Raw genomic sequence first — 68481 nt, forward strand, 5'->3', positions numbered from 1 at the left:
GCACTCTACTCATGTATTCTACTTCACGCTCATTGCAAGGGGATTGTTCCTTCGATAAAATAAAATGCTTAGCAAGAGGCAACGTGACAAGTTTGCAATAATTCATATTAAATTTCTTCAATACTTTGGATATTATGGAGACTGATGCAAAAATAAAACAGAATTTGACATATCTCTTTCGATTTCAATACCTAAGATTCTCCTAGCCTTACCTAGGTCTTTCATGTCAAACTCACCACTTAGTTTTGCTTTTATGTTATTTATCCACTTAGAGGATGATCCAATCAAAAGCATGACGTCCACATAGAGCAACAAAAATAGATAATTATCATCCGTCTCATTGTGTTGAAAATACAAGCAGTGATCAAATTTACTTCTTTGGAACCCTATAGTGAGTACAAAGGAATCAAACCTCTTGTACCACTGTCTAGGAGATTATTTTTACCCATACAATGATCTTCTTAGAAAATACACATAATCAGGTTTTGACTTATCTTTAAAACCTTTTGGTTGATTCATGAAAATTTGTTCATCAAGCTCACCATGTAAAAAAACAATTTTTACGTCAAGTTGTTCAAGTTTCCTGTCAAAGTGTGCAACCAATGTGAGCATGACACTAATAGTGGTGTACTTAACAACTGATGAGAAAATTTCATTATAATCAACGCCCTCCTTCTGTATATAGCCTTTAGCTACTAACCTAGCCTTCAACCTTAGGGGTTCCGAGCTGCTAGTACATTCCTTAACCTTAAAGACCCATTTGCAATCAACAATTGATTTGTTCTTAGGCCTAGGTACTAGCTCCCAAGTATGATTCTTTTCTAGAGAACTCATCTCTTTTTTCATTGCCTTAAGCCATTTATTAGATTGATCACTGCTTATGGCCTCTTCAAAGGTCTTTGACTCTTTATCAACTAGTTCTTCATAACTAGCCTGGGCGAAAGCTAATTCAGATTCAAAATTGAACCTTCTAGGTTCTCTCGTTCGTCTCCTCTCTCTATCCCTAACTAAGTTATAGTTAGCTAAAGGATTTTCTTCCTCATAGTGCTCTTCTGTCACTATTTCATTACTATTCTCCACCTCGGGTTCCTGAGCTTGACTCTCCAACTCATTTGAAGCAGTAGGGGCAGGTGGACTGAGTTTGCCTAACTCCACCTTAAACTGGTCTCTCTCTTCACCTGGTTCAGCTTCACTCTTAGGTTCAGTTTCCCATTTAATACACGGCATCTCATTCTAGTTAAACGTGACATCCCTACTTATGATGATCTTAACACCTTTTTGGCTTTTATCCCATATCCTATAACCCTTAACACCATCGGGGTATTCTAGAAAGACACACTTCCTAGCTCTAGGTTCCAGCTTACACTCACTTTGATGAGAAAAAGATGTACAGCCAAAAGTTCTGAGCATCGAGTAATCACTCAGTTTACCCGACCATCTCTCATGCAGAGGGTCACCATTCAATGTAGCAGAAGGAGTCAGATTAATCAAATAACAAGCGGTCATAACAGCCTCACCCCAAAAAGACTTGGGAACACCCGAACTAATCATCATGCAACGTACTTTATCAAGTATGGTCCTATTCATCCTTTCTGCTACCCCATTTTGTTGAGGAGTGTAAGGAACGGTCTTATTTCTAGTTATGTCGCTTTCTTTACACATACTATCAAATTCCTTATTGCAGAATTCTAGGCCGTTATCTGTCCTTAAAAAATTTGATTTTCTTGCCAGTTTGGCTCTTCCAATTGTTAAAACTATTAAAGGTCTCAGATTTATCCTTCAAAAAATAGACCCACACTTTCCTAGTGTAGTCATCGATAATAGACAGGAAATACCTATTCTCACCCGATGTGGGATTACTAGCAGGACCCCATAGATCAGAGTGCACATATTCGAGCATGCCTTTAGCTCTATTAACACTCATGGAGAAAGAAGTTTATGATGCTTACCAAGCGCAAATGATCACAAAATGACAAATCTGACACACAGTCATTACCAAAAGCACCTTTTTTCGTTAAGTAGCTCAAGTCCCTTGACCCCTACGTGAGCAAGTCTATTATGCCATATGTGTGTGTGATCAATCTTGGCAGAGGAGATAGAGGAGTTCACACCTCTAATCACTTCCCCAGTAGTTATATATATATATATAGCTATCATTTTTCTTAATTCCCTTAATAGAAACTAAAGCACCCTTGATCATTTTTTACATACCATTTTCAATTTTACCAGTAAAGTCATCATTTTCAAGTCTCCCTACTGAAATCAGATTCCTAGACAACTCAGGAATATATCTAACGTCCTTTAACGTATATACAAAACTTGTGTCAAATTTTACGTTTATGTTACCAATTCCAGCAATAGTATAGGCAAAGTTATCACACAGCACAACATGCCCAACATTAGATTCATGCAACTTATAAAACCAATTCTTTTCAGATGTCACATGAAAAGATGCACCAAAGTCAAGATTCACTCATGCATGCGGGAATTAGCAGTTAGATTTAATTCAGCAGTGTATACAACGGGACTTGTAATCATAGAAACCTCACCACCATTTATATCGGAAGTAGATGCTTACACATTGACCTCATCTCTCTCCTTAACCTTTAGCTTACCCTTCTCCTTATGATAATCTTTTATAAAATGCCCTGTGTTTCCACAGCCATAGCATTTTCTCGCCTTAGTCCTAGATTTTGACCTAGACCTACCTTTGCTCTTCTTTTTCCATTCATTACCACTTGACTCGCCACTAGTTTGATATCCATCATGACTAGTTTGCCTAAATTGAGTTCTACCCCGCATCATATGTACCTCACCGTTCCTCTTATCATGTTTTTCAACCCTAATTTCCATTTCTTTACTTCTAAAGGAATCTATGACAATTTCAGGTATCAACGTGTCTCTACCATACTTAATGGCGTTCTTAACTTCCTTATAGGAATTAGGAATTGCATTGAGCAAAATTATAGCCTTATAAGTTTCGGACACAGTCTCAACACAATTAACTATATCTTACACCAATTTGTTGAATATATCTAAATTGTCATCAAGATCCTTTGAAGGATCCATTTTGAAACTGAAAAAATGTTCGAGCAAGTAAAGTTTATTCGGTGTAGACTTAAGCAAATACAAGTCTTCTAATTTTTTCCAAAGTTCTTTAGTGGTTGTCAGTTTACCCACCTTTCTTAAAATGACGTCAGACAAGTGTAAAATGATTGAGTTATAAGCAGGCTCATTGACTTCTTCTCTTTGTTCTTGTGAAAAATCAATTGAAAAATTGCCTTCAATGGCCTTTGAAACCTTTTGTTGGACTAAATGTCTTTCATTTTTTGTTGCCAAATAGCAAAGTCACCATTTCCATTAAAAATTCCCAAATCAAAGTTGTGAGTTGTCATCTTTACACAACAGTCAAAGAATGCACAAACCACAATCAAATCACACCAAGTAGTCATAGGGTCACAGACAGTATACACCATTCTAGATTCTCAGGGTTTCATAGGACTAGCGATCTTAGATCAAGGGAATGTTCGAACGGGTAAGGTCACGATATTTCTAATGGATTAAGTAAGCAGCGGAAGTAACAATGCAGCAAAAAATACGTCTAGCAAATAACTAGTTTCACAGTAATTAGATCACTAAGTATTACAAAACTGATTTTAACTCAAAAACAAATACTCAATCAAAAAAAATCAAGAGCACGTAACCCTAATTCTAGCGCAAGCAATGGTTGCCAAGCAATGACAACCCCCAACCTATTGTCACCCCACACGGTGATGCGCTAATGCTGAAATTAACGGGTTAAGCCAATTTACCAGAGCGGATGTGTCTGAATCCTTATAATCGAAAGAGATGCGAATCTACTACTTTAGGGCCGCAATTTTGGCCTAAAGTAATTCAGTAGATATATGCAGTTTCAACCGTTGATCCACCAGGGGCAAAATCATCCAACTTTTTCTGTGTAACCTGAAACAGAAAATAAACAGCGTTAGTACGTTCAGGGGATTGAAATGAGCAAACTGTCCGAAGGAAGTTCGCCCAAACTTGTCCCCACGCCCCACCGTAGGAGTTCGCCGTCGCCACCACGCGTCCCACCGGAAAGGGCGTCTCTGCCTGCTGGTTCCGAGTATGGGGTTAGTTTCGCTGGAAAGTTCCTGGTTTGGCCGAAATTCACAATTGCAGGTTCGGTCCTCTAAGAAAATCGCGCAACACGTCACCATTTTTGGTGGATTTCTGGCTGGAGAAGGTGACCCACGCTCTGATACAAGTTGTAGGGCCAAGTTCCAGCAAACACCAATGTAACCAGGCTCAGTTTTACCAAATAAGTCAACACCACCAACGGGTTGAGACAACTCCAAAACACCACCACCAAGTTCCCACTTCCGGTTGCTACTAGTTGGGCAAGATGAAGAACAATAATATGCCCACTAAAAAAGAACCACAAAGGTCATATGAGAGAGGAGAAGCCGAGAGGAGAAGTCACAGAGAGAGATTGGGTGTTCTTCATATGGAGGCCGAAGCAAGTGACCAAACAAGGTAAGTTAGGTTAGGTTTATTTAGTGGACCAATCAAGGCTAGACTCAAAAATAATGGGCTTCAAATTAATACCATAGCCCTCCAAGGAAATGGGACGAATCGTGAGCAACACTATTAACAATAGGTTGCTTCTAACGGTCCATAGGAATGTGGATTGGATTGTCTCGATAATTATATCGACATACAAATCAATCATATGGCCAAGGCCGATTGATAATAGAACCGGGGTTACATCATAGCCCGGGGGGTCGTTTGACAACAAATTACCTAACATAATTTATATTCTCCCAATCTTTTACAAATCAATAACCATATATTCAGAGTATACATTCATTCTTTCCCATTGTTCATATATTCTAAGCATATTATATTTTCAATTCAAAGCATGCATAATCATCTCACTTCATTTCACACCTTTGTCATAAGCAAAATGATATAACATTTATGATTAAAGCACGACCATAGGAAATAATACAAGATTTTCCCATTTCAATGTTTTTCAAATCTATCTTACTCAATTTTCCCCTTTAGAATAAATAAAAAAATGTAGAACATATGAGAGGAAGAGTATTTCATATAAGATCAACTCTTTAAATGAACCATAAAAAATAATAATATATTCCTCCTCGATTAAGCACAAGAAGTCAAATATATGCAAGTTTATATAAGAGGATATATAATCATCACTTTATAATAAAAATATTAATCAAAGCATGAGTGATTAAATGACTAAAGTATAATCATTGGGGTAAAATCTATATACATTTCAACCAATTATGTACATAGAATCAATCAAGCGTTTAGTATGAATTTAATTTAGCCACGTACTTCAAATTCATTGACAATTTCCAAAATTTCTTTAGTGTTTAAGGTAAAGCAATTGCAACCAAACAATTTTTAGTCAACTATTTTCATTTAGCATAGTCCTAATCATTTCTTGCGATGTGCGATTCTTCATTTCCACAATACCATTTTGTCTAGGCTAAGAAATTAAAGAAGCAGTGAAGCCCTCAAACATCAAACATGTTGTAGTACTATCGTCATCACTCTATTTATTATAGCAGTCATCCTTTCCTTAGTAGTCATTACTAGGTGTAAATGAAAGTGTACATATAGCATGGTTGTTTCTAAGAATAATGATATATGTATATCTTCCCTTACCACTTGGATGACATTCTTTCCTATGTGGAGGATATCTGTGCAGTGATGTGATGGATGAGTTTAAAATCAAGAGTATAGATACTACCACATGGAAGAGTGTAAAAAAAAGTGTAAATGAGAGTGTACAAGTAGCATGGTTGTTTTCTAAAAAAACACCTATATGTACATCTTCCCTTACCACTTGGATGACATTCCTTCCTATGTGGAGGAAATCTGTGCAGTGATGTGATGGATGAGTTTAAAATCAAGAGTGTAGATATTGCCACGTGGAAGAGTGAAAGGGAAAGTGTAAATGAGAGTATACATGTAGCATGGTTGTTTTCTAAGAGTAATGTTATATGTACATTTTCCCTTATCATTTGGATAACATTCCTGCCTATGTGGAGGAAATCTGTGTAGTGATGTGACGGATGAGTTTAAAATCAAGAGCGTAGATATTGCCACGTGGAAGAGTGTAAAGGAAAGTGTAAATGAGAGTGTACATATAGCATGATTGATTTTTTAGCGTTTAAAAAGCGAAAAAAGAAAAGAAAAGACATGGTTATTGGTTTCTAGTGTGCTTTTCAAATTCATATGATTGATCATAATTTAATAAATGTAAATGACGAAAAATAAAAGAATAATATACAGAGACGCATCAATTAATTTAAAATGGTCTTTCATTAAATTAACTCTATTCTCACTGTTTAACTCAAATTTATGACCCTCTTACATAAATATATGAAATTCATACTTGACTTCCAATGAGCTAAGATCCCATTTGTTATGTTAAGACTTTGAGTGTACTCAACAAATTTTAATAAAGTATTTGTATGGATATTATTATTAATTGTATCTCCCTACAGCTCCCAGATCATTAAACTAACAATTATTTGTCTTCACACATCTTATTGTTAGCATAACGTGCCTCTAAAATTTATCTCATTGAGTGTACTTGACAAAAAGTAAATTTTAATAAAGTCAAACTCATTATATAGAAATATCTAATATATCATAGTGTCAAATATATTCATAATAAACTAGTCATGAGTATACTCAACAAATTGAGATCGATTGAGAACTCTAGTTTCTCGCTATAGTGATTAAAGTCAAATAATAAATTGACTTAATATTTTAGCAATGAATTTTTCTTGCAAATGTCTCATCCTAACACACACACACACACACACACACATATACACTAACATCCAAATAAACATATGTATAATAGTGTTGACGATTACGGACTAATTCTATCTAGCCTTCTCAAGCCAAAGAAAAGACTGGTTGGTCAATTCCTATGGAATATTGCATCGACTTAGTATTAATGCACCATCTCCATGTCCTCCTCTTTCTGCACTTCCAGCTTCATTTTGTATCCTATATTAGTTGGCATACAAACCTGAATCAATTGGACACACAGGCCCATAATAATAAAAACGAGGTTGCATGTCCAAAATAGATAAAAGCTCGTAGACCCATAAAACAACAAGAATGAAACTAATCATTCAACATATCCATATGATTGAGACCATAATAATCCACTAAATATACAATCCTCACATAAATGCATTATATATAATATCTACTATTATCATATATAAACATGTTTCAAGTTTTTAGCTGTTAAAGTCGTCTAAATTAATTTAGATAAATTGATAGATACAATTAATTAATTAATTAATTAATTAATTAATTAATTAATTAATTAATTAATTAAACTATTCAATTAATATAATTAGCGGTTATAATTAATTAAAATCAAATTTTAATTAAATGTCAGATTATAGTCTAACTCTAACTCAAAGATATTACGGCGGACTAATTTAATTAAAATCAAATTTAAATTAAATATCAAATTAGACTCCAACTCTAATTCCAAAATATATTAGAGTAAAATTCCATAACTTTAGGGCTTGTTTATTTAATCAAAGTCTAATTTTAATTAAATACCAAATTAAATTCTAACTCTAATTCCAAGATTTTAGAGCAAATTGAATTTATATTTTAATTTATGACACAACTCCTAAATAAAATACAACAATTTAGGGTCAGAGCTTTAAATATAAGCTAAAATATCATTTGATGACAATTTTTAAACTCATGTATTTAAGCAAAATTTTAATTTGGGTAAAAATGGAAAATATAGATCAAGTTTAAATCATTTTTCAAAATTGCCTTCGAAACCTTTTTGAAGAATTGTATTTTGAACTAATTTAAAATTATAAACAGAATCCTCTTCAATTTCACAAATTGTAGAAAAGGCCACCTTTTACAAATTGCAAACTGACCCCTTGAACCAAAATTGAAAGAAGAGGCTCGCAACTTCGTAAAAAACAAAAACATCAAAACTCCCATTATCTCTCTTGTGGCTCTGGATGTCGACGCTGCATATGAGATGCAGTGTGTCTATGAATGATGTAGTAGTGCTGTGTACTGCTATTGCAATAGAGTGACACTGCTGCAAATCAGCAGTCGGTGCTGCTTTTGCTCGACAATGTTGATGAGCACCACTATGATTTGTAGAGATGTTTGACATCGCTGCGTAGGTAGCCATGCTGCTTCGCGCTCATACCACCTTTGCTGGCAACAGTTATTGTCGTCAATAAAGCCTTCCAATCCAATTTCGACCCAATTGATTTTCTTAAAGTAAGAAATAAGACAATTAATTAACGATCAACAATTGATTGTACCCAATATTCAAAACAATTTCTAACAAACACAAAAAAAGTTTTGGTATCATTGTTTAATATTTAATTAATATGCACAGATAAATTTAAATAATATTTCACTCATCAAGGATTTGCTTTTTATTTAGAAGGAAAGTGTGATAAGAATTATATCTTTTAGTTAATTCTGTGAAGAACAATTCAAATATGCAATCTACAGTTGTCTAATTATCCAACCTTTAATGAAAGTCTGCACATGGAACAAGAATAAGAGAATTAGCATTTCTCTTTGTTGGTACTAGCAAGATAATAGTTTTCTTGTTATGATATCTCAAACTCTAATAGCTTATTATTAGAAGTTGAAGTTAGCTTGGTCTATTAGTTAATCTAATTCATTAATTTGGCCCATTAATAAGTAATCAAACTAATTTATTTCACAAGTGTTCAACACTTGTCAATAAATTAATTAGTAACTGTATTCGCCTAGTTCTCTTTTTGTGTATGACCCATTAGGATTTCGATGAGAATGCCTAACGATATGAATTATTATTTTGATCTAATCAGAATCAATAAATCAAAAATTCCCTTTTTAATTTATTGGCAATTTCCTCAGTGCAATCTTCTTGTTTCTGAAAAGTAACCTATGAATGAAGCAGCGACACAATTCCAATCGATGGATTAGACCCCTACTCAAATGCAATCTTCCTATTTCTGAAATGCAACATGTCAATGAAATCTGCTATTGAGCTTCTACATGGTCTAAAATAGAGTAATATGGTATCTGCTGCTACTAATGCTACAGTAGCTTTAGTCTTGCAAAGCAAAGAGCAAAGTTTGGCTTGACACGAATCTGTTAATTGAATTTTTTTGTGACCCAAAAATGAAGCTTGGAGCCAAAATGAAAACTGGTACTAGAGCTGGACCAGAAACAATCACATCAAAGCCCTTACCTAGCTCAATATTTAATACACCAATTAGAAAAATTATAGCGGAATATATTGAGTCTCTTGGTGTTTTTTAAGCCTGTGACACAGAAATAATCAATTCCTCTTCCTAGCACTAAAGCTAAAACACCAAATTGCATAGCCAGTGAAAGAGGAAAAGCCTGTGCAGGAATTGTGCTAAGCCTGTGTAGGAATCGTGCCAAATCTCCAGTGCGAAAGGCAGTGAAACAGTCCGTTACCTCCGGATTTCTGGTAGTATCCTCCTAATTATGCAAACGTTTAACATCTCTGGGACAAAGCCTGTTTCATCTCTATCATCTTCCACCCAAATAATTGAGGGGGTGATTAACAAATATGGATCACATGATGTTGCTGGATGAAACCCAATAGCACCTCTAATTCCTTCTACTTTAAAGCCAAACGAAGAATTTGAAAAACCTATTAATGAATATGTAGGATACCATAATGCAGGGCACGAGTCCTTTACTGGACCCAAACCTAACTTGTTTGCTTCAGCCACTTCAAAATCTTATACGGTAGCATCTCCCAGTGCAAACCTAGCACATCGATAGAGTGTGATATGCAAACGATGATTGCCTTTGGTCAGGACATTGACTATTATAAATCTCTAATATTTAAAAACACTAGGATTTTCTACAAATACAAAATTTGAACTGGATCCAAGTTATCATAAGCCTTGCATGTACTTCAATAGCTTATTCATTGGAAAAAATAAATAAATAATTATTATTATCATTATTTTTTGGTCATGCAGTATGATCTGTATTTTAAAGATATATCCCAATTCGTTAGGCTTTTCAATACAGTCAAATAGAAAGCGCCAAGTGCACTATATTCTAGGAGCCCAAACTATGTAATTGAGTAAATTCTCCTTTATATGTTGTTGGCCAAGGCCTCCTTCTCCTTCCTAAGTAAGATTAGAGGGATAAGAATGACTTGAACAATATATGGATGTAATAAGATTATGTGTTAATTGTGTATATTTCACATGAAAGATATGTATGATAATTAACTTTACTTTCTTCATTTCTTTGTCCTTTGTTTTGAAATGGCAGACAAGGGAGACTCAAAATCTAGTATTGAAGAGCATGAAGGTTCGAGTCCTCGTCCTACGAAACCTACTGCAGGAAGTAAGCTACGGAGCATGTACGTTAGAGTCATGGAGACTTGGTGGAGTATACTTAATGAAGTTAGCACGGGGATCAGCTGATACCTACTCGATTTTCTCAAATCCATCATCTTTTTTCCAACTTCAACTCAATACATAAAAATAAATAAATTATAGGTATTGGAGAATGCGTGGTTAAAAAAAAAAAAATCCCCAAAAAAATTATTTATTGGGAGAATGTGTTATTAAAAGTTAGTCTTTTTTAAAATCATTTTTAAATAAGCTATGCATAACAAAAACTAAGTGTTTTACTAGCTCGTGCAATAGGTTTTTTGGCACAATTCCTGCACATCTTTTCCTCACGTGCTTGTTGTGTGCCTTGGTATTTGGTTTTATGCTAGGAGGGAACTTATTCTTTTTAAGTCATTAGGTTGGAAAAAGTTTGAGTACTTTCCCTTGTACGTACACATCAACTTAAACATCTATACAATCATGTTTGTTTATAACGAAATGAATAAGTCTATATATACCAAAAATAAACTTGAAAAATGCTAAAACATAGGAAATTAGAGAAACTTTTTAATTATTCAATTTGAACAGTGGATGCAGATAGAATATTCTGTAACCAGTTTTAAGTAGTTTTGACTGTAACGTGCAGACTCTATCTGCTTTCTAATGGTTTTAATTAATTGTGAATATTAACTAACGTATTAAAGCATAAACACTAGATGTAATGTGGTAAACTTCAAAGTAAAACAACCTCGGTTCCCATAGCATGAATCAAATAATCCATTAAATCAAATTATCAAGAATACAATAGTCCTAGTTTTATAATTTTGCAAAATTAGCAAAAACAATCAAAAGAAATTTAAGAACAACTCCCTGCTTTCTACTTCTTTTGACTTCTTGTTAAAGTGGTCTCAGTTTTATAATTTTGCAAAGTTAACAAAAATAATCAAAAGAAATTTAAGAACAGCTCCCTATTTTTTTGCTTCTTTTGACTTATTGTAAAAGTAGAATCAAACCCATCGTTTTTGAATTTATCACCACTTCACTATTTTACTCGGCCACAACCACTACTCGACTTAAGAATCACAATTCTTAATGTAAGCCAAATAGCTTGATCAACGGATAGAAAATATTAGAACCTGTTGCTGATGGTTCACCGAACAAGATAATGTTTTCTCAGTGCTCTTAATTCTATTCTTGTTTATTCCTTTACTTGTGTAGAGGAATCAGCAAGATTAGAATTAATTCTTGCCTAAATAATACACAATATAACACGGTAAGAATGTAGTAATATCACAAAAAAAATCTTAGATAAGTTAATAAATAAACTTAAGGAAAGTTTAATATTTTAAGCAAATCTTTCCTTAAACTTACAAGTTAACCTAGCAGAGAGTACCTAGGATGGTAAGTAAATAAATCTGTATTAGCTGCATCATGGTAGTAGCAAAATGATTCTTGTTATGCATGTTAAAACCTTAAAATCCGCAATCATAGCATTCTGCAAAGATAACTTATCATCCAGTCATTTTGAACTGACCCTTTATTTGAACCTGTATCTAGTTTTCATGTTTTTGACAATTTTAAAACTATATATTGAGTAATTCCAATAAAATTATATGTAAATATTTTTCCAACAATCTCCCCTTTTGGCTTAAATTAATTTCAAAAACCAATTTTGAATTTTTAATGTCATATTTGTGAGCATGTGTTGAGTGTTGATCAATTCATGCACATGAACTACTCTCCCTTATGGACAGAAACTAATGATTCAAACAATGTTCCCCTTAGTAGAATGCAGTGAATAAAAAATTAGCATGCAGTAAGTCGTAACAAGTGCCAACGGCAAAAAGTAATCCATCAATACCGCAAATTGAAGTTAATCAAATTAATCGAGCACTACATACTCCGAACTGCCAGTTTATGTTTTCAATCATATCAAAATTTCACTTACTCCTCATCTTTGGAGTTAAAAGCATACTGCCAAAGTAGGGAAGGGAATCAACCAACCAAAAACCAAATATATCAAGTTATTACAGCCATCCATGTGTAAGCCAAATAGTTAAGAGTTATACAGGACCAATTCAAATAGTAAATCAATGAGTAAAAGATCAGGAGGGCAGAACCAGAGGGCTTCATTGCTTCTTTGATTTCTTAGCCCTAGGCATCCTGGAATTGCCACCACGTTTGTGGGAAGCAACATCAAAGAAGCAACATGTTTCAATTCTCACCAAGGATCTGCTTTGTATTTAAATAAATCATGTAGAAAAAAATTAAAATATTGCAAGGACAACCAACTTGTATATAGTATCATGCCTTGATTGATGAAATAATAGTTGGCAGAAAATAAGAAATTCACGTCTCCAAATTCTCTCTCTTGCTGTGACTATATCTGCGTTCTACTAAAAATAATCCATAATATTTATATTGTATTCTACATGTTTTCCCATAAAATGGCTAAAATTGCTGATTTCCCTTTTCACTTGTTCACATGCCTAAAGATCAGACAATTTATTCAATTCTAATTAAAAGACAGTTGACTCATTGATAGTACAAAAGGTCATGATTGCTATGTATTATGCCAAGAAATTTGTTTGAGGAACATATTATATAATAAATCATTCCAAATTTAAAAAAAGAACAAAAGAAGGGAAGCTACTTTATCTCTCCATCAATCAAGTCATAGCCATGTAAGAAAAATACTCCTCCATTTCAACTAGTATATGTGGTCGTCTCTATCCTTTTGAATAAAAAAATTTAACCTTAATGAAAAAAAATAAAAATAATAAAATTATTAATAACAACTTTTTTAAAGTGCAATAACTTAGACTTCGTTTATCCGAATCGAATTTTTCTCGAGCCTAATATGCGTAATTATTTATGAGCTATCCAACGAGCCCAATGCTTATATACTTATACTAGTCCTATAAAAATTTAATTATTTGACCCAAAATAAAAATGAATTTAAAACATTTTTTTTAATTTCATTTTTCATTTTTTCCCTCAATATAAAAATATATCATACAAATACACTTTTATTCTAAAATTTTCGGGGCTTTACATCAAGATAGAGTATGGATGTAATATCCAGTACCATCATTTTATAATTTATTCTCCTAACAAGAAAATACGTATCAAAGTAGTCTAGATTCTCGTTAACCTTTAATTACAAGACTCATCTTGTATTTTATCAATGATTCAACTACTTTATTTTTCTCTTGAAAATTTACTTGAATCCTAGAGGTTTATACCCAACGAAAAGATCCATTAACTCCAAGTATGGTTTTGCGGTATGAAAACAATTTCGCTCTTAATGTCCTCTTTATACAAAGGTCCTTCGGTAGAGCTTACTGCTTATTTAAAAGTTTGAGATTTACTTTCTAGCAGATGTTTAGCAAATAGGTCTAAGGCAAAAGCGAAGGGTAAAATGATGTTTTAACTATGGCAAATTTTGGACATGATGAAAAGGATAAGAAAAGGAAAGATGAAGAGAGATGCGAGACGAAAGCTGTCACTGGATCTAGTAATGACCCGAGTGAGGTTTACTGAGGGTAAACAAGGTTACTGCTTTCGCAACTATATAAAATCTATACAATACTCCTTTTGTTCTATAAGTGGCATGAGAAAGTTTGGGAGTGAGAAGAAAGAGAGTCCAGCGGTGAACAAAGGCATTTTGAGTTGGGGGCACAATCAAACTTCCAAATTGAACACGTTGATAAAGAAAAACAAAGAGTTTCCTATCGAGATCATAAGATACGGGTATTTGGAGCTTTGGAGGTAGATAATCTAGATTAGGAGAAGTGGAGAACTTGTGGAGATCATGTCAGTTTCTTAAGACATGATAATCATATACTTATGACCTCTAAGATTGTATTATTATCAAAATATAGTAAAGTGGTTTCAAATGATAAGGCTACAAAGACGAGTTCCACTTTTGAAGAAAAATTAAAAGAAAACGACCTATAGGAGGAAAGATACAGCCTACAACAAGGGTTAACAAATGGAAACCATTGAATTGTTCCTCAATATCAAAAGGAAGATCACAGTTTAAGTAACTGAAAAGAATAGTAGAAGGCATTCCTCTGGAAATAGAAAAGTTTAAGATTTGTTCTTGATATGTTGACTAGCACAACAATTATTGTATTGAGGTGACATTGTAGACGATTGTTAAGTAAAAATGACAAGAATGACTATTTCTTCTATTAATCATTGTAATATCATGATAGTTGCCATCTTGACTAAAAGTTAATTTTTTATATCTTCAAAATTAATTAGCAATCCTCACTGAAGTACTCTTATATAAATCTATCATCAGTCCTCCCTAATCACTTTCTCAATAATCACACTAAGAATGAATTTCATAGTGCCAGTCTAAATTGTCACTTAGAGTGCCTAAATCACTCAGTTTATCAACCACTATTACCAAAACAGTTTATATTATTTGAATTTTATAAAAGAAATCAATGCAAAAACTGATCTAACCTATTACCCTATTTATCAATCACTATAAGTATATTTCATATTGTTGATAAAATTCCCAAAAATAACTCACAAATCACAAATACATTTTCAAATTTCAGATATTGAGATAGAGTAACAGACAACAAAAGCAAAGGCCAAAGCGAAATTAATGGATCAAACATCTAGACGAGAAGCAACAAAGCAAAACCTTCACTAACCTTTAAGGCTAGGGTTTGAAGTTTGAAGAATGAAACGGTAGCAAATTGGTGTCACAGAAAGCAAAAAACAATAGCTGAATGGAATCACATGAGGCTATATTAAATAGGGTTTTGATTTTCTAAAGGAAGGAAAGGGAACGATTTCGATTTTCCAATTTAGATGCCATTACATGACCAACCATGACCTACTGTGGGTCAATCCCTAAGAGAGGCGGCCTTTTTTCTTCATCTTTGTGAGCCATGTGGTTTGTGAGATAATTTGTGGTAGCCATTTGTAGGTTATCCTCTTCCTCTTTGTGAGGCTCTTTTGCAAGTGTTGTGAAGTAATCAACTCTACCTTTTCTTCTCTTCATGAGTGCCACATTCATAATTTCCTTAGAGGGATCAATTATTTGTGGACTTTTGAAGCTTTGGTATTGGAGTAACCCTGTGGTGTATGGGTCGATTAAACTAAGCCCTAACCGCCACGGTCTCCAAAGATGTCGATTTTGCATAGTAGTCTGATGGTGTATTGGTGATATGTATGGGGGATGTGGAGATTATCATTTAGATCATAAGATACGATGTGATTAAATGTTGGAATCTTCTACTGTTAAGATCGTGATCGGATGGAGACCCGTTATCTATTTGGTTGAGAGACGTGAGGTATTGATAGAGGATTATTCCATGGACTTAAGGTCTATAGTAGTTTACCAGTTAAACATATTTTAGTTACCAATCTATTAAGCGTAGTGGGCGATGAGAAGATATATGTGTTTTCAAGATGCTAGCAACACGAAATGGGGTACAATAAGTGCGTTAAGATCATTTAGTAGGCCATTTACGCTTTGTTGTATATTTGTTGGCCATTTGTTTAGTTAACTTGATGTTAGTCTGATTTTTTTTAAGCATGTTCGAAAAATCTATGTGTTAACCTATATTATATCTCTATCGTAAGTTTATTTGCTCTTGATTGATTAATGTGATTATTTGCTTCTACTTGAGTTTCTTTATCTTAACCCTATTGAGTATATAAAGCAGATATAGTATGTATTTCTGGTCCAAGACACGAGGTAAGGTCTATAATTCCAATTTTATTTGATTACCTTGATTAGGCAAGTATAAGCTTTGTATTTTATTTGCTTGTAGATTGATTGAGTATCAAAGTGGAGATATGTTATGTTTTGATACCTAATAAATTCGGACGATTATTTAAAACGATGTTAGATAATTTTATCAACACCATAGTAGGTAACTTGACCGGAACAACCAATTCAATTAGGATGGCCCGTTTGTGAGTTAGCTTATTCGTTGTTTAGGTTAGGGTGCTGATATTGTTAGCCCATTTATTTGATAAATTAGGGTTTTGGTTATATGGGCCACTTGCACTTGATCTTGGCCCATTTGGAAAGAAGTGAAACGGCACAATTTGGTGAACTAATGTTTAGCCATGTAAACCATATCTCATGCCTAATTTTAGGTCTCCGTGTGTTAAGCAATAGAGAGAGAAAGAATAGAGGCAGCCGATTGGTGAGAAGAATTGAGAGCTTTACTTGAGGTGTTGGTTCTTCTTCTCTCCCTTTGTAATATTACAAACCATCACTGTAGCGTCTTCTTAGTGGGGTAAAAGCTTGAGTCAATGATAAGTGCAATTTTTGCACTGATTTAAGCCACATTATGAAACTTTGAGTCGGCAAATTATTAATTCCTATTTAACTTAGGTTAATTTTCTTTTTATCTTTAGTGCTGAACCCGTTTGAAGCAATTGGGAAATAAAAGGATTAATTGGCTATTAAATAGAAGTTGTGGATCAAATCTCATTAGAATAAAAATTGCAACTATATATATATATATATATATACACATGCACGGCTGGGAATTTGACGGAACGAATGGGAGACTAAACTAAAGAAAAAGAAAACGGCAACTTGGGGGCTGAATTGGAGTTCCTTGGAGTAAAATTAAATGGCTGCCTCGTACTTTATTTAGAACCACGCTAGAGCTACAGAATGGTTTGCATTTTGACTAACAGCCCTCTCACACAAGGGGCGTCCACCGTTGTGAGGGGTATAATTTGTACAGTCCTACTAGGACAGTGCAAATATCAAAAACCTTTTGGGAGAAGAATTGGAAATCGTTTGGCAGTCAACTATTGCGGTTGTGGGAGAAAAAAAAAAGGTGACTGTCGGCTGGAATTTGGAGGAAAAAAGGGCCGGCTGCTCCTGTTGGAAAAACACAGAAGCCTAGAGGGAGAGAGAGAGAGAAATGGCTGCCAACTGGGAAAACTGATTGCGGCTGAATTTAGCCCTTGTTTGGTCGCCATTAATTTTTATTCCATTACATTTTACTTTTCTCTCTCTTATTTTCAACCATACTATCTTCCGTAAAATAATATTACACGTAAATCAAAAACTTCTTATTTTTTTTCAACCACTCATTTAAAAAAAAAAAACACTATTCCACCCATTAATTTTTCCACGTAATGGGGCCAAACATGAGCTTAATATATATACAGCACACAAACAAAAACCGGCAGCCTGGGCGAGAGAAGAATCAAATATTGTGTCTTGGAGAATTATATACACGAGGCAGATTTTCACACGTGCAGAAATCAAGGAAAAGTGTGGAATAATCACGTTCCATCAATTTTTTGTGATGCCCTTTCACCTTTTTATGTTTAATTCCAACAGTATACTAGACTAATTCCTCTCATGTATTAGATGAAGATGAAGCCTTTATTATTTATTTTTAATTCAAACCAAGTAGTTTAGTTGAATTTTTGCAATTTTTGATTAATCTTGCATGCTTACTTTTATTATTTGATTACATGATCAACAATTAAATATATAGTTGTTTGTCATAGTGCTGAGAGGTTCACAACAAGTTAAGAACACTGCCACATTAACACGCGTCCAATAAATTTTTGGAATAATATTTATCATGTGTGCAATTTTTGAGATAATTGTGAAATTGAATGCATTCAATTCATTCGAATTTGGATTAGAAATAGATTCACGTCGTGATTAAAATAGATTTAATTTGTTTGGTAAAAGAAAATTAATTACAATAAAATTATCGATTGTCAAGAACGCAAGAATGAACCTAGCTACATAGTTGAGAATCCGAATAAATAATAATAGGTGGATTCGTAATCTAATACACTCTTCCCACATACATATTAAATTTGAATTTTACAAGGTTTCATAGATTAAGTTAGATTAATTAAAATCACAAATTTCCTTTGTTTAGATTATTAAAAATCACAAATTTCCTTTGTTTACTTTGAATATAATTAAATACTAGTACACTAAGTTAAGTTTTAATTCTCGTGGGACGATACTCTCAACTCATCAAATCTATTACTTGTCAACGATCTCATACGTTTGTGGATTTTACACGAACAAGTTTTTAGTGTCGTTTTCGAGGAATAATTTATTCAATTTGATTTTACTAACCTTTTTTTATTTGAAGCTTTTTTCCTTTTTTCTTTGCTCTATTTGTTTAGGGTATTCATTGAACGATCTATGTTTCTCATTTTACTTTTTTCAAGAAATCATAGTTTATGCGAAATTTTGACGAGATTGAGCGTCTTTCGATAGATCCTGAAATCGAAACAATTTTCAGATAGTGAAGAAGAGAGCAGAGGCAAGAATGAGAAATGGCAAAAAATCAACATCAAAATCAAGTTCAGAACCTCTTGCCACTACCTCAGCCAATTTAGCCAGATCAACCAAGGGCATAGCAAATCATGGGGAAGCTTAAGTTAGAGATTGTGTAAATCTAGCACCTGCACCAATTCAACATTCGATTATCTATTCCCCCTTTGGACAAGCTAACTTCCACATCTGACCAGATATCGTAAACCTCTTTCAAAATCATCAAGACATCAGGTTCAGCGGGAAAGTTATGGAAAATCCACATGAAAACATTCAATCTTTTACCATACTGTGTGACGTAATTAGCCACAAGGGAATGTCACGGGATGCATTTCAAATGCGTCTATTTTCTCAAGACGTTGCAAAAATATGGATGATGTCACAACCTCCTGAGAGCATTGTATCGTGGAATGACATGATTAAAAAATTTACCATGAAGGTTTTTCTGCCAACTTGAGTTCACCAAATCTAGAATGAAATCCATAGATTTAAGTAGAAAACTTCAAGAGCTATCCTGAGGTATGGGAAAGGTATAAGAAATTATTTAGGAGGTGCCTTAATCTTGACATTCTTAAACAAGTGCAAGTATACATCTTTTACTATGGAATACGCCAAGAATTCAAGAATATGATAGTTGCTTCAGCGAGAGGATCGATAATGGCTATGAACATCGACGATGCTTAAAAGCTCTATGAGTAGATATTAGAAAATCAATCGATGTGGCTGAGCGACAGGAAAGTCTAGAGGAAAACATTTGGTATATATAATGTAGATGTTGTGATAGCACTGACTGCACAGATGGAGTCAATAACTAGAAAGCTTGACACTTTGACCCATTTTGTGAATATGGTACAAACTCCAGCTCCGAATTGCATAGGTTGTGGGGTAGATCGCATCACTGTAAGATGCCCTTTAGCTTCTACTCACATAGGTCAGCCAACAGAGGCCAGTTATGTACATAACTATCAGAGGCAAAATGGATCTTATCCACACAACTACCATCCGAGTTTGAACAAGCATTCCAACTGCACATGGGTTGATAATTTGGATCAAGTAAATCAGATGAGGGGTAATCCACTAGCAATTTAGCAATAAGAAGAAAAGAGGTAATCATTGGATGATCTACTTGTCAAGTACATCACCAGGACTGAGATGGTGATACAAGATTAGAAAGCCTCCGTACATAACTTACACTACAACAAAATGAACTTTTTATGGCATTCGTTTACGGCTTGCAAAAAATGCATGCCGTAAAAATAGACTATTTATGGCATGACGTAAATGCATGCCATAATTGATAAATTACTTATAATATTTATGACATACATTTTTTGCACGCCGTAAAGATCGAATATTTACGGCATACATTCTTTGCATGCCGTAAAAGATGCCGTGTACTGGAATTTTGGGCCGGCCCAACACTTTCATTTTCTTTGGTAAAATTGAAAATTGGGCTTTTCAATTATCCAACCCAAAGAGAAAAATTGATGCAAAAATTGACCCAGCCCAAAACCTTACCTGTTGGTGTTAAAATTGAACCATGACATTAATTCCCAAATCCATTCTCTCCCGGCTTCTCAATCTCCCTCTCTGCTCATCGCTTTGTTCTCTTGAATGGAGTCCTAACTGAGTTTACATCGGCTTCAAATCTGCCTCTGCTTGGTGCGAATAAATCTCTTAGGCGGTCATCCCTGAACATAATTGCTTCCGGCCTCTCGTCTCGTCTATAACCACTTTCGGCCTCTTGTCTTGTAGGTTCGGTCAATATATATTTTTATGCAAAATAAATTTGTTCTTCCTCTGTTTATGCAATATTTGAGCATGGGTTTAAATGTGTGGGCAATGTGTTTGACTTAATGACATTGAGAAGAGTCGTTTATTATGTATGGTTTGAATGTGATTTAAATGTATGGTAATGGTATGGAGTTTGATTTTAGTGATTATTGGTTAGTGTTTTGATTGCTTGTAACGTGAGAAAGAGAAAAACAAGGAGGAAGAAATTTTCCTCTCTGGGTTTTCTTTGTTTAAGTATAATGTTCAGACTGTCATCGTGAGAAGTTGTTTTGAGTTGTTGCCATTTCTCTGCTGTCTCTTTCCTAGAGAACTTTTGTTGCTGCTTAGAATAATATAGGTAGAACCTTTGCCTTTCAATTCATTTCAAGACAGGAAAGAGAAGTGTCAATGGTTATATATTGTTTTTAAGATCTTTATAATTGAATGATGTTTTCTGTAGGATTAGAACAACACCATAGCAGGGTCTGTTGAACGAAATGATTTAATTGGGATTCAAGACTGTTTTTATTTTGACTTAGTCATGTTGAGATTCTTAGATGCTTGATTTCTTGTGAAGATCCAAGAGCATTTGTAACTAATATCAAGTGTGAGAGCTAAAAAGTGCAAAGCATTGATCTAGAAGTCTACAAGTAGAATTGAAGGAAGGTTCTGTAGTTTAGTTTCTCGGATAATTAATGGGAAGTAGAGGATGGAATTAAAGTTATTTAAGAACTAAATTTTTCTTCCTTTTTTTTTTTTTTTAACTTGGCACGAGACTAAAATGATTCATGTTGCAACGTCCTTGTGAATTTCATTTTGATATATGTTTGTCTTAATTGTTTGTGAGGTGGCCTTTTCTTTTCCCTTTAGTATTTACTGATGCAAAATCACTGTATTTGAAGGGGTCCTAGCTCTTTGTGCAACTACTTCAATCCCCTTTCTTATTTGGTTTTCTGAATTAAGAAAGAGTTTATCTATTATCAGTTTGATGTTGGGAGATATAACTGTTGTTACGATAAACATGGGGAGAAAAAGTTCGATCCTTATGTTGATGATACAAAATTGGGCATATTCCCAAACGAGAAATTTTTGGATCCTTATGTTGATGCAGGCTGCACAGTGAGGTATAATTAGGACAGCCACATAAAAGCACCATTCGAAGAGAAATCATGTCCCAATCCCCAAATTTATTGAGAAAATGGCTTTGTTTTTGCTGCAATAATGAGTCGGCTATTAAATAGAACATATTTACCACAATCTGCTAAATTAAGGTTCAGGTACTTGTCGTGTACTGACTGCACTAGGAAACAAATAAATGTCTCAATCCCACTTGTAAGAGAATGAAATGTAAGGAATCAAAAGCTGCATGTCTAAATCCAATGCCAATGTTGGAGAAACTGGACAAAACTCTTCAATTCAATTGAATTTTCCAAGCCTTAATTAATCTAGTTTATAATTGTTAATGTATGATTAATTTGTGATAATGGCATTTTTTAATCAAAGCGAAACGAACGCTAGAAACGACATGGCACTTTGCTTTGGAGCCTCCACATGTCATTCTATCTCCAATAGCAAAAATCAATTTGGTAAACCCCACTATCAATATATTACTGATTTTTTCTCTTTAGTTATAAATATCTGAAAACCAACTTTCCAAAATCTTTTGATTCTCAAAATTGATTAAAATAAGGTGCCATTATTCTGTCTCTTCCTCTATTTCCTTATGATTGTATCATTTGTCGAAGCTCTTGCTCATAATTTATACGTACATAAACGTGGTTTTTTTATAAATGGCATAGGCAACATGACCACCTTATGCCCTAGTGGAACATGTCGAGCCGTTTTAGAGGTGTGACTAAATTGTATTGGCTCGTTTTGTAAGTGGATTGGATGATGCCCTTCATATGTCATGATACAAAATTTATTAAGTGATCAATTAGGCCTTTTAGAAATCTTTAAAGGTCTCATTGTACAAAAGTTGATGCTCTTTTCAGTTTTGAACTATTAAGCAAGTCTTTCTTACTGTAATACTTTTCCAATTTTTTTCTAAATCATATTATAACAGGTTATATCTTAATAGTGTTGGTATAGCATCATGGATAAAGATTGGGTACACCTATCAAGGTTATCTTATATTGTCCGACACGTGAGCTATCACCTCTTGGCGATGAATGTTGGCGAGTTTGGGTTAATGAAGTGATTGACAATGTTACCTTATATCGTCCCACACATGAGCTATTTCTTCTTGAATATGCATTAGGAAGTACAATTGCATGGCCAATCAGGTTCATCAAAATGGATTAGCTGTAAGCACAATAAATGTATGCTTTACTTTTTTTTAATATCATTTTTCATTTGCGTACTTACTTTAATATATTAACTATACCTTCATTTATTTTTGTGATGTGCAGGGAGTTGATTATTTTTGGGATAACAAAATTGTTGATCAAATTAATCAAAATCGATGTGGATCAATTATTTTGTACTATTTTGATTACTTATTTTTGGAGTAGTAGTTCATACTTTTGGATGTTGATATCAACTATTTTGAGTAGGCTACTTATGTTCTTAGTTCATTTCTAAATTAACTCGACATTTGTATTGGTTTTATTTTCTGAAATTATGGGAGAAGTTATTATATATGTGTTTATATTGGGAATTATGTTCTTTAATTATTATAGGTTTAATGGTTATGGAAAAATAAATATTTAAAAAGAAATGAATCTTTATAGCGTACACAATGTGAAAGTCATATAAAATTTCGTTATTTTTACGGCATGCTAGTGCATGTCGTAAACAAAATGAGACGACCATTTACGACATGCACAAATGTTTGCCTTAAAAAAATAGTATCTTATTTACGGCATGCAGAGTCATGCCGTAAAAGGTTAAGCATTTATGGCATGCAAAGAATGCCATATAGTTTATTAACGGCGTGCTTGTTGTTTTTTATGGCGTGCAATGCATGCCATAAAAAGATATGCATATTTACGGCATGGCTTTATACGGCATGCGACTGTATGCTGTAAACTACTTTTTAAGGCATGCAATGCATGCCGTAAAAAGCAAAATCTGTTGTAGTGTTAGAGAAGTAGTGGGACTTATAGCAGTTGCATTAGCCAATAGACTACAAGGTACCTTATCGAGTGACACAAAGAAGAACCTACGGGAGTAGGTATTAGCAGTCGAGGCGGTGAATTATGCAACTATTGAGCTCCAATCACTCACTCCCACCATCCCTGTTAAAGGCTTCAAAGAAAGCCTAGAGGAAGAGGTTCAGGCCATTACAACTAGAAGCAGAGTTCAGCGACCAGAAATCACTACAAAGATAAAGGAGATGGAGAGCACTCAAACTCACACTAAGGGTAAAGAACTGGTGGGACGATCTGAAGAAGCAACAGAAAAGGATAAAAAGATAGTTTCAGATCGTCCACAGCTTAAGGCAAATATTCTTGACACTACACTGATACCTCTTGGAAAAGCAAGATATGAAATTCTTGGAGGTCCTAAAAAAGCTGCATGTCCACTCGTTAAATCTATTACTTATCAACGATCTTGTACGCTTGCAGATTTCACACGAACAGTCAACCAAGTGCAACGACGTGAGTCGAACAAGCCTCAATTGGTGTTTGTTTGATGATTTTCCTTTGCCTAGGTTCAAGAATTCTCGATGTTTTTGACAATAACGATAACACACTCAAAACGGATAATAATCATAGCATGTATATATGATTGTGATGTAGCCATTAGAATACTAACAGTGATTGTAGGAATCAAGTTAGTCTTTGATAAAGTCATATTTAAAAAAGAAATGTGTATTCTAGGATAGTCAATTGTCATTATTTTGACAGAGTGGGTGTTACATTTAACAATACTTTCATTCATTTTGAAAGGGTCACCGCACCTCACTTTATAATGCAATCAATGCCTTAATTCATATTTATATTTACATTTCACAAAAACATTAGCCCATGTTTGGGCTTCATTTTTATTTTTTTTTAAAAATGCATTTTTCTTTATCTTATTTTTAACAACACATTCTCTAATAAAATAATATTATACATAAATTCAAAATTTTTCTTTATTTTTTAATCACAGATTTTCTCAATTAATTCATAGTTGAATTTTTATTTGTACTAACACAAACAAAAACCTAAAAAATCTATAATATATACATATTATTCTCAATCAAGATTCAAAAATTCGATCATATAAATGTTGATAATGTAAATGAACATATAATACCTATAAAATTGAATTTCTAGTAATGAGAGATTAAATTATAACTGAATTAGAAAATAATTGCCTATTTTATTGTTGAGCTTTGAATTAGAAGGGAAGAATTTTGCATTTGTTTCAAATTTTCTGTTGTGTCGGTTTAGGGTTATGATTTGGGAGATTTCACTTTTGTTTTGTTTTATAGCAATTTATACGATTTTCTGTGTTAATAAGCATAATTAATTTTTACGCCCTAATTTATATTCTAATTTTTCAAATAGGTGGCATTGGTTTAAATCAGATTTTAATTTAAGTCAAAATCAAACAATCAATAATAACCACATATTTCATGGGTCCATAACTTTTCAACCACACATTTTAAAAACTTTGATAAAAATCAAAATTTTGACCATCTCCAATGACTGCACCAAAACACCAAATTTCACCAAAATTTGGTACAAAACCTCATCAATGTTGCACCAAAGTTTGCACCATTTTCGTGCAAAATGGTGAACCAAATATGATGCAACACTATTCACGTTGCACCATTTTTGTTCAAATGGTACAAAGTCACATTTGCCCTTTTCTCATTTGCCAAAGTAACTGATGGAGGGTTTCTTGGTCATGTGTGTTATATATTTTTTAATATAGTAATTTTCATTATTTTTATTATTACAATTCAAATTATAATAATAATATTTATTATTATTAATTTTATTATTTTCATTAATTATTATGAAATAACTATTATTATTATTAATTAAATATTCTCGCTAATTCATTGTAATTATTTATTTAGTAATATATGTATTTGTAAAATAAATAAATAAATAAATTTTCAAATAAATAAATTATTTAGAATAAAAAAGAATAAAATGATTGAACACTATTCATCTAGTATAAGTTTTGGTGTAATGGTTGAAAATTATTTTTAGTTTGATGCAAAATGGTGCAGATGTTGGTGCAGAGTTGAAAATGGCCTTAATCCCCATCAAATAAGGGCTAGTTTGTTTTTGTAAATTGCCATAACTAATATTGTCATGACTCAACCTAATTAACATAAAACCACCATGACAACAAATTGACAAAGAAATAAAAAGTAATAATCTTGTTCAATTTATTATAAATTTCTAATTTTCTTTTATAAAGGCTTTCTTTGATCTCACTCCAATCACTCATCATTTGTATTCATTGTAATCTTAGAGTATAACTACTTTTTTAGTGTTTTTGTTGACGATCTTCTCATAATTACAAAATGTAATATCCTCCAATCAGCAATGTGAATGTTTGAAAACGAGGAACCTGTGACTTAATGAAAACTTGACTTGCTTGACATTTTGGGACTTGAACAAAAAGCTTTGAGACTTGAATTTGAACTTGAGAGATCTACTTCTCTTCCTCCTCCAAGCTTCTTCCCCTTCTCAGACTTTAAATTATCCTGGAACTGAACTACTTGTATACACAATGTGTAAACCTTGATTGAAACCCCCCATATGTCAAAAATCTGACGAAAAATGTGTTGTCAAGAGAATTAAACTTCTTCTACACAAAGTGTTACACCTTGGTTGACACTCTCTTACGTGTCAGAAGTCCAACAGTTGATTGGAAAATATGTTGTCATGAGCAATATAATAAAATTTGGCAACTCACATGTGTAAACTATTGTGTCAAGCTTTATATACATGTAGCATGGCCCTTGTTAGGATTAATATATCAAAATCTGCCAATTCACATGTGTATAAACTAATATGTCAATCTTTATATACATATAGCATAGTCCCTTTTTCCCCGGTCTAAACTTGTGATTTCTCGTAGATCTCATGTCCAATTTATAGGAAATTTAGTAAGTACCCATATTTATTAATATTTTTAATTTAATGAGTTTAAAAAGTAGGATGAACTTCTAATGCAAGGACTTTAAAAGCAGAATGGGCTTCAAACATAGGCTTCCTGTATAACAAATGGATTTTCGTACACTATATATTTTATGAGAAAAAATCATATATACCTTATTAATATATAATAATTCATTTTATACTCTTAAATTCAAAAAATAACCCAAAATACTTCAAAACCCCCAAATGAATCCCAAAGTACTGCACATTAAATTTTCTATTTTGCTTACGTAACTGAAATTTTCCAATGACAGAGAAAACGTGTGGCATTAAATTCAAAAGCAAAACATATGGAATTCAATTTCAAAAATAATTTACTAGCTACAATAATATAAAAAGAGGAATTGTGAATATCCATCATTGGCAATCGTGTCAGATTGATTACATTGAGGTAATCCTATTGTTTGATACTCGACGAAAGTTCGTGACTCAAACTTGTTTTGTAAAATCACTACAAGTTATATGTTCATATCAAAATTTTTAACCAATATTACCGTAATGTTGGATATTCCATATTATCTCTGTTTTTGAATTCAATTTCTCCTCTGGTTATGTAGAAGACGATTTAGAAGATATCTAAGATGTGGAGGACAAAGCACCTTCATTTGTAATGCTTGAAGGGGGACTAAGAACTCCAAAAACAATTTTTGGCAAAGCTTTTTTAACTATCAGAAGGTTGGTGCATAGTGGGTATGGGAACTACATTGTCAAAGAGCTGGCAAAATAATTGGAGATAAGATAAGATGAACTACAAACTATATATTCGTATCAAAAACCTTTTATGTTTTAGCTTTCCTTGGATCATTGTTTTTCTATAGTATGTACAAACCAAGCATCGTTATTTGTCCAGTTACTCTCTTGCGGTAGAGAGAAGCTATGAAATGGTATCCAAGATTTCATGTGGAGGCATTACGTGACTCTGCTCAGGATATGATCTGTAGGAAGAAGCGATCAAAATCAAATGAAAGCAATAATGAAAGTGATGAATTGCTTGACAATGATAGTGAAGGAAAATTATCTACTAAAAGTACCCTAGGTTATTGCAAAGAAGCCCAGAGAATCAGCTAAATTAGTTTTATAATTTGGATTATGTTGCTTGTACATAAAAAATGTACATAAAGGATTACATAAAATCATGTGGAGGGAAAGGATTAGATGAAAAAGTTGATTGTGTTTTAAATTGGCAAATGATAGCGTGACTTGTGGCATTATATAACCCATTATGTAAAGCTTGATGCACATGTAGCAAAGTCCTTATAATGTACTCAAAAGTCTACTAATTTCTAATAAATACATTGTTTGGCTAACTCAATTGCATGATTATTGATACTAATGTGGAAAATTTTGCGATCAATGCAGATGGATTACTACAAATGGGGGTAACATAATCGTCGATCACCTTTTTTTGGTGGTTGATCACGCTTTATTGTTTCTACTGAATTGCGAGAAGTTGAAACTTTGCTTATATAAGACAATTAGAATCAGTTTTATCCCTCGGATTAAGCTGTTTGCCCAATCAGTTTTCAATAAATGTAATTTTTCTGAAGTTAAACTATGAATGTAAATAATTCATCATCCACATCTGAAATATATTTACACCTCAATATAGATAATATCAAATTTCATTGAACGAGAAAATGAGATTAAAGCTGCTAAAAATTCACCCATCAGATTTAGAATCTTCACAAAACAGTGTAAATTAATCATCCAGAACATGTAAAATAAAACAGCTTCACCAAAACAATAACTAAGTTTTATTAAGAACGTGTAGGCTGATCAAAAATAAACTTGCGTTTCTTGATCAAATTTAAAATAGTGAATCCAAAAATAAATATACTTAATCTTCATCGTTGCTATGCAATAATGATACCCAATATCTCTCCCTCCCTTTCTGATACTACATGATACCAGATCGAAGTTAGTCTCGTAACCTTCATTAACCTTCTCACAAACAATTTTTTTTAAGTTAGTCATGTACCCTTTGGATAGAGACCCCATATTTCGAAGCTACAGTGCTAATCAGAGGCATCAGTAGGTCTTTGCTATCGCAGAATCCACTAGCCATCATCATTCGTACTTTCGCCAGAATTCAATTACATTTTCTGAACTTTTTTTTAATTGTTTTGTTATTAGGCATATTATGATTAAAGTAATAAATTAATTCAGTAGGCAATGCATTTAGACTTTTGTCCAATATCTGATTATATGCAATAGACATATTACTACTAGAAAAATCTATTGCATTTGCATCATATATATACGTATTAATGACTTCAAATAAATTTAATATTTCAGCGTCGTCTTTTTCAATATCGTAGGGAAGTAGGTGCAAAGGGTACACGACTAATATTTGCTCCCATTCATACATTTCATATAAAGTTTGTTCTAAATATATATAAGTAACAGGAGTATTAAAAGTTAAAGCTTTTGAAATCTGATCAAGGGTTCACGATGTATGCTAAAAGAAATATCACAAGCAAGTCTTCCCTTTTTAAACTTTAATTCCATATAACATATAATTTTATAAAATCAAGGATCGTTTTTTATTTATGAAAAGCCCTTGCAATTATATAAAGATGTTCAAGCATCATACAACTATTGGTGTAGTACACTCCAGATAAAATATTTGTAAAGTCATAAAAACTTGTAAAAACTTTTATAATTTTAAAAGCTAAAAGCCAATTAGATTCATTCAAAATACTATCATTATCATTTCTAATATGTTTATTATTATAAAATTCAGTTACTAAATGTTCAAATTCTTTGCATGATTTCAATAATAAGTAAATGGAATTTCATCTATGCCCCATATCATTAACAAATATTTTTCTATTCGTCACCCCAAATTTAGCACAAAATTCTTTAAAAGCTTGTTTTCTACTAGGTGAAATAGTGATACATATTAGTGCATCATTAATTCTTTGAATTTCATTCTTAATATGTTTCAAACCATCATACACAATTAAATTAAAAATATGACATGCACAATGAATTGAAATAAATAATCACCGAAATCGGGTTGTAAAACCCTACACAATTTATCGACAACTAGCATTGCCAAACGTAAAAGAACTTATTTTACTTTCCTAGTGATATTCTTTAATAGTGCACATAATAGCATTATATTTATTGCTAGCATTGCGATGGAACTCAATAATTTTAAATACAATAATTTTTTTATGCATACACTAAAGTGAATCTATGTAGTGTGCAATTGTAGTTATATAACCTCTTTTATTAATCTCTTCTCATATATCCGAATTTAAAAATATAACACCCCATATTTTTGGAAATCGATAATCAATTGTTTCTTTATATGAAGGAAGTATTATATTTTATCAAAATGAAGAGTGTTTCTATTTACTTTAATGCACCTCGATTGAAGATATTCTTTCACATGGAAGACGAAAATATTGGTTGTCTGCTATTGCTAGAGGCAACTCAGCACCAGCAACGAACTTCACCATTCCAGTTCGAGCTTTTTTCTCTGAATACATTTACGTGCAAAGTATCGTAGAAATAGAACCGATGGTTGGACTACCAAAATGCAATTGTATTTGACTGGCAGCAAGAAGCTTATGTTTGGCCGCACATGCTTTATAGTAATTGATAGCTACTGACAACCATAGCAGAAGTAAAAATCAACCATTGATGCCTATGATCTAAACATTATTACAACAGGGAGTGTCATTACCGTCATCTCGATGACGCTTTAGAAACATCCAGTATCCAATTGCTACAAAACAAAAGCCCACTAGAACAGCTATTTCGAGATAAAGTGTAACTTCCATCGTCGTTTTGAAAAATGAAGACTAATAAGGATAAAAAGAATAACTTTCGTTCTATAAATTAAACCTCAGCCTGCATTCACAAACTTCTTTTTCAAAACGACGATGGAAGTTACACTTTATCTCGAAATAGTTGTTCCAGCTGTTTTGTAGCACTTGGATACTGGATGATTCTAAGGCGTCGTCGAGACGACGGTAATGACACCCCCTATTGTAATAACGTTCAGATCATACGTATTAACGTTTGATTTTTACTTCTGCTATGGTTGTCAGTAGCTATCAATTATTTCAAGCCTTTGGCAGTAACTATCAATTATATTAAAGCTGCTAAAATTCACCCATCGGATTTAGAACTTCACAAAACATTGTAAATTAATCATCCAGAACATGTAAAATAAAACAGCTTTACCAAAAAATTTTATTAATCTCTTCTTATATATTCGAAGTTAAAAATATAACACCCCATATTTTTGGAAATCGATAATCAATTGTTTCTTTATATGAAGGAAGTATTATATTTTATCCAAATGAAGAGTGTTTATATTTACTTTAATGCACCTCGATTGAAGGTATTCTTTCACATGGAAGACGAAAATATTGGTTGTCTGCTATTGCTAGAGGCAACTTAGCACCAGCAACGAACTTCAACATTCCAGTTCGAGCTTTCTTCTCTGAATACATTTACGTGTAAAGTATCGTAGAAATAGAACCGATGGTTGGACTACCAAAATGCAATTGTATTTGACTGACAGGAAGAAGCTTATGTTTGGCCGCACATGCTTTATAGTAATTGATAGCTACTGACAACCATAGCAGAAGTAAAAATCAACCATTGATGCCTATGATCTAAACGTTATTACAACAGGGAGTGTCATTAATGCCATCTCGATGACAATTTAGAAACATCGAGTATCCAATTGCTACAAAACAAAAGCCCACTAGAACAGCTATTTCGAGATAAAGTGTAACTTCCATCATCATTTTGAAAAATGAAGACTAGTAAGGATAAAAAGAATAACTTTCCTTCTATAAATTAAACCTCAGCCTGCATTCACAAACTTCTTTTTCAAAACGACGATGGAAGTTACACTTTATCTCGAAATAGTTGTTCCAGCTGTTTTGTAGCACTTGAATACTGGATGATTCTAAGGCGTCGTCGAGACGGCGATATTAACACCCCCTATTGTAATAACATTCAGATCATAGACATCAACGTTTGATTTTTACTTCTGCTATGATTGTCAGTAGCTATCAATTATTTCAAACCTTTGGCAGTAGCTATCAATTATATTAAAGCTGCTAAAAATTCACCCATCGGATTTAGAACTTCACAAAACATTGTAAATTAATCATCCAGAACATGTAAAATAAAACAGCTTTACCAAAAAAATTTATTAATCTCTTCTTATATATTCGAAGTTAAAAATATAACACCCCATATTTTTGGAAATCGATAATCAATTGTTTCTTTATATGAAGGAAGTATTATATTTTATCCAAATGAAGAGTGTTTCTATTTACTTTAATGCACCTCGATTGAAGATATTCTTTCACATGGAAGACGAAAATATTGGTTGTCTGCTATTGCTAGAGGCAACTCAGCACCAGCAACGAACTTCAACATTCCAGTTCGAGCTTTCTTCTCTGAATACATTTACGTGCAAAGTACCGTAGAAATAGAACCGATGGTTGGACTACCAAAATGCAATTGTATTTGACTGACAGGAAGAAGCTTATGTTTGGACGCACATGCTTTATAGTAATTGATAGCTACTGACAACCATAGCAGAAGTAAAAATCAACCATTGATGCCTATGATCTAAACGTTATTACAACAGGGAGTATCATTACCGCCATCTCGATGACGCTTTAGAAACATCCAGTATCCAATTGCTACAAAACAAAAGCCCACTAGAACAGCTATTTCGAGATAAAGTGTAACTTCCATCATCGTTTTGAAAAATGAAGACTAATAAGGATAAAAAGAATAACTTTCCTTCTATAAATTAAACCTCAGCCTGCATTCACAAACTTCTTTTTCAAAACGACGATGGAAGTTACACTTTATCTCGAAATAGTTGTTCCAGCTGTTTTGTAGCACTTGGATACTGGATGATTCTAAGGCGTCGTCGAGACGGCGGTATTGACACTCCCTATTGTAATAACGTTCAGATCATAGGCATCAACGTTTGATTTTTACTTCTGCTATGGTTGTCAGTAGCTATCAATTATTTCAAACCTTTGGCAGTAGCTATCAATTATATTAAAGCTGCTAAAAATTCACCCATCGGATTTAGAACTTCACAAAACATTGTAAATTAATCATCCAGAACATGTAAAATAAAACAGCTTTACCAAAAAAATAATTAAGTTTTATTAAGAATGTGTGTGCTGATAAAAAATAAACTAGTGTTTCCTAATCAAATTTAAAATAGTGAATCCAAAAATAAATATACTTAATCTTCATCATTGCTATGCAATAACCATACCCAACAGCTCTTTCTCCCTTCTGATACTCCTTGGTACCAAATCAAAGTTAGTCTCATAACCTTCATTAACCTTCTCACAAACATGTAGCAACCCACAAGCTTGGCTCTTGCTCGCCATGAGCTCGTTTATAATGAGCCGACCTTATGCTCGGCTCGACCCTCAAGCCAGTGGGTCATGAACTAAGTCGAGCTTCGGCTCACAAGCTTATGACCTTTTTGTAATAAATAAAACCCTCCTCCTTTATTTAGATTTGAGATCGATTACCTAAATTTCTAGTATGTAGAGTTAAAAATTGTACACGAACAACTCGTTACGTGTACAAATTTTTAAAAATTAAAAACAGTAATAACAAATTTTGATTAATATAATTAAATTAAATATCACTTACCTTACGACATGCAATTGCAACATATTTATCTTGCAGTAAAAAATGAGCGTCTTGACAATCCTTCACTCACATTAATACTTCCAAAATATCTTCTTTTAGTCGAATCCTGATTGCGGACAGAACCCTCTTACTTATACTAAAAGTAGACTTCGAAACTACAGTGCTAACCGAGGTATCAGTAGGTCTTTTGCAATCGCAGAATCCACTAGCCATCGTCGTTCATTCTTTTGCCAGAATTTAATTATTTTTCTGAACTTTTTTTTAATTGTTTTGTTATTAGGCATATTATGATTAAAGTAATCAATTAATTCAGTAGAAATGCATTTGGACTTTTGTCCAAGGTCTGATTACATGCGATAGACATATTACTACTAGAGAAATCTATTGCATTTGCATCATATCTATATGTATTAATACCTTCAAATAAATTTAATATTTCAACATTTTCTTCTTCAATATCGTAGGAGAAGTAGGTACAGAGGGTACATGACTAATATTTGCAATCATTCATTCTACATATAATTCATACATTTTATATAAAGTTTGTTCTAAATTTATATAAGTAATACAAGTATTAAAATATAAAGCTTCCGAAATCTAATCAAGGGTCCACGATTTATTCTAAAGGACATAGGCAACTATTCCCTTTTCAAACTTTAATTTCATATAACAAAGTCGAGGATCATTTTTTTATTTATGAAAAGCCCTTGCAATTATATAAAGATATTTAAGCATCCTACAGCTATTGGTGTAATACTCCAGATAAAATATTTGTAGAGTCGTAAAAACTTGTCAAGATTTTTATAATTTTAAAAGCTTAAAGCCAATCAGACTCATTCAAAATAGTATCATCATCGTTTCTAATGTGTCTATTATTATAAAATTCAGTTATTAAATGTTCAAGTTCTTTGCATGATTTTAATAAGTAAATGGAGTTTTATCTATGCCCCATATCATTAACAAATGTTTTTGTATTCGTCACTCCAAAAACTCCATGAAATAAATACACATCTCTCCCCCTTTTTGTCACTAATAACAAATGAAAGACAAATAATAATCATGTAAAGCACAGAGAAGACTGGGTAGAAAAATATGCATATTTATAAGGATGTGAAGATTATGCAAAAAATGTGATAGGAGAGTAAAAAAATTTCAATTCTGAGACCAACTATACTTTTCTTAATGAATTTTCATCTTGAACAATTATTTGTTTACTTATACATGCATAGCTCATAAAAAGTAAACTTTTTCCAGGTAACTTTTTTTTAAACCTAAATGGAGTAAATTATATAAGTTACACATGTATGATAAGTGCCACTAAACTCCAATAAGCAATCTCAAAACCTTAAATCAATGAGAAACGACATACAAAAATCACTAGTGAATGAATACATCCTTCAACTTATGAAGTCAAACCCAACATTACTAGGACCTTTTAAATAAAATGCTCATATTGATTTTCAATGTGTAACTTTTCTTTCCCCCCTATTAATAAGTACACATTTTTTCTCTCATTTTCTTTTATATATTATGTGCAATCTCTACTCCATTAATCGACTAAGATGAACCATGTAATGAGTTTTGAATCAAAGACTCAAAGTTAGTTCACCATAGCGCATCAAGTTATGAGAAACCCCCAAACTTAATTGCTTGAGTCAAATGGGCTCTAAAGAGTATAAGATGAACCTCACTTTTTCATATATTTCAAAATTTTTGAATCTCAATCATCTTTTTTCTTTTTAAGGAGAGTATGCTAGAATTTTAGCTCAATCTAGTTGAAAGTCATTCCATATTCAAAATCAATTCACCACACAAATGACTGTCATTCCAAATCTCAACCATGCGGTCAAAACATACTCACAAGAGTTTAATGTATTTAGTGCATAAGATACGTGTAATAATATATGCCAAATACTCGAAACAAGTTCTAAACAAATTAATCGAATTTTAATTTACTAATCATGAACCTTACTAGTACTTGATAGAAAAATAATGTCCAAAAAAAAAAATCTCTCCTTTTATTTTATTTTTTATTTTTATTTTTATAATAAAGCAAACATGCAAAAAGAAAACTCATAATATACAATAAGTAAATGTGCATGCATGAATATATAGATATCACGAAAAATGCAGATGCACGCACCTAAATGCTTAATCATTGATGCACACAAATACTCTTACCATGAAGAGAAACATGTGGAATATCGCAATTATCAACATCACTTAAACTAGTGAGTTCACTCATCTTGACCCAAATCTTCTAGAAGAAGATGTAATATTAGTCAATTTAGTCAAGTAATTCACTTGGTCAGTTAAGAAACTAACTCGAATAGTTAAATCTTAAAATTTCACCTAACTAATGACTTACGACAATTAGGTCTAATGTGACCTAAAACACCACAATTATGCCATGTCGGAATGAATTTAGGAACAATCCTAGATTTCAAATTTTGAACATTGGGTGGAGGAAACGTATGTTGTACCGATGATTTCAGTCCTTGGGCACCTATATTTTATGCCTCGTTCGTATTCAAGAGCTCACGACACTTAGACCTTATGTGTCCTATCTTACAACAATGATAACACGTAGGGATGAACCTAGAAACAACTCCAGGTTTCAAGTTTTGAACCTTAAGCTTCGAGGGAGGTGCAAACTTATTTTCCAAAGAAGAAGCGGTATGGAAATTTGTTTCATTAAAGCTACATCTCTTCTATCCCCAATTGTTTTATTCAAACCTATCATATCATCCATTTTCTTAGATCCACTAGAAAAGATTGGAGTTGGGTATTTGAATCTTCCAAATCACTCATAAGAGGTTTAACCTTAATATCTAAGGACTCTTTCTCAACTTTCAACTTATTCAAACTTCTAGTAGATTCCTCAAGTTTAACTACACGACTCTCATTTTCTAATTCAAGATTATTCAATTTTTTTAAAGGCAGAGTGATTTGCATTTTTCAACTTAAGGTACTCCTCAAACAATTTGTCATAAGCCTCATAAATTTCCATATCATACTCAAATTCTGAATCAGAAATTGATTGATTCATCTAGAAAAAATTGGTTCAAGAATCTTGAAAGTTCTAATTAGCCAGATATTTAGACCCAACATGCAAAATTACACAATTAAAAACAACAAGTCATGTTTTAATTATTTCTAGATGATTAAGTCAACCAAGTCAATTCATCCTAAGTTTATACCACGATTAATAACTAATGCAGTAAAGGACACCAAAGATGATCACGGAGAAACCCCAACTGGATAAAACTTCGGGCAATTTGCTAGTCAACAATCCACTATTAACGAAAAGACTTACAGTATGGTCTAGACCCGACTAACTCTTATTTCCCTTTGACCTTCTTTCTATAATCACCTTGGCCCTCCTGGACTGTTTGCTCCTCACACTACTTTCCGACCCTTGGTTTATCTTCTATAGATCTGCAAGAACAAATCTCGTTCTTCCAATGGAACCTTGTTTTGCAGCACCGAAACTTGAAGCGCCTCTTCCAAAAACTCTAGGTTTTAGTGTTTGATCAACGATCTTCTATGTTTTGATCTGTGGTTAAATGTGGAAATATATGGCTCGATCAACAAAACAATGTTTGTTTGAATTTATGAACCAAATAATCAATGATGATTGAATCTAGAAATCAAGGAATGTTTTGAATATTCAAAGACTGATCTCTATGTAAGAATTATGATTCAACACACTTTTAGAAACAAAACAGAGTTCTAAACATTGACTCGTCGCTGGAGCGCTAGGCTAGTGATAGGGGAACTACAGCTAAGCAATCACCAGTATTTACTTCATGACTTTCTCTCTCGATATCGGATTGAGGTGATTCAAACTGCATTGGTTCTAAATCAATTGGCTAATTTGAACTTTCAATTTTCTTTGTATTTATTTTTTTCCTGCTATATCAACAAGATAGAGTACCACTTAGAGTGCTTGGGGAAGATATTTTAACAATACCATATTTTCTGATATGAAACTTTTTTCTCACAATTTGGAGCTTCTTTGATGCATCATGAATTACCATATTGGTAGAATGTAAATAGAAAGACTTCTAATCTAAGTGATATTTATGTTTAATGAATTGACGTTTAAGTTTAAATCTCATCTTAAATGAATCCAATCCATAATTCAAATTTCATATCTAATGTATATTTGATAGGGATAAAAAAAATAACAAACACTATAGAGATCGTTGTTTGGCTAGATTTATAAATCATTTAGAAAATGTCAAACTTCATTTTTCAACCATGCATTTCAATAGATTCACAGCTACTATATAAATATCATATACTCATTTCTATCAATTTATAAATTAAATTCTTTCCAGGTGGACGCTTAAACAAGAGAAAAAGAAAGGAGAAATACTAAATTTTGACGACTTACTCCATCTTAAAGAACCTCTACATCTAGACAAATCTCTTCTTTGAGCATCGTGCGATTTGTGATACTATTTCGTTGCTTTGTATTTTTTAAATATTTGACTCGTGTTTATAAAGTATCACCTGTTATATACAACATTCGCCACTGTCCACTTATCAAATATTCATTTATCTATTAATATAAGGGCAACTTACTATATAATCTCACTTTTATTAAAAAGTGATGTTTGTCACTACTAAAAAGTAATAGAAATTTCAAGACGATTGAAAAAAAGTGACAAAAATTCCAAAAAAAATACAACTACTTAAAAGACTGACAAAAATTTAAAAAGTGACACAAATTAAAAAAAGGAACACTGATTAAAAAAAAAGTGAGAAAAAATAAGAAAGTGACACACATTTCCACATTCTCCTTCAGCAAACGCCTTGCATGCATCAATTTAATTGATTCAAAATTTTCTTTTTTTATATGTATTAATATAAAAAAGCCTTGAATTTGTATATTCAAATTTTCAAAAATACGCACACATGCATCTAGTTAATGCTCCAATGACATAACGTGACATTTTTTTTTTTTTTTTTTTAAGAAAAGTGACATTCTATCACTTTTTCACATTCTCCTTAAAACAAACACATTGCATTTATCAATCTAATTGATCCAAAACTATCTTTTATGTATTAGCATAAAACAAGGCTTGAATTTGTATGTTCAAATTTTACAAATGCACACGTATGCATCTAATTAATTGTTCAAATGAGATAGTGTGACGTTTTTTTTTTAAATTTCACATCCTCCTTTTGTCAAACACTTGTATGCATCGATTTAATTTATTCAAAGCTAATTTTTCATATGTATTGATGCAATCAATTTCTTCTCAAGTTCAACAATTTTAGTTTCAAATATATTCCCAATCACAATAACAAAATCATCAAAAAGAACTTCATAAGTATCAATTATTTACATTATAAGGTTCAAACCTAATCACATTGCCAACAGGCTCTTTGCTCCTCATTTAAATTCCATCGACTAATGGACCAATCTGCTACCTCTTCAAATAACTATGCTCCAGCAGCAATCCTAGAAAGAAATAGGTAACCTTCCCCCTTCATCATTTATATGTTCATAATCCTTACTCATTTAAAACGTAGCTTTTGGCTGAGTTGTTATTCTTGAATCCATTACATAGCCAATTTAATCAACTCACAAATTTGCAGAGGTCTAATTTTCTACAAGTCAGCGTGGGAACCATATTACTAATTTATTGCACCTTGCACATGAGCACAATGGGGATTACAAGGCTCTAAATTGAAAATTATTAGTCTCCCAATCTCCCAGTTTTACTTCTTATGGGTGCTTTATGAAGAATACCTACATGTTTGACCGCTTGCAAGAAGCAAGCTAGGGGAGTACAATTTTATTTTTATTTTTTTTTTTCAACTGGACTAATATATAGGGAACAAAATATATTTTTTGTACTTGGCTGATAAATAGAAGAAAAATGTATTCATAAATTTTTACATATAAAAGAAATTAAATGGACTCCCCATCTTCGTCCTTGCTACTAGCTATAATTAGGAGCCAGCCTATCTACTGTTATTAGCTAAGATCTACATGCACATACAAACGTAAAATGTTATTTGTACAAAGTGTGCTTACAAATTTGGTTGACAAATTTAAGTGTTGGTAAAGTTCAAACCATTGATTTCTAATATGTAAAAATTTGTTTTTGAAATGATAGGTGTAGATATTACGTTGTCAACCAACTTGTACATATAGCATAACTCCATACAAACACATAGACTAGTAGGTAGCATACTGTCATATGGCATGTGGTTCACTGCGCAGGTAAGTACCCTGATTTAGTTCTTAATTAATGTTACTTTCAAAATGAAATTAATTTTGCACGGAGAAACATATAGTTATAATATTTGGCTACTTCACAAATATATCAAAGAATACCTATCAGATTCACGAATATAAGCCCTCAAAATCATCAGAAATTCAATAATTATTTTTTAACAAAAACATTGAAAATCGCCTAGTACATACGTTTCCATTTAAAGATTAACATTTCCACTATAACTGTTAACATAGTAGAAATTCTAAAACTTTAACCAAAAAAAAAAAAGGATTCTACATTGCTCAAATGAAATTCCACGAGCAGTTAAATTATAGAATATGTTAAAAATTAAAATAGTGGGTATCTACATGCCACGTTGATGTATGTATATATAGATGCATGTTTATATACGGATGAGGAGAGAGAGAGAGAGATAGGTTTACTTGAGAATCATTGTTGTTGCACTTGCTGAGTGTGTCACACTTCGTTTACAACTAGAATGGACCGAATGGTTGAAAACCTAAGGCGAAGACGACAGAGAGCCGATGACGACGGAGACCGAAGAAGAGAGTTTCTCTCTTGAACTGTTGAAGAGGTTTGTCTTCCTGAATGGGAATTGGGGATTTGGGGGTTTTGACTTTTAGGTCGTATAAATTACTTGGGAAGTATTTTATTTAGCCCATGATTGAGCACATTTTAGGAAAAGTGTATTATTCAATTTAAAAGTGTATTATTCAATTTGGTCAATTTAACAGAGTAAAAAGCCTAATTTTCCCTTAATATAATTTAGAAAGTATATAACTTCCTTCCCAGTACGTAGACCGTATCCTTCTCTTTAAAATTCTATTTTCCACATTCCTAAAAACTAGCATTCCTTCCATTTCTATTCGACCACACCACTTCAATTCTCCTGCAAAATTGCCTTGATCACAGGCATAACAGGTAGCTTCTTTTAATATATAAAACTATACTCTTCTGATGATAGAATGTTATTACTTTTGATCTCAGAAAAAAAAATTATTCAATTGAATTTTAAAGTTAATAAAATAAAAATTATTCTGTTTGACAATCACTAAAAAAAAAAAAAAAGTTTTGAATAGTGATTTTTAAAAGAATTCGAATTTAAAAAGTAGGAAAAAAAATTTGTATACGCTTGAAAAATTTTATTGTATGAATGTATGGTAAAAAATAGCTTGTAGCAAATCATAAAATAAATTAATTGTTGTCAAACAGACACTTAGTTAGATGTGGTTGAATTTAGAGTAGTTTATCTTAAATGATAGTCTTATTTATTATTTAATTGATGTTATGACTGCAATGAAAAAGCAAAGTGATCTTATTTATTCGAACACGAATAAAAAATCTTGAAATACGATAGTTACACTCCATTTGACCACCATTATTTCAAATTTTAATGGGTGGAATGATATGCTTTCTATCCTATTTCACAATAAAATTTTGACAGTTAAAAATTGTAATGACATGAAAAAATTCAAGACTTGCACTCAAATGAGAGTCACAAGTGACCCGGTATTTAGTTGAATAATGCTACTTGCAAATAATTGAGTTATATAATAATTTATATACAAATGAGGCTTCAAAAAAAGAGTGGAGAAATTTTTTATTATTTGGTTGAAAAATTCTGACCCAATCATATCTCATTACATCGTATGTATATAAACCATTATATCATGTAACACAATCTTAGTTAGTTTCTCATGAGACACTGACATGTGCACAGTATGGATCTAAAATAATAGACATACAAACTTTTCAATTCCTATCCTCTCTGGTGGCAAAATATTAATGGTAACATACAGACAGATAATATCCAAACATTTAGCACTTGTTTGGCATCCATTTTATAAAACTCGAACTCATTTTTAGCCATATATTAGATGAGACCCACAATGTTTATCAACTTTTCGAACATACATTTTATCAACTTTTATCAAAATCTGATTTTTAGCTATCATGGCTTAATCTTGTACAAATTTCAGCCCTTTCGACAAGGCAGAGAAAAACTAAATCAAATACAAGTCTTCGTTATCGTATTGCTTCTAATCTATACAAGATTTATAATTTATTTTGTGACAAAAAATATATATTAAAAAAAAATTACAAATACAAATAGATGAAGGAAAAAAGAACTAACTTTTCTGCTGTGATAATTGATTTGATTCCTGCATAAATGACGAGACAGAGCTGGTCCTTTCATCAATGAAGGTTGCCGTAAAAGGCTTGATTGAAGAATGCAGCGATTCTGGTCCCTCTGTAGCAATTCTCTTGCATGATGTTTCGCAATTACTAATTACCTCAGTCAGTCTTCCTTTCTACTCATCCACTTGAAGTGCATGAGCTCGATGCAATTCAAGAATTAATGTTAATAGCAACAGTGACTACATAGATTACAAATAATTTGTTTTGATTAACATAGGCTTTTCAAGTCATTCGGTAAGAAGATATTTGGCAGTCACAACTCAATTCTCTTGAGCATTGAGCAATGTCAGTATCAGCATTAACCAATGAGAAATCTGTAATAGGCCATATAGCAGTGCATGTGTAACCATTAGAGGAAAATTTGCACCATTATTTCCTAAGTAGCTGGGATGGCTTCTGATGAGGTTTATGTGGAGGAACAAGCATTGGCATATATGGAACGGTTGGATGGTCGACTTTCAAAGAAATTGATATGACTTTTGTGTTTGGTGTCCGTTTTGGGCCCATAACCCCATTTCGGAAAGGCAGCGAGCGTTTTGAAGTCGTTTAGTGTGTCAAAACAGCATTTTAAGTTTTTGTGTTATTTATTTTCAACATTTGTTATTTCCATTTTGTAGCCCAGCCTATTTTGGGACTGCTGGCCCAGTAGGTTATCTTTTCTTTTATATTTAAGACGCTGCAAGACACCTCCTAGGGTTTTCTTGATTGTTCACAAAATAATAAAAGTTTGTTTCTGAATTCAATCCGTTTGGTTATCGTTGTCGTGTGTTTGTAGATTTAATCTACATCATTTTGGTATCAGAGCATGGTGCGTGGGAGAGGACGTGGTGGCCGTGGTGGCCAGATTGATGAAGTCGCAGATCTGCGTAATCAAGTTGAGGCGTTGACAATCTGATTTAATCAATTTATGACGTGGGCGGCAGAGGTTGTGCAGAACGGAACATCTCCTGTTCCTCCACGTCGTGCCCCAGTGAGTGATGGTGGAGGTGGATCTGAATCAGGGGAGAGGTCGGATGAGGAGACCTTGTCAGAGGCACGTGGCAATCGTGTTCAACAGCCTCTTGTGCAACAGCAGGACGCATTTCAGCGATGGGAATCCGGATTCAAGGTTGATATACCTGAATTTCACGATGGAATTGAGGCAAATGAATTCCTCGATTGGTTGGCGACAGTAGAGGAGATCTTGGATTATAAAGAAGTGCCCGACAAGAAAAGGGTACCTTTGGTGGCGACCCGTCTACGTGGTCGTACTGCTGTGTGGTGGCAGCAACTGAAGCAAAACCAGATCCGTCAGGGTAAGGCGAAAATTCAGTCGTGGGAAAAAATGAAGAAATAGTTGAAGGCAGCGTTTTTTCCCTTTAATTATTCCAGGACTTTGTATCAGTACTTACAGAATTTGAGACAAGGCAATCGATCTGTAAATGCTTATTCCACAGAGTTTTACCAACTGATAGCGCGAAATGATATGGGAGAATCAGAAGACCAGTTGGTAGCGCGCTATATTGGTGGACTACGATTGAATTTGCAAGACGTCCTAAATATGTTCTCGCCGGTATCTGTTTCTGAGGCTCACCAGCGAGCACTTCAGGCTGAAAATCAACAACAATGTCGTTCTGTACTAGGCATTTCTGGTGGTCCATCTGGAGGTGGGGGTCGACAATTCGCCCCAAATCCCACATCTGGTCCGTCCCAATCCTTTACATCTGGGGGTCGGGGCGTTGATCGGAACACTCAGCCAGTGGTTCCTCCAACCGCTAATCCGGGTGGCTGGGCTCCTCTTGGTGGACGAGGGCGTGGAAGTCAGTGTTTTGGTTGTGGTGGTTTTGGTCATTTGAGGAAGGACTGTCCATCTCATGGGCAACCACGCCCAGGTTTGTTCATTGGAGGGACAACACAAGCCGATATTAACGATCCTGTTCATGTGGAGAATGAAGAAGAAGAGGTTGAAATTGTGCATACAGGTGACACAGGGCCTCTTTTGGTGGTCCGACGGGCGTGCCTTACACCTAAGGGGTCGTCTGAGGACCTGCAGCAAAACAATATCTTTCTGTCTACGTGTACCATTGGAGGAAAGGTGTGTAGGTTCATCATTGATTCGGGCAGTTGCGAAAATGTGATATTTGAAGCGGTCGTGCAAAAGCTGCAGTTAAGCACAAACCTCATCCTGCTTCCTATAGCCTAGCATGGTTGAGACGAGATAATGAAATTCGTGTTACTAGCTGTGTGTTGGTATCTTTTTCTATTGGCAGTGTGTATCGTGATAGTGTTTGGTGTGATGTGGTGCCAATGGATGCGTGTCATTTGTTGTTGGGTCGTCCATGGTAGTTTGATAGGGATGTGTGCCATGAAGGGCGTCGAAATGCATATACATTCACCTTTTCGGATAAAAAGATTGTACTACTACCTTCCAAAGATACGCAGTGTCTGTCTTCGGCAGGGGAAAGTAGTAATCTACTTTCTCGATCTTTGTTTGTGCGTGAGATGCTGGCAGAAGGTGTTGTACTGTTGTTAGTGGGAACTGAGGCGACAGGAGTGTCGACGATTCCTATGGCAGCCGAGGGGACGGGTCTTCATCCCAAAGCTGACACCTTGGTGTCTGAGTTTCATGATGTGTTTCCGGATGACCTTCCACAGGGTCTTCCGCCTTTGTGGGATATGCAACATCACATTGATTTGATACCGGGCGCGTCATTGCCTAATCACCCACATTATCTAATGAGCCCAGTGGAACATGAGGAGTTGAGGAGACAAGTAGAGGAGTTGGTGCAGAAGGGGTACATCAGAGAGAGCCTCAGCCAGTGCGCAGTCCCCGCACTCCTAGTGCTAAAAAAAGATGGGAGTTATCGGACGTGTATAGATAGCAGGGCCATCAACAAAATAACAGCTCGTTATCGCTTTCCAATACCGAGGCTAGATGACTTGCTTGATCAGTTGGCCGGCGCAACTGTGTTTACCAAACTGGACTTGAAAAGTGGTTACCATCAGATAAGAGTCCGTCCTGGTGACGAGTGGAAGACAGCATTTAAGACATGAGAGGGATTATTTGAGTGGCTAGTTATGCCGTTTGGACTATCCAATGCACCGAGCACGTTCATGCGGGTGATGAACCAAGCACTTCGACCGTTTATTGGTAAGTGCGTTGTTGTATACTTCGATGACATATTGGTGTACAGTGGGTCGGAGGAGTCTCATGGTGTGCATCTAAGGGAAGTTCTTACTGTTTTGCACAAGGAAAAGTTCTTTGCAGCCACTAAGAAGTGCGTGTTCTATACCGATAGTGTTTTGTTTTTGGGGTATGTTGTGTCAGCCGGTGGGGTAACGGTGGATGCAGCTAAGATTGATGCGATTCGGCAGTGGCAGTGTCCACAGTCAGTTTCTGATGTGCGGAGTTTCCACGGTTTAGTGTCATTTTATCGACGATTTATTCAGCACTTCAGCACCATCATGTCTCCCATTACTGATTGCATGAAGGAGAGTAAGTTTCAGTGGACACCCGAGGCTGAGAAAGCGTTTTTGATCATTAAGGAGCGTCTGACTTCAGCCCCGATACTTGCGTTGCCTGATTTCACAAAACCTTTTGCATTACATTGTGATGCCTCTAAATTGGGTATCGGAGTTGTCCTCAGTCAGGAAGAAAAACCAGTAGCTTATTTCAGTCAGAAGTTGGCAGGGGCTCGTGGGAGGTATAGCACTTACGACACAGAGCTTTATGTTGTTGTTCAGGCCATTCGCCATTGGCGACATTATCTGTTTCAGCGAGAATTTGTCTTATACAGTGATCATGAAGCCCTCAAGCATTTGTCAAGCCAGGAGTCTGTATCTGCCCGTCATGCATTATGGGTTGCCTTTTTGCAGCAGTTCAACTTTGTCATTAAACATCAGGCTGGTTCTTCTTATCGTGTGGCAGATGCACTTAGTCGGCGACATGGGTTATTAGCGCGGCTACAGGTAGCGGTCACCGGGTTTGAGACCTTTGTCTCTCTTTATGCTAATGACCCTTATTTTGGCTCCATCTATCACAGTTTGCTGCAGGGACCCCATTCCTCTTTTCTGTTAGAGGATGGGTATGTGTTTAGAGGTGTTCAGTTGTGTATACCAGATTGCAGCCTTCGTCTGAAATTGATTGAGGAGTTTCATGGTGAAGGTCATGTTGGGCGAGATTGTACTTTGGCTTTGATTAGCGCTTCATTTTTCTGGCCTACTATGCGCCGTGAAGTAGAGAAGTTTGTCTCACGATGCAGGGTGTGCCACGTGGCAAAGGGGAAAGCCACAACGCTGGTCTTTATCGACCCTTACCAGTGCCTTCAGCTCCGTGGACTGATATTAGTATGATTTTGTCCTGGGTTTACCGCGCACACGTGGTAATGATTCCATCTTTGTGGTAGTAGATCGTTTTTCTAAAATGGTGCACTTCATTCCCTGCAAGCGCACCACTGATGCTGTCAAGGTTTCTCAACTATTTTTCAGAGAGATTTATCAGTTGCATGGGTTGCCCACTTCCATCATGTCTGACAGAGACATGAGGTTCATCAGTCACTTTTGGCGGAGTTTATGGAAGTTAGTTAACACGTCGCTCAATTTTAGTAGTGCTTATCACCCTCAAACTGATGGGCAAATAGAGGTAGTTAATCGTTCTTTGGGTGACTTGTTGCGGTGCTTGGTCATCTATGCTCATGGGATCAGCGGCTTAGTCAGGCAGAGTTTGCGTATAATCATGTTAGAAATAGAAGCACCGGTTTCAGTCCGTTTCAGATTGTGTATAGTATTCTGCCCCGCAGCCCTGTTGATTTATTGACTCTGCCCTCTAAGACTCGGCTACATGGGACAGCTATTGACTTTGTTCGTAGTTTGCAACAAGTTCACGAGGAAACACGAGCTAATCTGCTAGAGTCCAACCGTAAGTATAAAGAGGCGGCTGATCGGCATTGACGTCCTGTTGAGTTTGACATTGGGAATTATGTTTGGGCGGTACTGACTAAGGAACGAGTGCCATCTCATGAGCATTCGAAGTTATCACCTCGTACCATTGGTCCAGTGGAAATTGTGGAGAAGATGAACCCCAACGCCTATCGCCTTCGACTTCCTTCCCATATACGGACTTCTGATGTCTTTAATGTAAAGCATCTTTTGCCATACCATGGAGACAACGTGGGAGATAATGCTACCGGTTCTAATTCGAGGGCGAATCCCATTGATCCCGGGGAGAATGATGAAGTTTATGTGGAGAAACAGGCATTGGCATACATGGAACGGTTGGATGGTCGGCTTTCAAAGAAATTGATGTAACTTTTGCATTTGGTGTCAGTTTTGGGCCCATAACCCCATTTCGAAAAGGTAGCGAGCGTTTCGGATTGAACTCGCAGCTTTGCCGTGACGTACGAGGGTTTTTGGGCATTTGAAGTCGTTTAGTGTGTCAAAACAGCATTTTAAGTTTTTGTGTTATTTATTTTCAGCATTTGTTATTTCCATTTTGTAGCCCAGCCCATTTTGGGACTGCTGGCACAGTAGGTTATCTTTTCTTTCATATTTAAGATGCTGCAAGACGCCTCCTAGGGTTTTCTTTGTTGTTCACGAAATAATAAAAGTTTGTTTCTGAATTCAATCCGTTTGGTTATTGTTGTCGTGTGTTTGTAGATTCAATCTACATCAGCTTCCGACCTAAGCGAGGTTGCACCGGAGTTCAAAAATAAAAAAGAAGAAAACCACCCCCAGCTGAAAAGAATGCCTGCCAAGTTCATTGCACTTATCGATTCAAGCTCAGTCAGTCGGGCATAGAAAGGCTCGTACAAAGAAATTCCATCAACAGAAATTTTCCTGTTTCATACTAATCCTCTTTCCGGTCCTATGGCAAAGAATCTTTGTAGCCCTCTCTCCAACCCAGAATAGCAAGTTTGTCCTCAAACTTCCATATATAGTAGGCAGTAGGCACAATCAGTGCCATTAACACAAAAGGTACAAATTTGCAATCCACTTCAAATTTGTAGATCTACCAACACATGTAGGGACAACTTGGTACTAGGACAATAGGTTAGAGACTAATAATACAATTTCCCCTTAACATAAACCCTTTGTATGGCGTTCAAAAAAAAGGGCATAGCAGAAACTCAAAACTCTCTGTTCACCATTCAGGTTGAATACCAAATTAAATTGTCAACTATTAAAACAGATTATGCTGCTTTCAGGTTATAACATAAGTGATAGCTAATCAATTTTACCATGCAATGAGGCAACCCTACATAACTGTCTTAGCTGAATGGTTTGAGTTACCTTCTGACAGATGACGAGAGGTTGATTTCATTGCAGAGACTGAGTAATTGAAACATTGAAAAAGCTTAACTGCCTAAGCATCTGCAACTTCTATTTTGTTTTCAATTACTTCCTATGCAAACCGAAAAAATTGGATGTATTCATGGTGAATATAGCAAATATATTCATTTTTCCAGCTTTGATAACAAGCTAAAATGCAAGATAAAAGCAACAACACGAGTCACATAAATTCAAAATCCTACATGAATTGGCAACATGTATTACCAAGATTCTAGAGCCACAAAGTTGAAATAAACAGACTTCTCCGAGAATCAGCAGTATGATCAAGATTCAGTTCATCAGTTATATTGCAAGTTGACAACCAATAAGCAGCTGAAAATTAAATGAAACGTCCTGTCCCATGGTGCACTTATTGGCCAATTGCATTTAATTTAGATTTCAGAATTAATTTAAGAAACACAGGTAATTTTGCAGATAGATGAACAAGATGAAGCAGCACGCATGCAGCTGTTCTAAGCTCTATATATAGCTTAGTGTATCAATTTTTTAACTTCAAAGCAATATTTGAGAGGGAGAATGGCAGTGTAGACTATCCAAATTCCATTTGGAGAGTCTCTGATTCTGGAAATAGTAATTAAAACTGTTTCATTCACTTTAGATTTATTAAACCTTTATCCAAGACCTCGCAATTCATTTTCCAATGTTTCACGAGGTCTGGTTTTACTTAAATATACGTCATTACCAAATCAATACAATGATTCTTATCTGAAGCTATATGCATCTCGCAGAAGTAAAGACGAATTCCTAATATAATCGTAATACTAGATCTAAACATATATTTGTGAAAATAATAATTGTGTCAATCATCGAATTATAAGAATCATGGCAGTCAGTCTGTCCTATGCCTACATCATATGGCTGAAGATGTCATTAAGACCTATTCTCGAAGATATGAACTCAAAAAGGGAACCTGTCGGTGATTAATATCTTGGGCCTTCTTCTCTTGCCAGTCACGGTAAATCGAAAGAGCTTCAGTAGAACATTATGGTTTACAGTACCTAAGGCAGGCAAATATCATATTAACCATAAGAAAAACCCTTATGCATGGCGAGACCATAAGAAAAACCCTTATGCATGGCGAGCTCTATAAATTTATGAAAAATCCTTATGCATCTCGCGAACCAGTCACTATAGCTTATTATGAAAAATGAGTTTTTCCCTTACAGCAAGTTTTCTCAAACCTTATCTGGCATGGTACATTCATGCATGGAGACATGCAATTGTAAATTAAGAAGTTCATCACCTGATTTGCAGTTTGAACGTCCTCTGAGATCTAAGAGTGAGCATGACTTGAAAATCCTTGACCAAGGTAGACCAAATTTAGGAGTTCCAATTGCTATCAACTGTGATAACACTTATATTGATTGTATCAGTATATTTGTATATTTGACATATGTGATATGACCATTTCTTCATCAATTGGTAGACAGTATAATGGAAGGATTATAATACTCTTTAGCCTATTTTAGACAGGTGAATATCCATTCATCGCGATATAGGTGGCCATCACTTACATGCTAAGTGTTACTCTTGTCCTATACAAACTTTGAGGATGGCTGCAAATTCTGGACCGAAGGGCAAGAGAAGAGTTTAGGATATTTAAAAAGCATAACATCATATCCTATGACCAAATGGTCATGAACTTAATGGGTCACATAATATATAGATAAGTGAGAACTTGAAGAAAATGAAGTGATGCCTAAAAGTGGTTTAGGTGTTTGGACAAAGAATAAGGAGGTGTTGAGACTATTTTTATGTAAAAATGTATTTTATAATAATAAATTAATAAGAAATGTGTGGTTGAAAAATGAGAACAAATTTTTGATTTATGTATAATATTATTTTAATAAAGAATGTGTGGTTGAAAAAAAGAGAGAGAAAAAATACATTTTTAAGAAAATGGGTACCAAACGGGGCCTAAAAGTATAACACCAAAAGGGCTTTGTACATACTAGGACTTCTTATGTCTCCTATGAGTAACATTAGACATTTCAATTCACATGCGTGTTGCAATTTCAGATTCAGACTTACAAAGCTATTCCTTTCCTATCAGAGTCAAAATCGAATTTATGTTCTTTGCTTTTGACATGGAATCTTTATTAAATAAGAATTCAGATACATTGGTCTATGGCTACATAAGACCCAGGAAAAGAAGTCTACTAGGACTAGAAACAAATTAGATCTGTTTTCTGTCCCCCGTCTGGTATGTCATGCAACATAAGAAATAGAGAGCATTGAAAGCAAAACCAATCAGCCAAAGTTCTCTTGAATTTCTGGTTCTCATAATAAAAAACAAAAAACAAAAAACAAAAAAAAAAAAGATAAGAATAATATTTTCTCAGGCCGTAGATTCTCAAACTTAGTGGGCTGCCCTTTTTATAGCTATTTTCTGTCTCATCCCAACTCTCCACTTACAATGTTAGACAACAAAAGACCCAAGAATTGTATGCCAAAGCGACACTTCTCTTCATATGTCATTACTAACCAATTCAGCTGCAAATCACTCACTTTCTACAGCTTTAAACAATATTTTTTTTTATTTTATTTTTTTTAATCAGGTAAATCATTCAGGCATTGATTTTAATTTTTGAGATGTTCAATCAAATTACAAATTAATAACCTTTCTATTAACAAACATGAATTTGCATTTACTTTGAATTAGAGATGTGCAAATTTAACCATAATATCGTATTTCAATTGTTTTTTATGGTACAACTAGAGTTGGGAAGAGAGAGGGCCAGAAGCCACTTCTCAAAACTATCAATAAATTGTGGGACTCCATTCTGTTAGTAAGATTCCATTGATAATATAGTGATTTGATGCTGACGATCTTATTCCTAGATGCTTTAAGTTATGACCAAAACAATGAGGTTATGTTATGAAAAGTAAATATAATTTTTGGAAAACGGCAGCAGAGGTCTCTAATTTTTTTATTTTTTGCAGGCTTTTTACCATAACCTTCATTTTGTGCTAGCGGAGGTTCCTAACCTTTCATAAATATACACTTGAGGTCTATGTGGAAGGAAATCATCCAAAATACCTTCAGTTGATCTAAAAAAAATTGAGGAATCAGCATCCAATAAAACCATTCAAAACACCATCTAAAAACGCCGTTCAAAAAGGTTTCAATATCTAATAAAACCGTAGCAGTAGCAGATAATTTAAGGAATTTTCCAGTCAACTAACATTGTTTTGGATAGTTTCCATCCAGATATACCATAGGTACATATTTATGAAAGATTAGAGATCTTCGCTGGCACAAAAATGAAGGTTAATGTAAAGTCTAAAAAAATGAAAATGTGAGGGACCTCTGCTGTGATTTTCCCTAAAATTTTATCTTAAATTATAAATCTTGGATATTTTGAACACTCCACACAATACTTCAATCCACATAAGATGTACAGATCATACCGTCCACATCTTGAAAAATTAATTACAACAGAATATTTTCTAATGCAACTACACAATCAGTTATCCCGCTTAATATGAGAAGCAAAATTTATTAAATATAAAGTTCTATAGTACTTCAATTATGCAGAGAATCGATTTATTTTCTAGTCGAAACACACAAAGTACACTTGTAGTTCCAAATAACGATTTTAAGCAGGCAAATTTTTTTCTCTGAAATTTCCTCGTAAATGAACAAAAATTCACTTATAAGCATCCTGATCGAGATTGCAAATAACTGTGTATTACTACTGACAAGTCTTTGGTATAATCATAACTGACAATCTAACGATATTATCATATCAAACTTTTTAATTAATTTTCCTCACATTAATGAGCAATCACTTATAGGGCATCTTCATTGAGATCGTAAACAACTGAGTATTACTAATGAAAACTCTTTTGTTATAATCTTAGTTGACAATCTATCATTATGATCATATCCCACTTCAGCCCCCTACTCAACTAAACAATTCTTCATCGCACAATATTTTATAAACAAATTACAATCTATTAGTGTTGGGCACGGAAGCTCCAATAACACACATTGACTCCAAATCGGATTATAAAGAACGAGATTTAATGACAATATTGAATTATACTAGATCGCACCACAAAAAATAAGATTTAAAAGTAAAGAAAACACAAAATGATTAACGCAGAGAACGATATTTATTAATTCAACGGTATGGAGAATATAAAACAAACTAGCAATATTGCTTCCATGTTACTCTCTACAAACTGACCAGAAGAGCCTCGTATTTATAGGTCAATTCTAGAAGAGTCGTAAAAAGTAAGAAAATATATTACAATTTGATGCAGGAGGATCTGAGTCGAGTGATGCTGATTTGTCAGATAGCACGATGATGGTGCTGAGATACCATGAGATGGCGGATCGGCACAAAGATGGAAAGTGAATCACCATTATTTCCTTAATTGGGAGAATTTGACGCGTATTTGGTAATTTGACCATAACTTTGGCTATGGTTATTGGAATCACTATTATGACCCCAATCCGAAAAGTTCTCTTCAGCGCGCACGTCGTGGCCACCCAGCTATGCTCGGTGGACGTCAATTTCGAGCCCAAAATCCACTGTTTTCCTTTCCAAAATTCAATTTTAAGTTATTTTTTACTGTTTATGGTAATATTTCGTTTCCTTTTTTCCATATGTTATAAAACTCGAATTGAGTCAAATTTTTGGCAACTTACTTCTTTTACTTAATCTTTTATTTAGGTATAATTTTGGGATTTTTCCATTTTTGATAATTTTCCCATAATTTCGTATTTCACAGCTATTTAACCCGGCTTGTGGGTTAGTTTTGATCATTCTGCATTATTAATAATATTGAGTTGAATTCAGAGTATTTTCTCTGATTTTTTTGAGCGTTTTCAGTCATTCTTTTCTTGCGAATCATCTACTACAACAAGCCAATAGGATAATCACTATCCTACCCGGCGTCACAATTAGAAGATCCAATTTCAACAGGATTTTATTTCCTCATTCAACTTAATTTCCTTAAGCCGAAGGTTAATATTCTCCTAGTCCACGTCGAATATGCCTTTTCAAAAGACTCTTATTTGAGTCATACTCCTAACAGTTAGTTTAGAGAACCTTTAATTTAGAGCATAACAATTTTTGTTTATGAAGTCCCCATCAAATTCCAAAAATATCTTTTAGTGTGACTGTAAAGTAAACGGTAAATGCTGTGAAGTTGTTTCGTAACAATAATTAATTTTCAAAATAAGAAATACTAACCTTAGTGTGTGAATTGAGTTGTCTAGAAATTTAATTAATATAAGATGTTAATAACTAGAAAAGGTGTCAACTGTATATAAGTGGGAACAGAAAGCCACGTATATTGAAGCACATATACATATATAAGTACGTACAAGCATGACGCATCTTTAGTTTTGAAAAAAAAGGTAGATGTATGCATGTATACGTTTATATTCGTTTACTAAAGTTCTTTACTGATCTCATCAAATAATTATAACTACACTCTTTACTGTTAGTATCAATCAGAAAATCACCGTCCACTCTCCTAAAAGAACAGTAATTCTCTCTTAAAACATCATACTAGCCCCCGATAGCCCACCAAAACCCATTATATTTATGCGTGTGAAGCTTTGTTCCCTCGACAGGCTCTTTTTAATGGTTCAATGGAAATTTCAAACAAAGGTTAAAACTTAAGAACCCAATTGTTTTCCTCATGATTAAAAATTTCTCTAAGCTTATAAATGTATTTAATACGAGGGATTAAGTCAATCCTCCTATAATAGAGACTAATCTAGATTACCTGGTCGCAGATATGGAAGTAAAATGATTATAAGACGTAAGTTGTCGGCTTGTCACCTTGGTAGTAGAAAAAGAGTTCGTCTAGTATGGTAATAAAGGAAGAAGCTTAAGAAAATTGTGATTTTCCTATTGTTTCATAAATTTCAAGGAAAAATAGCTCAGCATGCAGTCAAGTAGTAGTTTCAAAGCACACTAGGAGTTTCTGAACCTTTGGTTACACTGTGTACTACTTGGGGGCAAAATGATAGTATATAATCAAATGCAGGTGGTTGTTTGAAATTCAAGTGTATTTTCATGTTTCTACTATAACATGCATCAATTGCCTTATACACCACATATAACCTCTTGCTCAATTAAAGGTGTAGCTACTCTCAAGGACTTGAAGGGGCAGGGCGGGGCGGGGGGGGACCCTTAAGGTTGGGGTTCAACTTTTTTTTTTTTTTTTTTACTCTCAAGGACTTGAGTACACAACAGAGGCAATCAAATCGATAAGAATTTTTTATACCGATGCCAGTGTCCGGGGGAAATGCATTGTACTCTTCTATTGTCGTTTAAGTTCATTCTCCAAGCAATTCAATCTTTTCGACATCAAGTTTCAGTTTTTAAAAATTTTATGGCTGCCTCTCATACTTAACAAAATTTCCATCTTCATCGTACAAAAGATGAATACCAGGGATTTCAGTGCAAACTTATAAACATTATTCAGAGTGACTTCTATTATTTTGTCGTAAAGTTTTTACTCAGGAAATTATTAGATTTGTTAAAAGTGATATGAAGTTGTAGCTTTTATCTTTACTTAAAACTAAAAAGCGTCTAAGTGTATTTTTATGTACAAAAAGGTATTAAATACTCGTATAGCACTTTATCTACTGGTTGAATTTGCATAAAGTACCCCCGGGACGGATCCAGGATCGGGCTATACAATTTATAAAATTTCAAACCGGACTGCTACGTGGAAAAAAAAAAGTTTACGCATAAAAAACTGGTTTTTTACCAAAAAAAATAAAAAATGCCTTTAAAAAAATTTTGTTGGGCCTGCACCCCAAATTCCGTCCCTGAAGTACCCCAATATCATATTAGCTTCATTACTGCCCAGACAACAAAGACTAACTCAGAAATGACAACGAAAAATATGAAATTCTTTCAAAGAGCATCCAAAATAGTAAAATTCACCCAAAAATGAAGAAAATGGCAAAGAAAAAAATGGATAAAATACCAGAAGATGAGCTAGAAGATGGTTTCCTGACTAAAATGACAGAAGCTACTTTCCGTTGGCGCTGACATCAGTACCGGCGTTGTCGATTCACAAAAGATAATTTAAGCAACATCAGTAGTGACTGTAATTGATAAAAATATACACTTTCGGGAACCAAGGAATGAATCATTGGATAAAAAATTTACAGAACGCTACAATTTGGAGGGATTGAAGCCTCTCCAAGTTGGGGTCCACGCCCTGTGTACGCTCCGAGATTGTGGTGAATCCATCATGGGGATTCCCCGTGTGTAGCAATTTTTTACCTTAAAAAAATCAATTTTTTGATCGTTATTTCACTATTTCAATCATCATTTTTTACTTTCTCACTCACTGATAGGATCCAATTTCTCTTTAATGGTCAGAAAATCAATTCTCATAATCACTACCGAACATATCCTAAAAATGGAGAAGTTAATGAATGGTGTAGTATTGAATAATATTACATGCAAATTCAACACTTTTCCTCATTTTTTAGCCACACATTCTCCATCAATTTACCATTCTAAAATATATTATTTCAAAATAATGTGGTTCAAACACACTCTTAATAAGTTTTAAATTTCAAAATTAAAGGTAATTTTAATTTTTAGTTTTCAATTTATATTTTAATGCAAATTTAAAATTCATGAATTTAACTTATACTGAAATTAGATTTATTTTCACAAATATGAGGGGTTATATTTATCCCTATAAAAGGGAGTGATTTTCATGGATATAAACATAACATGAAAAGGATAAAATGATAGAATACACTATACACTTCTATATTATTTTATATAGTTTTGACAACTTGATAAAGGTTCGTTCATTTATCTCTTATGGTAGTACCCATAAAAAGAGAACCGACTATGAGTCACATGGGTTTATCTTGGAGCCGTGTAGCATCGAAAGTACTTGCACGAAAAACAGGCAACACGACTTTATGACAACGTCTTCGATATGATTTCGCAGGCTTAGTTTCTAAATTTCTTCTCTATTTTATGTTATATATTTTTGAATTATAATGTTTATATTGTTATCATATTATTATGTTTATGCAATTTTAATTATGCTATTTATATTCATCAATTGATCTATTTATCTACACACAAATCACCAATTTTTCTCAACAATCTAAAGTCGTGTTAGATGGTTTGCTTGTAGAGTAAATATGGCATGATCATAAAATTTAAAAGATAAATACTTTCTTTGAAAAAATATGCTCTTGGAAATTTAATTGAGTTGTTTATGTAATTGAGTAGGAGTTTTGCCATGCTTTATTTTAAGATGGTTAAAATGATTGGTTCATATAGAATATATAAAAATGCAGATGTGTTCTTCTTCTACATTATATTCAAAGGAATCTGAATACCATAATCTAATAGTTCTTGTTAAGATTTTTGTTCATTGACAATGTTTGCTACAGAATAGGATAGCAGTTAAAAAAATAAAGAATAAAACATAATTAGATTTATTCCCAATTTTGATTACTATGAAATCCTCTTGTTATATCATAACACTTCCAAAACTAAATTAGTTGAAAATTGTTCAAATATTTTCCTCTTGTAACTAGCCAGAAATGACACTTACATAAGTAGGAACATCTGTCACTACCCTAAAATATTTGATCTTTATGTTAAAAAGTGCTATGTCCTTGGTGATATCACACGTCATTATTTGTCGTCCAAGAATGATGATGTATAGGGAAGAAAGTTCTTGTATTTTCTAGTCAATGATGAATTATAACAACTTAGAAAGTTGAAATAGTGCATAAACTTCAATCTGAACAAAATTTGTTCTAAAACCAAATTCATCTGTACTCTCAGATGTTTCCTTATTCATGTTCTTGCATTTTGCACTACAAGTTTAGTGTGATTTCTAACCTATGTAGAAGTTCTATTGAAATATGTCAATCTAGAAAGAGGACAGGTGCCAAAACTCATACGTAGGCAGCACTTCTTTGATGTGATTCTATGATTATTTATATTGAGAAAACTTGATGGACTACTTCGATGGTCAGATCCTTCTATCTATTCCCTTATAAATAATGTGTATGCTCTATTCCTATACTATTCATCAAAATGTGTGGCCTGGTATTTTATCTTCTTTCATCATGCTATGATAGTCGGTCTCTATTGCTTGAGATACCATTCTAATTGTGTCAACTAAATACGATTAAAACCTGTGTAACTAGAACCATTATTTGATTTAAACTACAGTTTCCAAAATTTTTGCATATTTCGAATTAAATTGAATATTATGCTTTCCAAATTTCTAAATAATGAAGGCCTTAGTTGGTTGAAAGCTTTAACATGACATGCGATAGAAACTAAGTATTAAGAAGATCTAGCAAAGAACAGCGAAGAAAAGATTAATTTTGTTATGATTACTTTTTCCCCTTAACGTATGCAGGTATTTGGTCATGTTCGGTTTGTTGCTTTAGTTTGATTTATTTTGGCGTGTTATAAACTGTACATATGATCTCACTTTGCCAATTTTGTTAGCTGGAATATCTATTGTTGAAGTGCCCTCGTTCTATAATTCTTAATTTTGAAACATTAATGTTTTGCTCATCTTTTAGTAAAGAAATTGATGACATCGTCAAATTCTGTCATCGTAATGTTGAATGAGTGTGTAGAAATATTTCTGTGACCAATAAAATGGAAAAGATCCAAGCTCAGGGACCCTCTTCTATTCTAATGATATAGACTTGGTTGGTCAGCATTCTATTTCATTTGATTACTCTAATTAATCAGTGATGGGGTGAAAAGTTCAGAGAAAAAAATTGTCAATTAGAAATAATAATTTATTCAATTTTCGGATTTGGAAGAATATGTGCAATATATTTGCTTAGCCACAAGCTGAAACATTTTAAAACAATAAGTTGTTACTTGATAAATGTACTAACTTGAAACTTTAATACCTAGGAAACATAAATTATTATGGGCTCAATTTATCAGAAATTTTGTGGCTGAATATAAATATTATAATTCATAAATTTTATTAATATTATCTAATGCAATTGAGTTTATTTTGGAATTTGGTTCTTCTCATTTTGTATTTTGTACACGTGGGAGATGTAGCACACATACGTGCTATGTAGTTCTGTTACTTCCATTTATCTATATGCTAAGGATACATGTTTCTATATTTCTTAATTTTAATGCAAACAAATGACACAAAAAAACTGAAAGGACCAATAGTTTAAATAGTTATAAAATATGAAATTATTCACGTCGGTTATTGGTGATGGGTTTTACAAATTAATATTATTAAATTTAGGAATAGAAAATTCAATAATATTATTTTGAAATTTGCAGTTACAAAAATTCTGATGCTTTCTCTGGTAAAATTCATTTATTGTTTATTGTTATTAAATCTTAATGTTAATTAACCATGTTATTATCCTAATGATAATTTCACTATGGAAAAGAAGTTTCCAAAAGTGTTATTAAAGACTTTGATATATGTTCGCTAAATATTCATGATCATTGGCATCAACTTGATGACAACGATGATGGTAATTAATAATTTATTACAGTTATTCACATATGTTATGTGCCCTAAGAGTGAGTACAATCAATAATCTCATAAAAAGCGCTCATGAGTGTACATGAATTTTTATGTGGTTTCAAAATTGATTTTGGATTACTTCAAATGAAAATGAAGGAAAAGATGCACAGAATTTTAAAGGAAAAATTTATAGTGTGATGACAAACAATTACAATACATTTTCTTCTATTTGTTTAGACATATTGGTGATTATATATGTTGTAAGAAAGAAAACAAGGTACATTAACTCATGATAGAATTGCAATGTATTATTTGACTTGCCTCAAGGTGAACCCTATAAAGTAATATCCTCCCAGTTAGTTAGGTATCTTTGAGATGTAGGAGTGTTTGACATTTTAGATAGATACACCTTATATTTTATAATTATTGGTAAAATTGATGTTTTGAGTAACATGTCCAGGTTAAATATCTACATTTACAGATGAATATAAGAGCTAAACCAATGCATCTGTTCAAACGTGTTATTAGAAAGTAATTTCTAAATTTCATATGTTTATCTTATTATAATTAAATATGCGACATTAATATTTTAGAAAGGTTCTTAGATGATTTTACAGATGTGCAAGAAGAGAATAAGAGCTATGCAAATTGATGTTATCAAATTATTGTCAAGAAGAGACATGAAATAAATTATAGTCCGTAATGGACATACATAAATTATCGAGGGGGATTGACTTAAACCCATAAGGGAGTCACATTTGAGAATAACCCAACCTTTGTGATTAGAGATCTCATGAATAGTTCAATGTCATAGAAACAATTTGCATTGCATGACTTGAAATAGCACTATTTTATTTGTGTTCATTCATATGGTGACAGTGCTAATAATAATGTGATGTTAGGAAGGATTTAACCCTGAATGAGAACCGAGACGAGAATTTTCGTGAGGTATTGGTCACACACATCCTTGGAGGACTCACTTATGTAAAAGCTGTTATGAGACCGTAGCTATGAGATTGGGTTATTTCTTAGATACTGTTGCTAGAATCGAGATTAGAGCGATGGCCATTAAGAGCGCTATTCGCTCTAAGCTCGAGCCTAAATCGATACTGTGTGTAAAACAATTGAAGTTTGGCCAAAGGGGCTTAATTCAAGGCTTAGTCCAATATGGCTCCCTCAAATAAAAATTGTTATCGCTAAGTAGGGTTCAAGTTGAAGACACATACACCTATTACACAGTATAACATTGCAACTATATATTATAGATTTATTTATTTTGAAAGTTTAAGACTTATGAGGGATTATTGTAACTTAAGTTTTAAATTTCAAAATTAAAGATAATTTTAATTTTCAGTTTACAATTTACATTTTAACACAAATTTAAAATGAGTGATTAATGTATTATAACTTATACATAAATTGAATTTATTTTCATGAATGTGGGGATTATATTTGTCGTAATAAAAAAGGGAGTGATTTTCATGGCTTTAAACATAGCGTGAAATTGATAAATTGATAGGATACACTCTACATTTCTATATTATTTTATATGGTTTTAGTAGTTCGATAAAGGTTTGTTCACTTATCTTTGTGTGGTCGTGCCCATAGAAAGATAACTGACTATGGTCATATAGATTTTATCTTGAAGTCGTGGAGCATCGAAAGTATTCGCACAAAGAAAATGTAATATGACTATAGGTCAGTGTCTTCGACATGACTTCCAATGTTCGGTTTCTAAATCTCTTTTCTATTTTATGTTATATTAATGTTGAATTATAATGTTTATATTGTTATCATATTGTTATGTTTATGCAATAATTATGTTATTTATATTCATAAGTTGATATATTTATCTAGTCACAGATCACCCATTTTATCCAACAGAATGCAGCGAGTGCAAATTCAAAAAAGCGAGAAATATTAACTGCTAATTAGAAATATGGAAAATGGATTGAAATTGTAGAGTTAACTTCTTACGTGGGAACCTGAAAGGGATGATTCTGATGCACCCATAGATTAAGGAAAAAAATGCTCCAATGGTCACTCATGCACTACACGTTCTTGAATTATTACCCTAAAATAAATAAATAAGAGGAGATGTACTATTGTACATCAATATGCACATTGTCGAAGGCAATGACAAAAAATATGTCACCTCAGACAGTGGCAAAAAAATTATCGAAGTGACTCTCTACCTACAGTAGAACTATTAAGAAAATTCTATGTTATACTTATAAACTTAATTTAAGCCCAGATTCCCTTAAAATATATATATATATATATATATATATTTCATGCTCGTTTTTAACCACACAGTCACACAAAAAAACATTTTGCACTTAGATTTAAAATTTTTCCCACTTTTTAAATCACATATTTTATTTTAAAAAATCACTATTCAAAATATCATTTTTATACAATAATGACTGTCAAACCGGGACTAAATTCATTTAAATAGATAATAGCCAAGTCAAATAAATTTTATTTAAAGGGATTACTATTTTCAAAATTTGAATTTATGTCAATGGATCTATTTGATAGTATGCTTTTAATTATGAGACATCAACACGTATGTTATATTTTAAGAATTAATATACTTTTTCATTATTTTTGTACGTTGTGGATGACGTCCCCCTATGTGTAAGAAATCTGACCAGTGATTTGAAGAAGTGTGTTTAAAATCAATGGTCATGATTGTTGTCACATCAAACAATGTCAAATTTAATGTCATCCCTAATGTACGTATTACAAAGTTGATATTTTAACTCCAAAAGTATCATTCCCTCTTTCTTTTTCTTTTATATAAATTTTTGTTATGATTATCTTTGTCATACATACTTGTAAATAAATTATAATGGGAAGAGGAGAGATGCAAACAAGGTGATCGAAATTTATTGTAAATACAGAAATTTATTAAATCATGTACCATTTGCTATTAGCACGGGGAAGAAAAACCCTTAGCATTAGCCTTAATTGTTCCTAGAGTTAAGTAACGTTATCTGTTGTAAAATGGTATTATTAGCTTCAATTATTCTCAAATGTTGGATAATGTTTTATATATTCATTTTTTATAAATAAATTATTTTTTGGTTAAACTGTGTGAATATATAGTGTTTAAATAAATTAATTTATACGAGTAATGTTGGAATGAAATGAGGATTAGTATAGTACTTTTTAAAAAAAATTAAATTATAATAGAGATATATTTAGAGTATGATATGTCGGAAAATTATTAATTTGCTATATTGGCCGACATATATAATTAATTGTGTATAAAGACTATCTTAAAATTAAGTCCAAAATTAAAGTAATCTAATAAAGAATTAAGTAATTGGGCTTAGGGCATCTAAATAAAATGTGGGCCGGATTATATGTGTAGAGATCAAATTCTTTTAGAATTGTATTTCATGATGGACGAAATATATATAGAAACTATATGTAGGATTATGGTCCCCAATTCATCTACAATTTTCTCATTCTTTGTGTCATTCCATTAACATAAAGAATTAATGAAGAAAGCATACTGAAAATGAAGATCTTCAATTCACAATCAAGAACAGGCAATCTACATTCAAAAATCAATAAGAAAAATTCAAGAATTTATAATCAAGAATCAAGATTGAGGATCCCAAAGACAAGATTAAAAAATTATAATTCCCGATTTATAATTCGAGAGACAAATCAATGGATCAAGGTATGTTTCGCATTAAATTTTTTTCCCATGATTTGACATGGAGATCTTAGCAATTATCTATATTTCATATTGTTTAAATTTCATAAAAGATATATATCGATAAAGTTCTTTAAGGATTTGTTACCCTTATTATTGAAGGAGACAAGTTTAGTATCAATTAATACCCCAAAGATAAAATTAAGGAAAGGAAAATAAAGAAAATTTCCTGTACTTGAGCAATTGGGAGTTTAATGTATGCTAATATTTACATACGTCAAAATATGACATTAATTGGTTGAATGTTAGGCAGACATTTAAATAACTCTGAAATGAATATTTGAAAAGCAGTCAATTAGGATGTTCAGTATTCATAGAGAACTAAGGATCACATGATGATATTTAGGAAAATCAGATCAATTAGAGATCATTAGATATTCTGATTTTGATCATGGAATGACTGTAAAATTTTGTCACTAGGCTGTATATTTTGGATGGATTTGAAAAAAAACTTAGTTATTCTGTGACAATAGCAGACTTGCATTCTAATGGGAGCTTCATGATATCAAAGTTTATATACATTAAGTTCCCAGTTGTTAAGGAAGTAATAGAATAATTAGGATAAACTCTATAATTGCATATTTACATATTGAGGGTCTATCACCCAAGATTTTTCATGAGCATACTGTTTACATGGGTGTTTCATTTTTTATGATATGCTAGTTTAGTGAGAGTTTGTAATAACCCAAATTTTTAATAAAATTTAAGTCGCCACCAAATTCATTTATATGTTCATTTAATATATGTTCATTTATTCTTTTTACATAATTGATGGAACAAGAATGAATTCTACAAATGTTAAACATACATGCATGGTCTTTTAACAATACCGTGCCATATATTAGTTCTAACGAAAAATCCAAAATACAACTTAAGATTTAAAGTAACATGAAAACTACTTAGTTTACTATAAAGTAGACAACTACAATTTACCGAACATGTTCGAGAATTCAATTGAACATAAATGTATATTGCAACCAAATTAAAAGAAAAAGGTTATGTGCTTAAGTTCTAGATTTTTGTCCCATGAAACAAGGAACAACCACACCATCGAACCACAGTGCTCCAACACGACCTGTACTAACCTATAAGGTAGGGGAAAAGTGGTGAGTATGGGGAATGCACAGTAGGATATGAATATTAATACAATTCCAAATAATATTTGTCATTATTATATTAAAATAAATCGTATTGTCATAATATCTTTATAACTGGTAAGAGCTCATATTATGTCATATCATTTGTATCGGATGGCCATATATGTCATATCATATCATATCATTAACAAAAAAATTATCAACACAACAAAAATTAAAAGGGATGAACCACTTGTAAGCCGTATTCTACCTTATAAACTTCAAATGTGTTTCAACCAAAGGAAGAATGTGGAGATAGAAAATGTGCTATAAATGCTACTGGACAATTCTTTCTCATTTTAATACACCAAAATATGGAAGGAAAATGAGTAATAACTATGGGAAGACAAGTTATGAAATGTTGAAATAAATGAAACCATAAAGTGGTGTGAGAATAAAAAAATGAATTGAGGAGGAAATCTTTCATATTAATTGGATAAGTGGGGGAAATGGAGTAACAAGTATGTAGAAGATTTTTAGAGGTACTTAGATTTGTGAGTAGAGGGGAGAGAAACTCCAAGATAAAAAATTGCTTGAAAATGTTAACAAATTTGTATCTATAACTACACAACTCCCCATCTTTCCCTCCTCCCCTCTCTCAAAAACACGTGAATAAGAAAACTCATTTGTTGGTTGTTAAAAAGATAAATAATAATTAAGATAAATCAAATGCGCCCCCCCCCCCTATAAATAAATTTTTTATTTAATAAGAATCAATTAATATCCTACCAAAAACTTGCTCTATACACGTGTCACACCTTTAAAATTTTAAATTCATTAAATAACTCAACTAAAATACAATTTAAGATAATATATTTCGACCTCAATAACTTGGGCTCCGCCAATCTAAATTATTTTTTTCTCGAGCCTAATATGAATAATTAATTACAATCTATCCAATGAGTCCAATATTCATATACTTATCATTGCTCCGTCAATACTTAGATATTTGACCCAAATAAAATTAAAATTTACTATATGTATAAGGTTGGTTCCTAACTTTTCAAAATATTAAAAATATGGCATAAAAAAATCTATTCTATGAAAATTTTCAGGAGTCTACAATCTCCCCTCCTTAAAATATTTTTGTCCTTGAAAATTTAACTTGACTAATCGAAGAGTTTTGGATACTTAGTTCTAACTTCCTTTTCCTTCTGTCAAGTTGACTCGTCGAGTCCATGATTTCACTACTGGATCTTGACTAGGGAAACTTCCCTATTTCTGAGTTGATGCATTTTTCTGTTTAAAATCATCGTCGGGATTTCTTCATATGATAAGTCTTTTTGTATCTTCAATGTCTGATAACCGACCGCATGATTGGGATCATGGACATTTTTTTGAGCATTGAAACATGAAACATGTTATGCACTATTGCAAGTTTAGGTGATAAGGCAAGTCGATAAGCTACAACACTAATCCTTTCGAAAATTTCGAAATGTCCAATAAATCGCAGTCACAACTCTTCCTTTTTACCAAGTCTCAATATACCCTTTATGGGTGCTGTTTTTAGAAAAACTTTGTCCCTCACACCAAATTCCAAATCTTTTCTTTTGCCATCGGCATAACTTTACTGTCGGTCATGTGTTGTCTTTATTCTGGTTCCAATCTTGTCGATCACCTCAACTATTTGTTTAAAGATTTCGAGACCTAAAATTCTATTCTCTCCAACCTCGTCTCAATGGATAGGGAATCTGCACTTTCTATTGTAAAGAGCTTCATATGAGGCCATACCTATAGTAGCCTGAAAACTATTGTTGTAAGCGAACTCCATTAACGACGGGAGCATTTCCCAACTACCGTCAAGATCCCAAACACATGTCCTCAACATATCTTCAAGAGTTTGAATGGTTCTTTCTGATTGTCCATCTGTTTAAGGATGAGTACTAAATTTCCATAAGTCCCCATGGTTGCTTGCAAACTTTTCCAAAATTTGGATGTGAGTCTCGATCTCTATCTGAAACAATGGTGAATAAAACTCCATGCAATCTAACTATCTCTTCGATGTAAAATTGTGCGAGCTATTCCATGTTGAAATTTACTTTGATGGGCAAAAGATGGACTGATTTCGTCAGACAATCAACTAATACCCAAATAGCATTATGATCTCTTGCTTACCTTGGGAGGCCTACCACAATGTCCATCGCTATGTGTTCCTATTTTCATTTTGGAATACCCAACTTTTTCAATAGTACTGTCGGGCTTTGAAATTCTGCTTAACCTACTGATAGACACTACATTTTTCACGAACAGACCAATTTCTCTTTTCATGTTTTTACACCAAAATGTATCTCGAAGATCTTGATACATTTTCGTACTACCTAGATGTGTCGCATATGGGGGTAGAGTGAACATCTTCCAATATCTCATTTTTTATACTTTCATCTTTAGGTACATACAACCTTATTTTAAAAATCAATGTGTTAACTGCAGATACTTCAAATCCCATATGTTTGTTTGTACCAACCTCAGTCTTTATCTTTTGTAGAAATGGATCCTTATCTTGTGCTTTCTTGATTCGATTCCGAAGAGTAGTTCAAATCATAAACGTTCTTATTCTTGCTATAGTTAGAGTCAGCGATGACTTCCAATCTTAATTTCTCCAAGTCCTTTATCAAGTGTTCCTATACCATTGATAAAACTGCTAACCGTGATCCTATTTTCCTGCTTAGAGCATCTACGGCTACGTTAGCCTTACTCGGATGGTAAGGAATGGTACAGTCATGATCTTTCACTAATTTCAACCATTTTCTTTATCTCATATTTAGTTCCTTCTGCGTGAAGAAGTACTTGAGACTTTTATGGTCTTATATATATCACACCTCCCACCATAGAGATAATGACGCCAAATTTTTAAGGCGTAAATTATCACTTCAAGCTCCAAGTCATGCATTGGATAGTTCTATTTATACTGCTTCAACTGTCTTGAGATATAAGCAACCACCATTCATATTGCATCTGGACATAGCCTATACCCTGCTTGGAGGTGTTGCTATAAATTAAAAACCCATCCAAATCTTCTGATATTGTCAATATAAGAGCCGAGACTAATCTATGCTTAAGTTCTTGAAAACTTTTTTCACATTCTTTCCTCCACTGAAACTTCACACCCTTTCTAGTCAACTAAGTCATCAGTCCCGCTATTTTTAAGAAATCCTCAATAAATCTTCTATAATAGCCAGCCAATCCCAATAAACTACAAACTTCGCCCAACTGGTCAGTCTAGGCCAATTTGTCATGCTTCTACTTTAACACGGTCTACTTCAATTCCTTGGGCGGTAACCACATGACCAAGGAAACCTAATCAATCAAGCCATAATTCTCACTTCTTGAATTCGGTATATAATTTTTCATTCTCAAAGTTTTAAATGCTACTCAAAGTTGTTCCTCATGTTGCTTCTTATCTTTGGAGTATACCAATATGTCGTCAATAAATACTATGACGAACTGGTCTAAGTACTGACGGAACACTTGGCTTATTATATCCATAAATGCAGTTTGGAGCATTGGTCAAACCAAAATGTGTGATAGTGAATTCATAATGTCCATAATGAATCCTGAAGGTAGTTTTTAATATATCGCTTGTCCTGACCTTCAGTTAACGATATCCTAACTTCAAGTCGATCTTTACAAACACCATTGTACCTAGGGACGACATTTCGACTCGCTGGCTCTGACCATCCATGGCTCAGCCCGAAAAAAGCTCGAGCAGGCCCACAGGCCTTATTGAAAAAAAAAAAAAAAAACCCCCAAAAAGCTCCCAGCTGGCTGCCTGATTATTTTTTTTTTAAAAAAGGCATAAAAAGCGAGCCTACCCCTACCCGGCTTGACTCAGAAAGCACGAGCCGAAAGCTCGGGTCGAGCCTAATTTTTTTGGCCGAGCTTTTGCTCAGCTCAGCTCGGGCCCAAAAAAAGCCCGTACATTTTATCCGAGTCGAGCCCAAGCCTTGAGTTTCGGCTCGCAGCTCGGCTTGTTGACATCCCTAATTGTACCCTTTAATTGGTCAAATAAATCTTCTATTCTTAGCAATAGGTATCTATTTTTGATGGTCAAATGGTTCAACTCTCGTTTAATATATGTTCATTTATTCTTTTTATTTAATTGGCGGAATAACGATGGATTCTACAAATGTTAAAACATACATGCATGGTATTTTAACAGTACCGTAACATATATTAGTTCTAATGAAAATTCCAAAATACAACTTAAGATTTAAAGAAACATGAAAACTACTTAATTTATTAGAAAGTTGACAACTACAATTTACCGAACATGTTCGAGAATTCAATTAAACATAAATGTATATTGCAACCAAATTAAAAGAAATAAGTTATGTGCTTAAATTTTAGATTTTTGTGCCATGAAACGAGGCACAACCAAACCATCAAACTACAGTGTTCCAACACGACCCGTACTAACTTGCAAGGTAGGGAAAAAAGGGGTGAGTATAAGGAATACTCGGTAGGATATGAATATTAGTACAATCCTGAATTATATTTATCATTAATATATTAAAATAAATCGTACCATCATATCATATCATATCTTTATAATTGGTAAGAGCTCATATCATGTCATGTCATTTGTATCATATGACCATATATGTCATATCATATCATTAACAAACAAATTATCAACACAAAATAACAAAAATTAAACGGGACAAACCACTTGTAAGTCATATTCTACCTTATAAACTTCAAATGTGTTTCAACCAAAGGAAGAATGCGGAGATAGAAAATGTGCTATAAATGCTACTAGACAATTCCTTCTTGTTTTAATACACCAAAATATGGAAGGAAAATGAATAATAAATATGGGAAGACAAGTTATGAAATGTTGAAATAAATGAAACTGTAAAGTAGTTGAGAATAATTAATAAATGAATTGATGAAATATTCCATATTGCTTGGATAAATGGGGAAAAGGGAATAACAAATGGGTATGTGGAAGTTTTTTAGGGGTTGTTAGATTTGGGAGTGGAGGGGAGAGAAACTCCAAGATGAAAAATCGTGTGAAATATATATATATATATATATATATATATATATATATA

General features: G+C 33.4%; 1 pseudogene; it reads right to left on the bottom strand.

Annotated features, from left to right (window-relative positions):
* Window positions 1-35442: 35442 nt before the first annotated feature.
* Window positions 35443-60574, bottom strand: LOC111366823 (annotated as a pseudogene).
* Window positions 60575-68481: the final 7907 nt, after the last annotated feature.

Source organism: Olea europaea, chromosome 18, assembly GCF_002742605.1.
Source record: "Olea europaea var. sylvestris chromosome 18, O_europaea_v1, whole genome shotgun sequence".
In the NCBI taxonomy this organism is placed as follows: domain Eukaryota; kingdom Viridiplantae; phylum Streptophyta; class Magnoliopsida; order Lamiales; family Oleaceae; genus Olea; species Olea europaea.